Raw genomic sequence first — 72,089 nt, 5'->3', positions numbered from 1 at the left:
GCCTAGCACAGCAAGCCTTATGAAGACCACATTCCTACAGAGACTCAGACAAGAAAACAATATGTAACTCATACCAGCATGTCCTAAAAAATACATTCCAGATCCGAAGGAAAAGCCTTGATAACAAAATGTTCATTTCATCTAAAGCAGAGACCAGGCCAATCCAATCCAGAGCACAGACAAGGAATGAAATAGTGCAGGGAACTGACAAACCCAGGGTTTACAGACACCTAATGGAAGACTATATCAGACAACTCAAGACTAGCACAAAGCTAAGTCCAAGATCAATTCAGCCCCTTTCTGTCCTGTCCTGCTCAACCCTGGGATACTTAAGTATATCTAAGACCAGGATCTTTCTCAGAGACCTCAGACCAGTTTACAACTTAAGATACCAGAAGAAAATCTACTTAGATCCACCAAATCCATAACTCCTTCAACGCTTTGGCTAATGTGTCCAAATCCAAAGCCAGAAAGAGCAGTGGTTCTCAGAGTGTGTGATGGGATGTGTGGAAGAGGCACTGAGAAGGTGATGGAAAGGAGGTTTACTCGCTCTGGAATAACCAATGGAGCTTTTTCAAGATACATATATTTGTAGCAACCAGGAATAGATGCTGAGTTTTCAGGAACATGTGTAGTTTAACACAGCCTTACAGTGGCCAATTTCTTTCCCTCATGCCTCATACACTCCTCTTCTCTGATCAGTTCTATTTAAGTAGACAGTATTAACAGTAATTTCCATAAACTCTTTGATTACTAGGCAGGACAACAGACTAATTATAGAGTGATCACACATCAGGCCATTTGGGGCAAAGCACAGCTCTGCCATTACTAACTGGGTGACTGTACAAATGACATGACCTGCCCATAACACACCTTCTTATCTACAAAACGGGGATAATAATATTACCTATCTCAAAGTGTTGTCATGTGGTTTCAATGAGATAAGATATGTCATGTATGGCCCTGAGGAAACAAACAATGGATGTTAGCTTTCATTGTTATTGGGGAATTGTGGGAAATTGCATGTGAATTTCTTCTAGAGATGAAAATAATAAATTTAAAAGAACAACTTTCAGATTGTTTGGCTTTTCTAATAACAATGAAATAAGACTGTTTCTGTACCATAGACATTCATATTGTTAACTTTGAGAAATGCAAAGATGAAGATTCAAGCTCATCCTAGAACTTCTGGGAGTTGATGGTTTCCTAGGATGCATGCAAAAAACAAATAGAAAACATGCTTTGGGACTATCAATAATCTATTGGCAGCATGGCTTCTTCTGCAAGCCAAGAATGCTAGATAGCTAAACTCTAACGAAATGTCTGAGAAAATGGTTATATTCAGAGATGCTTCTTTCTGACACTGTTTTTTCCCCCTCAAAATCTAATATTATAATCTAACAATTTTGAGATATAATAATCTATTAAAATCTTATTATTTGTTAGCTTAATTAATTAATTAATTAATTAAAAATAGTTTTTGGATATATAATATAGAGTAGGCCTTGAGCTTACACTGAAGATAAAATAAAGGAATACAACACAGAGCTTGAGAGTTAGTTGGGAGACACAAATGCATAAGCAGGTATTGGGACAACAGTGTGGTTAACTTATCTTCTAGAGGAAACTCAACATGTCCCCTCTACCCCATCATGCTAATTCCAAGGAGAAGTAGATCTGACATAAGGGAATCCTCAGTGATATGCAGTTGGAACATAACTCTTTGGGATGGCTTGTCCCAGAATGTGAATGAGTTAAGACATGACAAATGCCTCTTCCTACTATTAACGAGATACTCCTTCTCTAAGAAGATCCAAAAGTGATCAGGAGGGAGCACATGGCAAAGAGAACAAGATATGGACTACTTAAACTGCCTCCAGTCTGGGTGAAAGGAATTCCCAGGATCCTTGTCCCTACTCATAAACCACCATGGATCATCAGGGCACTGAAGGGCTTGGGGGCTGAACTATAGTTAGCAACAAGGTATGCATCTACCTGATACGTTTGCCTCTGAGTGCTGACTCTTTAGAGAACTGCTTGAGCAGCAGTTAGATCTGGGTGAGTTTTTTGTAATAGATTTTCAGGCTCCACTGAGCATGTGTCCAAATCAGCAAACTCTATGCATATGTGATAGCATTTTTCAAATATTTATTCCACATATGGATAGTTCCCCATTAATCATGTTCTCCTAATATGAAATTAAAAAACAAGAAGAAAAAAAAAACAAGAAGCGTAATTTTCTAGTCTTCATTGTTGTTACAGTTCAGGTGTATACTGAAGGTCCTACTATGTATTTTTAGTTGGATTACTTTCTTTCTCTCTGAGATGTCTCTATATCTTTTCTTCAAAATTTCCAATATATTCTTCTTCAGTCTCTCTCTCTTTTTTTTTTCTTTTTATTATTATTATTATTATTATTTTTTTTTTTCTTTTTTTCTTTCTTTTTTCTTTTTTTTTTCAGTCTCTTTTTTGTTGTTGTTGTTAATCCTCATCCAAGGATATTTTACCATTGACTTTTTAATATATATTTTTAAAATATATTTTTATTAATTTCAGAGAGGAAGGGAGAGGGAGAAAGAGAAACATCAATGATGAGAGAGAATCATTGATTGACTGCCTCCTGTATAACCCCCACTGGGGATCAAGCCCCCAACCCAGGCATGTGCCCTGATCAGGAATCAAACTATGACCTCCTGGTTCATAGGTCTATGCTCAACCACTGAACCACACTGGTCAGACTTTCCATTGATTTTTAGAGAGAGTGGAAGAGAGGGGGAGAGACACACAGAGAGAAACATCGATGTGAGAGAGACACATGGACTGGTTACCTCCCACATGCACCCCGACCAGGGCCAGAGATTGAGCCTGCAAATGAGGTACATGCCCTTGACCTGAATTGAACCTGGGACCCTTCAGTCCATGGGCTGACACTCTATCTACTAAACCAAACTGGTTGTTCCATATTTGATATTTGTGTTTCATATTGAATTGGGAAATTAGAATCCAGAAGACATTTACATATATGAATCTTACACTCAGGAACAATGAGTAGTCTGAAGAGCTCTGGAAGTCATGAGCATATAAGTTGAAACTATGAATGTGCTTGCATAGCATGCTGGGCTAAGTGAATACAGTGATAAGAAATGAGGGTTAAGGATGGAGTCCAGGAGAACATCAGTATTTTTATACAGTTTGATAGAGAAAGAGGAATCAAGAAGGGAAATAAGACATTTCTAGAAAGAAATTGTCATGAGTATCAATTGGGGTGGAGACGGTAAGGATAACAGAACTGAAATTAAATTTATCAACTAGAAGTTTTGTGGTGACCTTTATAAAAGGAGCTTAATGGAAATGATTCTAGAAAAAAAGTTTTATCACAGAAAAGAAAAGAACTCTTAGAAATTAAAGTACATGGATTGGGGTTTAGGTGAAAAGGGGGAAAATGATTAAGATGTACAAACTGCCAGTTATAAAAACAGCCATGGGGATGTAAGCACAGCACAGGGAATATAGTCAATAATATTGTAATAACTAATATGGTGTCAGATGGGTACTAGACTTATTGGGTGATCACTTCATAAGTAATATATGTGTGTAATTACTATGTTGTACACCTAAAACTAATATAATATTGTATGTCTATTGTAATTGAAAATATTTTTTAAAAATTTAAAAATAAACGAGTTTAAAAAATTGAAGCACCAATAGTAAAATTGAAAAAATTCAACCAAATAAATAAAAAATAAGATTGAAAACACTGTTTTCAGGGAGTAAAAAGATAAGAAAAAGGTGAGGAGGAAAACATATGCTAAATAATGGACAAGTGCAGGAGGTCCAATATCTGAATAACAAATTACAGAAAGTGAGGGAGAAGAAATAGACCATAGGGAGAAGAAATCACAAAGAAAATTTCCTAGAATGAAGGTCAAGAATTTCTAGTTTGAAAAGAGCTCTGATTATCTGAAACAAGACCTAAAAACAGATCTCCAGCAATCCCCTTATTAAATTTCAGAGCATTTGGGACACAGCAGATTTCATGAGACTCTACAGGGAAAAATGAAGTCAACATAAAGGAACAGAATGGCCTTGGATTCCTCAACAACAATATTGAGTTTAGTAGGTAATGGAGCCTTCAAACTTCTCAAGAAAAACAATTTACAACACAGAATTTTATACACAGCCCAACTATCAATGAAGTGCCAGGATAGATTAGGACATGTTCAGACATACATGATCCCAAGAAATTTACTTGCCACAAATATGTTCTCAAGATGGTGCTGGAGGAGCTTCACCAAAAATGAGAAAGTAAACCCCCAAAATGAAGACATGATACCAAGGAAAAAAGGAACTCATCTATGATGGTTAATTTTACATGCCAACATGGCTAAGCCTTAGTGTTTAGTCATGTAGTCATAGATGTTGCTGTGAAGATATTTTTTTAAATGTGATCAACATTGAAATCAGTAGACTTTGAGTAAAGCAGATTACCTTCCATAACATGGGTAGGCCTCATTCACATAGTTAAAGGTCATAAGAGAAAAGATTGAGGTACCCAGAAAAAAATCTGCCTCCAAACCACCTTGGGACTCAAGAGTGCAATATTAACTCTTCCCTGGGTCTCCAGCCTGCTGTCCTGCTTGGCACATTTTGGACTTACCAACCTCTACAATTGTATGAGTCAATAAATTCCTCTCTTTTGCTCTCTCTTTCTATGCATCCTTTTGGTACTATTTCTCTGGAGAACTCTGACTAATGCACCAGCTCAGGATAGAGGCAAAGAGAATTCTTAGGATGGCAGCAAAGTGATGTTCTAGGATAACAGGCATGGAGATGGCCTAGAGTGCAGCCAATCCAGGTGGGAGAACAAAGGTCTCCTAGAAGGATTCTGCCACTGGGGAAAGAGAATTGATAGCTACCTCAATCTGATTGACACAGGAGAGTTGAATCTTACCTTTAAACTAGAAAGTCAATGGATAATGTCTGAGCTTGATGAACCAAAATATAGCAATGTGCATATCATTTAGAAACATAGAAATGTATAAATGTCAGGAGAATTACCTAAAGTAGTTACAAGGGGTGGGGACTGGGAGCTGTGGAGAATGGTGGGAAAAGAAATGCAAACATATTGTTATAAGACTTTTAGACCGTTTGATTTTTAAACTATGTGCTTTTATTATTTTGAGTATAAATTTGCAATATTTTTTAAAATAAGAGGCTTCATATTTTGCTAAAAATTCTGCTAAGGAATTCTGCAAAGTTTGTTTTATTATATTGGGCTATTAGCACAAAGGTATGCCATGTTGTATTTAAAAGTAACAATCACATGGGCTAGATATCAATACATGGAGATATTTATAAAATAAGGCTAAAAAATAGAAAAAGTTGAAAATAAACAAAGCACAGAGTAATTTATAAACATTGAAAGAAATGTCAAAAATCATATATACACATATGTATACAAAAATATATTATATATATGTGATTTTTAGTGTTGTCTTCAATGTTTATAAATTACTACATGCTCTGTTTATTTTAATATACATGTACATATATATACATATATAAATGTATACACAGTTATAATTAAAATATAAAATAATGCCTAATACAAGGAGAATGACTTAACCATTTTTGGATCATTAACAAAGTGCTATGTTACATAGCCCTTAAAATGAAATACATGAGCCCAGCCATCATGGCTCAGTGGTTGAGTGTCAAGCTATGAACCCGGAGGTCACAGTTGATTCCTGGCCAGGGCACATGCCTGGATTGCGGGCTCGATCTTCAGTAGGGCCATGCAGGAAGCAGCCAATCAATGATTCTCTCTCATCATTGATGTTTCAATCTCTCTCTCCCTTCCTGTCTGAAATCAATAAAAATATTTTTTTACAAAAGATGAAATACATGAAGACTGTAAAATATGAATAGTGTGTCATGTTATTACATGAAAAATTTAGAATGTATGTTGGTTATGATGGGGACTATGAAAAATATTCATGTGGATAAGAGCTCAAAAGCAAATTTTACAAATCAAGTACAGTAATGTTAGAAACAAAGAGTAGATTAAAGGAGACAAAATATAACAAATTAACTGGGAAGCTGTGAAGAGGCACTAGGTGAGATAAGGGAAACAAAATACAAGGTTGAATTGAAGGAGATTTTTGTGTTTGCTTGTTCCTGGGATTTTTTTTTTTTTAAGTTAGAGATGTGTGATGAAAGGAGGGAAGGAGAGAGGTGGGGGTGTTGGCATGAGGGGGCAGGAAGGTGGGACTTAGAGCACAGAGGGAAAAGGTTAGCATGGACCAAGGAACTGAACTACTGTAAGACAGTAATGCTCCTATGTGGTCACAGGTGCTGGATTTCATTTAATACTCACAGCAACTATGATTTCAATATCATGTTCCTCATTTCATGAATGAAAGCCTGAGGCTCAGAGAGGTCAAATAACTTTCTTCCAAAATCTGTGTGCTTGTAAGCAATAGAGCTGGAATGCAGACCTGTACTTAACAGTATTTGCCTGTGCTCTTTCCACCACGTGACGCTTTGAGATAGTGGGAAGGATGTTGACAAGTCTATAAGTGGGAAGATGAGGAGTTGAAGTTTTGAAAGACTAAGTTTAAACATGATAATCCTTTTTTGTGCAATTTTCTTGCACTACAGGAGTTCCTGGGAACTTGATCTCCCGGATTCCATTCAAAACACAGTGCTTGGCATAACAAAGTACTTAACTCTGACATTTCTTTATTTACTCTTTTTTGTATCATCAATTTGCAAACTACCTAACTGTTTTAAATAATGACCATCTTATATTTAGGCAAGTGGATGATGAGACTTCTTCCTTTGACTTGTGTAAAGGCTAAAGATCCTTGAATTCAAACACAGGGGTGCTAGTTCCTTTACTGTAAAATGACTTCTGCAGAGCAGAGGTACAAAGCCAGAGAACAGGGAAGCCACTTGAATAACAGTGTTGAAACTGCATTTTGTTTCTAAGGATGTGGTGGGTTCCTGTGGACACCCGCTCCCATGCTTGAAGGGTAAGACCTCAGAAGAAGGGGGAGCTGAGATACTGCCAGCATGGTCGGTCAGTCTGTCCAGCTGCATATGCCTACCCACAGGCCCGTGTTCCTTGGAACTTGTAAAGTAGCAGAGGTCAGTGCAGAGTTTTTTGGAATCAGATTCTCCAAGTGGCTCTTGAATATGACATTAAGTATGTTTGGGGTGAAAGGCAAAGATTATCTACTAGTCGGAAGCCCAAAGATCAATTCAGTCCATCTGAGGCTGAGTCTTCCTGAAGGGGGGAGAAGGGGAAATGTACCTGCATGCAGAACTCAGAACTGCCATCCCCTTTTAACTCCTGGGAGGACTTAAACCTGCGTGTCTACATCTCCCCAAGTTGCTTCCAATTTAATCCTCACACCATGGACACCTGTCCCATCTTTGAAGTAAAATGATCTGGAGAGGGAGCTGAACAAATGCTAAAACCTTTATCAAGGGCTTTGACAGAGCTGGAAAGGGAAGGCAGGACCAGCACCAAGAGTGAGTTGGACTGAGTCTGAGGGTGAGAGGGAAAATTGTAGAGTGGCAGATTCTCTGTCCACCGGGGTCCTGCATGGCTCCAGGGGCCAGTAGAGAGATTAGTATTGGTTAGCATTCTGGATACTACTACAAAATAAACAACCCCAAATGTAATGACTTGAAACAATAATTCATTATCATTGCTCATGGTTCTGTGGGTTGACAGGAGCTCAGATGGGCATTTCTCAATTGGGGTCTCCCATATGGTTGCAGCAGGATATCAGCTGGGCTGCAGTCATCCAAAGGATCAGTTGGGTCGGATATTCAAGATGGCCACTCACATGGCTGGCAGTTGATGCTGGCTATTGGCTGGGAGCTCAGGTGGAGTTTTTAATTGCAATATGTATATGTGGTTTGGGGTTCTAACAGCTTGGAGACTCAGTTTCCAAAGGGAGTGGTCCAAGATTGAGCATGCCAAGGGACTCAGACAGAGGAGGCAAGTCTTTGTATGTCTGACCATTGAAAGTATCTGAAAGTCACTTCTCCTTCTCTTTATTGGTCAAGAGAAGTAATTGAGTCCAGCTTATATTTCAGGGGCAAGAATTAGATTCTACTTTTCGATTCCAGGAAAGGCATGCTTATGTAGTGAGGTAAGGGACAGATGGAGGCCATATTTTAAGAGTCTACTGCAGCCTGAATAGACATCAGTCAGAGCATGACAGTGGTGGGCCTGAAATGTATGTATGTAATGGAGTGCAACAAATGGTTATTAATGCTTATTATGCATCAGTATCTTTGCATACATTATTATATGTAACTAGGGGCCCAGTGCATGAATTCGTGCACCCTGAAAGGAACTGTGGGCCAAGAGGCTGCAGTGGGCACAGGGGCAGGTCTCGGCCCATCCTCTGTGCCCCCACCTGGCCCCTCCTACTGCAGACCCCAGTCCTCTGTCTTCCTGCAGCCCCACTCCAGCTGCCGCTGCTCCCACATGCTGACAGCGCCAGCCTTGCTTGCACCTGCTGATGGCACGAAGTGATTGGGGCCGGCACCATCAGCGGATGTAAGTAACAGCTGTTGCCCCAATCGCCCCTCAGGAGCAGCGGGAGGTGGAGAAGCCCTCAGGGGTGATGGAGGCCTGCAGCTGCTGCTCGCACCTGCTGATGGTTCCGAGTGATCGGACCGGCACAGGGCGCTGGCAGCGGGTGTGAGCGAGGCCACTACCTTCACGGGTGTGAGAGGCAGCTGCCAGCCCCAATTGCTCCTCAAGGTGATCAGAGCAGGGGGAGGTGGAGAAGCCCTGAGGGGCAATCGGCCCAGCAGCTACCACTCACACCTGCTGACAGTGCCGAGTGATTGGGGCTGGCATCAGGCATCAGCAGCAGGTGTGAGAATGGCCAGCACTGGCAGCAGGTGTGGGTGGGGCCAGTGCTGGCAGCAGGTGCAAGGGACCCCAGCACGCGGGAGCAAAGAATTTTCAGTAACCACCAGAGGCTTGCCCCGATGACAGTGACCAGCACCTCACCTTGGTCTAGTGCCCTGCTCACCTGCTCCACCATCCCGCTGTGGCCGATGCCTGCCATATTCCATGCTCTGCTGCCTGATGCCAATGCCCACCATGTTCCACATGCACCCCCTGGTGGTCAGCTCATGTCATAGCGACTGGTTGTTTGGTGGTTCTGCCATTCGGTCTTTTTGCATATTAAGGTTTTATATATATAGATATTTTCAAAAACCCTATTAAGTAATGTAACAAATTGATTTTCTGGCTCCAATTCTTCACCCTTTCTTGGGTCCATGCTTTTTGCACATAACTTTTCAGTGCCTGTCACATGACAAGTACACAGGGGATTACTTTCTGTAACTTGACTTTTGGCTTGGCCATATGACTTTCTTTGGTCCATAGGATGACAACAGGTGTGGTGCAAACAAGGTTTGCAACGTACTTGTGTGGTTGGCTATGCTTTACGGCATTTTTGTTCTTGCCATGAGAAAAGTTTTTTCCAAGTTGGTGTTGTGTCTTCCACCTGGAACCCAGAATGAGAAATATGGAACAGATCAGAGCCAGCTAGATTTCTTTTTTTAAAAAAAATATATTTTATTGATTTTTTACAGAGAGGAAGGGAGAGGGATAGAGAGCTAGAAACATCAATGAGAGTGAAACATCGACCAGCTGCCTCCTGCACACCACCCACCGGGGATGTGCCCGCAACCAATGTACATGCCCTTGACTGGAATCAAACCTGGGACCCTTCAGTCCGCAGGCCGATGCTCTATCCACTGAGCCAAACCGGTTTTGGCTAGATTTCTAACTTAATGCAGAGAGGTTAAGCCCAGCCCAGCCTAGGTCATCCAATTCCCAGCTAGCTGACCATAGATGATAAAAAAGAAATGCTACTGAGATTTTGTGGTTGCCTGAAATAGTTGACTAATACAGTAGGCATTACTAGCTTTATGTTCTTTTCCTGGGGCCCTGAGCAGTTAATTAACTTACCTGAGAGCCAGTTTTTTATTTGAGCTGTGCTTACTTCACACTGTCTACTCCACACTGTCTACTACACTGGTACTACAGGCAGGTGTGACCAAGCTCCTACACTGCCTCAAGGGGTGGGGAGTTGAAGGAGACTAATTTCTAGTGACCTAAGTGGGAAGGCTTCTGCCTATATTGCTTCCCTAGGAAGTTCTTAGAGATTGTTGATGATATTTATCTCAGGGTGTGTGTGGATTGGGAGGGGGTGTTGCTGTGCTGAGTTTCACTGCTTCTTAATCAATTTCCACTGAAGAGATAAACAACTGAAGAGGCAGGGCCCATCTATAGAGCTCAAGCATGAAAGTCAGAATTGTTGCTGTAGTAACTGCCTTGTATGATTAACTAACAGACTCAAAAGGTCCTGGGAGGGCATTGGTCTCATAGAGATTAATGCGTGCGCACGTGTGTGTGTGTGTGTGTGTGTGTGTGTGTGTGTGTGTGTGAATGAGGAGGACTGGAACTCTGTACCCCAAAGTTCTAACATTTGATAATCTTCACAGCAAGAACAGAGACACTCATTTAAGACTTAGCTTTTGACATTTATGCAGATTAAAGCTCTCTCTTTTATATTCCATGCTCGCTCTCTTAATGAATGATATTATGTGAATAAATGTGTGAGAGAAAAAGCACTGGGCTCATGTTTATCTTGAAATAATTTTAGATTTATAGACAAGTTGTGAAGATAGTACAGAGAGTTCCCAAAGTCAAATAATCTTCCATCACTATGTATGTGGCTCCCTTTACCCTTTATGCCCCCTCCCACCCCATTCACTCTGGTAACTACTGTACTATTGTCTATAGCTATGAGTTTCAGTTTTATATCCCACATATGAATGAAATCATATGGTTCTTAGCTTTTTGTGATTGACTTATTTCACTTAGCATAATATTCTCTGGGTCCATTCGTGTTGTCACAAATTGCAGCATTTCATCCTTTCTTCTGGCTGAGTAGTATTCCATAGTATATATGTACCACATCTTCTTTATTCAATCCTCTAAGGACATTTTGGTTGTCTCCATGTTTTGGTCACTGTGACTAATGCTGCAATGAACCTAAGGGTGCATATATCTTTGCATATAAGTACTTTCAAGTTTTTTGGGTAGATACCCAGAGGAGGGATTGATGGGTCATATGGTAACTCTATTCTTAATGTTCTGAAGAACCACCTTACTATTTTCCACAGTGGCTGTACCAATTTACATTCCCACCAGCAGTGAATGAGGGTTCCCTTTACTTCACAACCTTTCCAACACTTGTTATTTCCTGTCTTGTTGATAATACCCATTCTCACAGGAATGAGGTGGTAATCTCATTGTAGTTTTGATTTAAGGTTCCCTAATAGCTAGTAAAGTTGAACATTTTTCATATATCTGTTGGCCATTTGTATATCTTTTTGAGAGAGGTGTCTGCTCAGGTCCTCTGCCCAATTTTTAATTGGATTATTTGTTTGGTGTTGAATTGTATGAATTCTTTCTATATTTTGGATTTTGACCCCTTGTTGAAGCTGTTGTTTGCAAATATTATCTCCCATTCAGTTGATTGCTTTCTTGTTTTGGTGAAGTTTTCTTTGTCCTCTCTCCGTAGAGTCAGGATTGTGACTGGCACATTTAATGTGGAGTATTGCCAACTAGGGAAGCTCACCGAAGCTTCAATGTTCCTAGTTTTTATTTTGGTTTCATTATATAGGCAAGATTAACTGAATCATTGGCCATTATATATGCTAGATTGGAATCATTGGTCATGTGACTAAATCTCCAGCCTCCTCCTTGCCCCTATGGTCAGGCTGTTATCATGTGGCTCAAAGCCCAAACCCTCTAATCACATGGTTGGTCTTTCTGGCATGACCACCTCCCATTTGGAGTCATCTCCTTCACTAAAACTATCTAAGGGCCCACCAGGAGTCATCTTATTAGCATAAACTATCAGGTGTGGTCTGAGGGGACCACTAGAATAACAAAGAAGTTTCTATCACTTGGGAAATGACAAGGGTTTTGAGACTACCTCCCAGGGACCTGGAACAGAGGCCAGCAACATTCTTTATTACGCACCTTTCTGTCTAATATAAAATACAACCCTTTCCCCAACCCCGGCCTTCCATTGATGGTTCTTCTTCTTCCCTCATGTTATTCTGTTCCTTCCTTAGCAATTACCATTATTATTTATGTTGTTTGTTTGTTTGTTTGTTTATTGTTTTTTTCCACTACTGGAATGTAAACTTCATGAAGATAGACACTTTAATTGCTTTTTTTCTGCTTTATCTCCAGTCCCCAGAAAATTCAGTCACATAGGAGGTGCTCAATGATACTTGTTAAATGAAGGAAAGAAGGAAGAAAGGAAGGAAGTAAAGAAGGAAGACAGGAAGGAAGGAAGACAAGAAGGAAGGAAGAAAGGGAGGACATAAATATAGAGTTGCAAATAGGATGTGATATTGATGATGCTCCTAGTTAAGGGAACTAAGATGTAACTTATGTTTTCTGATTTGAATCTTGTAGATCAAAATAATACCAGAAAACAGACCCAGCCTAATTTGAATATCTGAGTAGGAGTGATTGAAAGGTAATGTTTGGCATACTTTCTCTTATGTTTGAATTTGGTTGTACTTCCTGATATTCTTAATTGTTTACTTCTAACTTCCAAATATTTGGGAAGTATAAAACTCAGCAAATAGATATATGTATCTATTCATATGAAAGTACCTTGGAAAAACTGGCTTTGGGTTAAAATTTATTAGTGAATGTTCTGGAAGGGTTCAACTGCTGGAGGTTTGGTTTAAACTATTTAGTTATTTCAAAAGTACAATTGGGAGGAGACCAGAAAGAGACTCTAACAATGGGCAAGGGCTTATCTAAAATATTTCTGTTACTGCTTCTCTCCTAGATCATGCTTGTAACAGGATATCATCTGCTCCTCGCTGGTGCCTCTTGGGGGTATGAAATCACTAAAACTTCTGATGACCCTGCCAGCCAGCTCTGTGTGCACTCCCTGCATCTCCTCCTGACCTTGCTGAGTTGAGGTGCAAGGGGAGCCATGATTCGGTATGAGCTACTCGGGCTATTCACAAAGCCAAACAAAACTGTCAATGGGAAGCTGCCCAGCAGGCTTCCAGGCAGTGATTTAGAGTCTTGTGGACAGCAGGGCTTGGCACTGGCACAGCCAGGAACAGCAGCCGCTTCTCCCTACAGAGCTCTTGGCATCCTGGTGCTGAATGAACTCATTTTCACTTACCCGACTCTTCTAGGGACATGGGTCAGAGGCTGAATGTTTGGAAGCGCCAGCCTCAAAGTTGAGCAACAGATGAGAAGCCTCATGTTGGGATGAAAGAGCGGTTTCTTTCCATCCAGACAGGTTTACCCTCTTATTGTCTTCATTGTATCTTACTTACTGTGCTTTTAACTTTAAAAAATTACAATGAAGTATTACCCACAAAAGACTATTTGAAAATATATGTAAACTATAAAGATTAACGATACAACACACATTCATGAACTCCCCGCCCCTCAGTCTAGTTTGAGAGAGAGAAAAAGTATTACCACTATCTTGGAAGTCTTCCATTTTTCCCTCCATGAACCTTTCTTTCTCTGTCAGGGGTACACAGTCATATGAATTTTTGTGTTATTTTCTTACTGTAAGTTTTACTAGATATGCATGTATTTCTAAAAACTATGTGTTGTTTAGTTCTGTTTGTTTGTGGGACTTATATAGATATAGTATATTTTCTTCTACAATTTGTTTTTTGGACTCAAGATTATTTTTCAGAGTCATCTATGGTTGTTGTGTGTGGCTGTGACTAATTTGTTTTTTTGGGGGGAGGTAATGTTTAATATTCTGCAAATAAACACATCACAGTTTATTTATCTATTCTACTTTTGGCAAACATTTCAATTATTTCTAGGTTTGTGCTGTTCCAAACACTGCCACTATGAACATTCTTGTACATGTTTCTGGATGTCTGTGTGCAAAAATTTCTCTAGGATACATACTTAAGAGTGGGATTGCTGGAACATAGGATAGTCACATCTTTAGCTTATTAGACAATGCTGAATTATTTTTCAAAGCAGTGGTATCATTTCATGCTTGCCCTGGCTGTTCTTGTCATGCTACATCTTCTCCAACACATGGTATTAGACTTTTTCATTGCCAATCAGATGGGTATGAAGTGATCTCTCATGGTTTAATTTGCATTTTCCCTATACTAAGGAAGTTAAGATCTATTCACATCTAGATTTACTATTCAGGGTTTCTTTTCTGCTAGTAATGTATTTATGTCAATTTTTTATTAGTTATTCATCTTTTTCTTGTTGATATGTAAGAATTCTTTAAAAATATATTTTATTGATTTTTTACAGAGAGGAAGGGAGAGGGAGAGAGACTTAGAAACATCGATGAGAGAGAAACATAAATCAGCTGCCTCCTGCACACACCCTACTGGGGATGTGCCCGCAACCAAGGAACATGCCCTTGACCGGAATCGAACCTGGGACCCTTGAGTCCACAGGCCGATGCTCCATCCACTGAGCCAAACTGGTTAGGGCTGAAAGAATTCTTTATATAATTTTTATACTAATTATTTATCTAGTTTGTTATAGATATCTCTACTAGTTTGTGGCTTATCACTCTAATTTTGGTGTTTTGGGATAAACAGATTTTCTTATTTTTAATATAGAGAAATTTGTCAACATTTTACTTTTGTGTATTTTATTATTTAGTAAGAGCATATCCTATTTTGGCTCAAATTCCTGCGATGTCTCCCTATTTTATTCATAATCATACCCAGTGTTCTAACAATGGCATGATCTGGTTCCCCTTACCTCCTTGCCCTTATCTCCTTCTACTCTCTGTTTTGTTTTGTTTTTCCTGCTTCAACCACATTGACCTCCTTGTTCTACTTTAATATGCTAGACATACTTCTGTCTTAGGCCTGAGCACAGGCTATTTCCTTTGCCCATAATGCTTTTCTCCCAGAAATATGTGCATGGCTAACTACTTTATCTCCTTCAGTTTTATTCTGGTGTCACCTTCCCCCTGAGGAGCATGGTGTCTCAACTCCACACCAGTCTTCCCAGCCCAGAGTACCAGAGCTGGAAACAGGTGCCCACATAACATTCTGTCCACCAGGGAGAGACAAGAGTCTGCTAGAGACACAAGCACCCTATTAAAGGGACAACACAGAAAATATTGTTCATAGTCACTCCACTGGGCTCTGCAGCCACTCACCTTGAGTTCAGGTGGAGTGAAGGCAAAGTGGACTAGAGTCATGTGAGCAGAGACTGGGGTTTGTGGCTCTGGGGAGATAGCTGAATGGACAGTTGACAGGAACCCTGTGCTGAGCCTCTCTTCCATACCACAGAAGTCATCTTTCTTAAGTGGAGCACTCCCTTCCTATGGCATAAGCACGGGGCAATGCAATAGCCAAACCCTCTGGACTCCCTGTTGTCCCACCCTGTGGAGCTCATGCCCTGCTGAGGAGTCAGCTGCCTGGACCAGGGAGTAGAGGTCCAGGAAGATTTAGGGGTGTCAATGACTGAGTTGTGCGACTTTGGGGTAGGGGTCATTCCCCTCACTTTCCAGTGAATCTGATTGGTGCCTCCCACTCAAGGGAGATCTGCTAGCCCCATCCTCCAGGCTCCTGGCAGTCCCACCCTCCTGACTCCTGGTGGCCCCACCCTGCAGAGTGCGGGCTCCCCTGCAGGTCTGGGCAGAATCTAAGATAGGTTAAGTTGTGTGGCTCTGAGGTGGACCTACTTCTTCTCATCTTCTCCCAAGCTTGATTGGCACCTTTCCCTCACAGGAGATCCACTAGCTCTATTCTCACAACTCCACCCTGCTGAACTTGGGCTCCCAGCAGAATATGGGATATTCTGAGTTGTGTGGCTCTAGGACAGGGCCCATTTTCTCCCCACATGCCTGGCTGGTGCAGAGCCCTCCCTTCACAAAATCAAATCTTGGTCTGTTTGGGCCTGATAAACTCTGCTGGCATCACCCTGCTGATTCTCTGAGACACCACCACAAAGATCTGTGGGCACCCTGTAGGGGGCAGCTAGATTTGGTATACCTTCAGACATTTACTGAGTGACCTCAGACCCAGCACTGGCAATGAGATTGAACCTGTATTAATCTGGTGAACACCACTCGCCCCTACCTAAAATAGCGACTAGACAATTTTTCCATGAAACATGGGATTCACCAGTTCCCTAAGTCAGCCACATGACATTGTATCCAGCTTGTAAAGTCTCAGTTTGATTTCTTTGTCACTCACAGTAGGGCAGTATTTGACAGGGTTCCACACCTCATGGCTTTAGGATACAGTATTTTGGAAGTTTTACTAAACTGATAGTACACTTCTTGTAAACAGCAATGAAATTGCCTCATGCAAAAGAAAATTATCATTTCCTCCCAATTAGGGTGGTAAATATTGGCAGTGTTTCAAATGGTGGAAATCCAAGTCTTTGTTAGGTAGGGGAATGTAGGGAGTGGTTACAGGGTTAAGCCTCGGACTGACCTGCTGGCATAGCCGCAAACAAGTCCCAGCTTAGAGGGCACAGCCCTCTTAGCATAATTAAGCTTGATCTTGAGACTGCTCCCTAGATCTTTCCTGGTAGCTAATGTGCTGTGGGAGGTGCAGTGAGTTTCACAAAACAAGTGAAACTTACAAGGACATTGTAAATTACCTTGTTTACCTCTGACTATAAAATAAAGCATCAGCTTGCAGTCTGGATCTGTTCTGTGGTCTCAGTCATGCACAGAAGATCCACCTAGACCCAGCTTATTCTCTTTGTCTGTCTTTTCTTCATCCTTCGCTGGCCCTCCCTCAGGCTCACCGAACCCTTGACTGTGCTGGCGCAGCACAGGGGAATACAGGGATATCCCATCTGAAGACATGGGAATGATTAGATATACTTTTATGGCACCCAAGATTTAAAGAAAAGGTATGGGAGCTAATGTTTAAAAATAAACTGTAGTTTTTTATGGTACTAATTACTGGGATGTACACCTGAAACTAATATAATATTATATGTTAATTGTAATTTAAAAGTAAAACATGACTTAAATAAAAAAACAAACAGAAAATACATAATATTTGGAGTCTCTATTTTCTCTGAAATCTTTCTCTTTCACTGGACACCCCAATGCTGTATGGGGAACATGTGGCTCACTTCCCTGGCCATCAAAGTGTGGAGGTTATGAATGGTTGAACCAAACAGGGTCCAGAAAAATTTGAATCAGGATTCAAAAGGATTAGACACCACCTCTTATGCTGAAAAGACAGGTAGACATAGGAGATGAAGCTAACATTTTGGTTCAGCCATTTCTGTCATGAATATAGAAAAAGCCATCTGCAAGATGGAAAGAGGAGGAAAGCAGAATTTAGAGAGGGGCTGAGAAGAGTGAAAACATGGCTTCAGGGAGAGAGAAGGAGACTTGGGTCTATATGTCAAGATAGTTCCTGGCTCCATTCTCTTTGATACCAGCTGCTTTTCTTATCCCCAGATTATTTAGATTTCTGAATATCCTGGCAATTAACCCCCTTTTCTGGCTCATGTGACTTTGAATGAATTTCTACCCTTGCTGATCTGAAATGTTACTGTGCACATCAACTATAGAGCAATCTTCAGAGCAGTCAAATGATCTTGGAACCATTCCCAGAGCTGTGGTTAGTAGTAGTATCTGAAGCATCTGAAGGGGTTCTTAATAAGGGACAGTTCCTGAATTTAGGCTAATAGTTGGGTCTAATGCATTTTGACAACTTGCTACCATGACATTACACTTTTGATCAAATGGAAACCATAAGGAATTTTAGGTTAAACTACATTCAGTGCTAAATAGTTTTATTGAAACTTAAAGAAACTAAACATTTCAGAATGACATGATTAAAATCCATTTTGATGAATAAACCCACAGCAACTTTTTTATTTTTTTTACTTTCCCGTTAAAGCTCCACAGAAGGAAAGGGTTGAATACGGGGGTATTATAGTATTGAAGCACAAATTGAAGGCAAATGCTAGGCTTGTTCCTGATAAAAAGAAAAGAAAAAAACACACACAATATCAATGTCTTTTCTAGGACTTGTTTGGGAATGTGGGGATGTAGGTAGAGGGTGGGGAAAAGGGGATGTCACAGTTTCCAAACTAGCTCTTCAACAATTTCAAGCTCTAGCTAGTTAGCTATCAACATTAAATCAATTGACTCAAAGATCTGGAAAATTGCTGTTAGGTTAGGTTCCTAGGTAGATACTTTGCTTTTGTGTAAGTTATTCTTTGAATGCCCAGAAATGAAGTGATTGCTTCAGCTATAAAAAGTCAATAGATTCTCTTGGTATTGTCCTTTCATTTAGTAACTCATGTATTTCTTTGAAGATGCCATGAGTGCTCTCTAGATTCACCTTGAAAAGCAGTATTCCCAAATCCTTAAGAGCATAGAATCCAGAGCCAAAATGCTTAGAATTGACCCCGTCAAGGGTTTTGTGATCTCTGTGCCTCAGTTTCCTCATCCAGGAACAAATGAGTTAACATACTTAAGTCACATAGAATAGTGCATGGCAGGGAGCAAGCACTACCTAAGTATTAGCTTTGACATCTCTGAGTAGTTGGTGTTCTCTGTGGACACACCTTGAGAATAGTTTGACAATTCCACCAGCACTAATGTGGAGTGCACAGTAGGGTGGCTACTCACCGTGAATTTCTTCGGCCATGTATGTTGGAACCCCCTTGCACATGCCAACGATGGGTTTTCCAAACTTGTCCAGGTTGTCGACTTTGTCAGGGTTGATTGAGTATATCAGGCCTTTGGGAGGTGGTCCACCTGGTCCTTCACCCTGAACCTGAGTAGAGAGAAGACAGGGGAAAAGAAAGAGGGAGAATGAATGCTAAGCCCAGGTGGTTTGTTGAATTGAGGGGTGTGTACAAGACCAATAGGCAGTATTGCTTAACTGTAATTTTTCCATAATCAAAATGAAGAAGAAGCAATTGCTACTGTGCATGTCTCAGAATTTCTAAGTATCTCAAGGCATTTAGCTGGCGTGAAACCTCAGCTTCTCATATAAGCAGAAGTCTGAGGCTAAATTTATTCTGAACTTTGGGGCCTCATTTGATCATCTTCTATTTCTTGGATTGAGCTATATGATACCAGCTTCTGAGAGTGCTGTTAATTTATTTCTCTGCCTTATCAACGAAAGGGACCCATTTATCAGTTATAGGAATACAAACTCAGGCAAAAATTTGTAAAAATGATGGATTCCATCTCCCCAACCATCTCACCTGGGGTTGCCAGAGAAAATACAGGACATCGAGTTAAATTTGAATTTCAAATAAACAAGATATCATTTTTTTTTAGTATAGGTATGTCCCAAATATTGCATAGGACATACTTATCCTAAAACATTTTTCATCGCTTATCTAAAATTCAAACTTAACTGTGTATCCTCTATTTTTTTTTCTAAATCTAATATCCTTAACTCAATTCTGACAGAAAAAATGTCCTTGAAAAAGTGCTGAAAGCTCTCCTGGTTGTGAGCAGAGTTTTGTTTCTCTAACAGTCAATGTTAGATGTTCTGAGAACCTCTGTAGGGGCAGGTGCGTGCTACAGCTTTTTTTAAAAAATATATATTTCTTTATTGATTTCAGAGATGAAGGGAGAAGGAGAGAGAGATAGAAACATCAATGATGAGAGAGAATCATTGACCAGCTGCCTCCTGCACACCCCCCACTGAGGATCGAGCCCGAAACCCAGGCATGTGCCCCTGGCCGGAATTGAACCCAGGACCCCTCAGTCCACAGGCTGATGCTCTATCTACTGAGCCAACCCGGCCAGGGCAACGAGCCACAGCTTTTGAGCTTGGTGGCAGCTGCTTCTCCTCAGGAACTTACCAATTTCACTCCCCCTTTTGTGTTACATCTTACTGTGGTCAAGAGGGAATGATTGTGACCGTCTCATTTTTCTGGAGATCATAAGGTCTCCCCCGAACAAAACTAAAAAAGACTTTTATTTTTACCTTCTTTTCCTTGACCATTGCATCAAGGGCTTGAAGAGAGGGCATGGCACCCTTGTTCATTCTGTGCACAATGCATGACTTCTTACGGAAAACTCGGACTGCAGCGAAGCCCTGTTAGGAAGGTGGTAGGTAGTGAGGAGTATGTTCTCCAGGCAGCTTTTCTTGTCAAATCATTTTCCCAGCAGAGGGAAATGGAACTCTGAGATCATGATGAACTGGGATAAGAGTGCAGGATCTGGCCCTATTTTGCAATCCTATTTATCGCTAACATTTCTAAGGATAAACCACTAAATCTTTGAAGGGGCAGAGCCTGAGTGTCTAACTTACTGCTTTATCTTCAGGTTCTAGCATGGTAAGGGTCATTACATATGTCTGTTTTGCTGAAATAAACTTTAATACTATCCCATTTTAATCTCCTTTGATCTTTACATTTCAAGGAGGCAGGTAAGACAGGAAATAGTTTTCTAATTTATCAGATGATAAAACGAAACAAAAAAGAGTTGGCTTTTTGAAAGTACAAAGTTTGTTAAATACAGAGCTGATAATTGGACAATTGGGTCTTCTAACCAGAGCCAAGTGTTTTTTGCTTCCCTTGCCAATTAATATTATCATTTGCATTTCCTTTGGTCCTTTTGAATTACGAGTGAAATGCCAATTTTTATTTTTTAGAAGGAAATTGAAAACAGAATGAGATAGGCTATACTTTGGCAGCAGTAATATTGTGATGGCCTTTGATCATTATTGAGGGTATGTGCACGCAAAGCGAAAGGATGCTCATATTTGTCTTAGAGCCCTACTAACCCCTTGAGCATAGTGGATTCTACTTACTGTTCATTGGTTTGAAATTTAACTGATTGTGGGAAACTTATTAACAGCAGTTGTATCTAGGGGGTGAAACTAGGTGAGCAAAATGGGCACTTTTACTTATAACTATGCTTATGTGCAGTTAGAATTTACTTTTTATGGTGAGCAGGCAATTTATTTTATTTTTTTAGTTAAAAAAGAAACCTCGTATTTGTAAAGAATGGAAATAGCATGTTGGCTACCTACAGTTTTGTAATCCAAGATCATATTCCAGGAGTCCAATCCATCATTGTCGTCAATATTGGCCACGTTTTGTTCACTGTTGACACTCACTGACGGCTGTCCACTTCCATCACTGTTGTTTTCGCCGCTGTTGACATTCTGAAATGTGTGAGAAATTGATAATGCTTTAATACCACATTTCTTTTGCAAATACATTTTGGTAACACTTTAAAGGTGAGACTTACATATTCAGCAAGGGCAGGAGCCAGGAGGACACCAAGAAGTCCAGCAAAGAAAATCTGAAATCACAAATAACATTGGTCTCCGGTCACATGGCAACACAATGTCCTCTTATTTCTTTCTCTACCCAAGCTCATAGAAAAGATTTACTAATTTTACTACTCTGTTGAGTATGCTCTCTTTTCTTCTTTGCCCTGGTATATTTTTAACCATAGAAAGTTTTAATGATAATGTAGAATTATAGGTTAATTACTTACAGTAATTATTTTGTTAATTATGTTGTGATATATAGTTTTACAATTTTTAATGTAGGTCTTGTGAAAAAATTAGTAAAGTGTTGATATATTAAAAAATAAAATTGAAAATTAACGATATGATCTGAAAATGGTTATAAGTTCTGAGAATCACATCTGAAAATGATTTGTTACTTTCCCTATTTGATATGAATGCCTTCTTGCCTACCTTCCTAGACCCCCTAATAGCAGAAGTAGTCTTTTTAATTTTTAAAAGCAATAGATTAGTAAACAGGTTGAATACTGGCGCTGAGAGGCAAAGGATGGAATGCCTGGCTGTCAAGTATGGTTAGCATAAGGGGAGTTAGTAACTGTCCCAGGGTACCTGGGTTAGTCACTTATCACTGGGTCCATGATACTGCTTGTCATAACACAGCGTTTTATGCAGGGTGCCTGATTCTGAGTACCTATTCTCATTTCCTTTACCTGGGACAAAATGGTTTGAGAACTGCACTGGTAATATTTTATTTGCTTAACTTTTCTCCTGATAGCTTAGGAAGAAAGTAAAAATTAGCCTCCAAAAAAAAAAAAGTGTCAAGAGATGAAAGAAATTTTAGAGAGGACTAGTACAATGCAGTCTTTTCACAGATCAGGAAATTGAGCTTTAGACGTTACTTAAGTGACTTGACCAAGTTTGTATTGGCCAGGGTTCTATCCCTTGTTCATTGCAGAACCAGGAAAGATCCAGATATGACCTCTTGAAAAAACAAACAAACACGAAGTTTGTGGTTTCTGGAACTTATTTCTAGATAATGATTTTATACTCCATTATGAAGCAGAGTCTGCTGTAATAAATTTTAGTATTTAGTATGTTGAAACATGAAAGCACTCATCTGATTCTAGCCTCATACTGCTGTTATAAAACACACATGATACCACCAGTTGTTTTGGCAGAATTTTGTGGTCCACCTGCTGTACTCCTAGCCCTTTATCTGGAACCACAGGTGAAATGCTGTACTAGTTCATGCATCAGGTGTTTTCATGAATAAATGACTCTAGACAGGGTCCTGGGCAAGCCTCTCTGACTTGGAGATCCATTTGACAGCAGAGAATGTGCCAGTAAGTCTCTCCCTCATTTGTTTTGATAAGATGCCTTTTATCTTGCCTGAACATACTTAGGAGTTTTGGTAAAAGAGGGAGTTAAGAAAGAGGGGAAAGATCAGACATTTTCAAGGATTAGGGACTGCTTGCTCTTTGCCCAGTCTTAAATCAGGAGATCTGGAAAGTAATTTTATTAAAGATAGCATGGTATAAGATTCTCAGACAGCTGTTTAATCCCAGTATAACTATCCTTTTTATAGAGCTGCTTATAAATATCACAATTCTGTGAAAATAAAAGACAAATATTTTTAAAACAAAATTTTCCAGTATGGTGATACTAGAGGCCCGGTGCACGAAAAATCATGCACTCATGGGGGTTGGGGGGTCCTCAGCCTGGCCTGTGCCCTCTTGCAGTCTGGGATCCCTCAGGGGATGTCCACCTGCTGGCTTAGGCCCGCTCCAAGGGCCTAAGCCTCAGTCAGTCATCCATAGCGCTGCCGAGGAGGTAGGAGAGACTCCCGCCACCACCGCTGCTGTACTCGCAGCCATCAGCCTGGCTTGTAGCTGAGCGGAGCTCCCCCTGTGGGAGTGCACGGACCACCAGGGAGCAGCTCCTGCATTGAGCGTCTGCCCCTGGTGGTCAGTGAACGTCATAGTGACCTGTTGTTCCGGTCGTTTTGCCATTAGAGTCAATTTGCATATTACCCTTTTATTATATAGGATTGTTGTAAGAAGCAGATGCTCTTAGCTCAAAATGTGGACAGTCTCCTATTATAAAGTAATAAATTCAAAAGAAAATTTCTACTCACTGTGAACTTCATCTTGACTTCACCAGAGCGATGGAGTGGAGAAGACAGGCATGGAATCAGACAAGAAGTTCTCTCATATTTGTACTTGACTAGCTTTACTCAAAGTAGGTGTGACCAGGTGGAGTCAAAGACTTATCTTCCTTCATTTCCCATATCCGTGCCATAATCCAGTGTAGCAAGAAGCCTTTGGAATATCTACCTGGTTAGCAAGGCACTTTGACATGGAGTTCATCTGACTCATCATTTGTTGAAGTTGAAGATATCGTAACAAACTCAATATGATTTATGATAACTTATGAAGTGCGGGTGTGGGTATTTTATATATTGATATTCCAGATTCAGAAAAGGAATAATCCCTAAAATCAAACAAGATCACAGATAAGAAACTGTGGACACATTGGGCCTTCCAGGGAGCATGTGTGAATGTGCGAATGACTTCATTCCTGTAAGAATGTGAGAATGACTTCATCTCCTTACCTTTACCTGAACCCGTTGTAATGGTTTTGCTTAGGCTAAACATGTTCTATTAGCTAACCCCACCAAACCTACTCCCTTTTCTGCAGTCCTAAGCTCTCTCCATGATAGTACCATGCATTTGGTTGGACAATCTGTGGGCTGTCTTCAGCCTATTCTTATGACCACCTCGTCCCATTAGTTACTCAACCTTGTCATTTCATCTTAGAAATGTCTCTTGCTCTTTCGTGGCGCCTCCAAGGCAGACGGCTGCCTCAGGATGAAGCTGAACATCTCTTTCCCAGCCACTAGCTGCCAGAAACTCACTGATGTGGATGATGCATGCAAACTTCATACCTTTTATGAGAAGTGTATGGACACAGAAGTTGCTGCTAACACACTGGGTGGAAAATGGAAGGGTTATGTCAGTGATGGCGAACCTATGACACGCGTGTCAGCACTGACACGCGTAGCCATTTCTGATGACACGCGGCCGCTGAGGCGGCCGCATGCCGAGGATGAAACATTTGCTGCTCCTGAGGATGAAACATTTGCAAAATAATGTTTTTTCCTCAAAATCACACACTACCCGAGTTATGCTCAGTTTTTTGGCGAAGTTTGACACACCAAGCTCAAAAGGTTGCCCATCACTGGGTTATGTGGTTTGAATTAGTAGTGGGAATGTCAAACAAGATTTCCCCTTGAAGCAGGTGTCTTGACCCATGGCCGTGTCCTCCTGCTGCTGAGTAAGGGGCATCTCTGTTATAGATCATGGAGGACTGGAGAGATCGTAAATCTCTCAGGGTTGCATTGTGAATGCCAGTCTCAGTGTTCTCAGCTTGGTCATTGTAAAAAAAAGGGGGAAAATATTCCTGGTCTCACCGATACTACTGTGCCTTGTCACCTGGGGCCCCAAAGAGCTAGCAGAATATGCAAACTTTTCAATCTCTCTAAAGAAGATGGCATCCACCAATATGTTGCGAGAAAGCCCCTAAACAAAGAGGGCAAGAAACCTAGGCCCAAAGCACCCAAGCTTCAGTGTTTCATTACTCCACACGTTCTGCAACACAAACGTGAGCGTATCATTCTAGAGAAACAACATACTAAGAAAAATAAGGACGAGGCCACAGAATATGCTAAACTTCTGCCAAGGGAAGGAAGGAGACTGAAGAAAAATGCCAGTAACAGCCCTGGCCAGGTGGTTCATTGGTGAACCAAATTGTCCTGTGCACCAAAAGGTTGCAGAGTCGATACCCAGTCAGGACACTTATGAGAGGCAATCAATGACTTCCAGGGTCTTTTATAATAAGGTTCCCAAAGCCTTCCAAGCTGTATCTGTCAGTCTCCACCATGTAGTACATTCTAGCTACACCAGAGTTCCCATCATTCTTGGAACCCTCAGGATGTTCCATGCCATTCTCTCACCCTGGAGTACCAACCCCTTGCCTTTCTTTTTTTTAAATTAAATTTATAGAGGTGACATTGGTTAACATGAACATATAGGTTTCAGGTATGGGTTTCTAGGTTACAAGATTTATCCTTGCCTTTCTTGAATTGGTAAACTGCCACTCATTTTTCAAGGCCCAGCTCAATACCACTGCTTCTCAATTTTCCTGGAGCTATAAAAGAAATTTCTGTCCCTTTATTGACTTATAGATAATTTATTTGACAAAAATTATGATAAAATAATAAAAAAATATTTTCATCAAATACAAAGAGTAGAAAATGTCACTGGCAAACAAAGGAGGTGAATTTAAGTTGTATTTTTTTCCTGTTCTTTCCTACAAATTTAAGGTGGTAAATCAAATTGCTGAAGAGGAAAACTTTATTTCATTAATCATTGATCTATATATTTCCCCTTTGGATACCTCCTTGAGCTCATGATTATCTTTCTATGTGTGCACTAGAGGCCCAGTGCATGAAATTCATGCACAGGTGGGGTCCCTAGGCCTGGCCAGCCATCAGGGCTGATCAGGGCCTTCCAGCTGCTGGTCAGGGACTTCCTTTGTTCTGCGCTGCCCCCTGGTGGTCAGCACACATCATAGCGAGCAATTGAACTCCTGGTCTCCTGGTCAAACTCCCAAGGGGACAATTTGCATATTAGGCTTTTATATAGAGAGATTGTAGTCACGGCATGTGGTTACATGGTGATAAAGCTTGATTCACTACCAATAGCTCTATCACAATGTTGGCCTGGGTGGTAAGATTTTATTTGTTTTAAATGTGTCCACAAATTTCTTTCAAATTCACTCTTTAGCTGTGAAAGATCAATGAGCCTGGGGTGGGAGGCAGACATGTGAAGAGGTGTTCATCTGCTTTGGGAACTGTCACATGGCTTCAAAGTCAAAAAGAATGTTTGGCATGGTGCCTTTCCACTCAGCCACGAGTAGTCGTTTTAGTACACGGGCGCAGTACCTAGAGCACTTTGTGCCTGTCATACCTTACCAAGGACTTGAGGTTGACATTTTCTACAGTGAGCCTGTGAATGGTCCATGACAAATAGATAGAGTGCAGGATCCAATAATCCCTCTGTTAGAGATCGACAATGCACTTTCACATATCAAATGTACTTAGAAATCTGTAGGGGAGAAATCCATGTCACGCTGTTTCATCCAGATTCTCCTCAATTTAAGTTTCCATAGCCCCCAGTTGCTTTTCCTTTCCCTTTTATTAATTTATTTTTTCCAACACACATTAACATCCCTGGGGGACATGTGCTACTTCTGAGGTTGCACCCTGGATTTGAAAATCTATTTGGGGAACTACTTATTGGAACTAGAAGCCAGGAGACTTAGATTCTATTGTGCTTTCTTCGTTCAGTAAGTCTTTATTACCCTCTCTGGGTCAAAGAGAAAAAAATTCCTTCTTTATATAATATTGTTATTTCAGTGGGTCCAAAAATCAGAAGACCCTCTTCCTCTGTTCTTTGTGTGCCACATGTATGAATGTGTGCTCGTGAGTGTGAGAGGGTGAGTGGGGGTAAGGTGGATGGTCACCTCTTACCTCAACCCTTGTCTCTCATCCAAGGCCAAAAGTATTAAGGAAGCATGAGCAAGACCCTTGCTTGCTCTCACACTGAGAGTATGTTTTGATGCTTCTTGTCCCATAGGAGAAAGACAGAATATATCCATATTTGTTTTTGTCACCTCCATAGAACCTAGAATATGCTGGCACATATATGATGCTCAATAGGCCTGATTTTAAAAATTGTAATTGCAGCCCAGCTGGGTGCAGCTCAGTAGTTGAGCCTTGACTCAGGAACCAAGAGGTCACCAGTTTGATTCCTGGTCCCAATGGAGGCACCTGATCAATGGTTCTCTCTCATTACTGATTTTTCTATCTCTCTCTCCCTTCATCTCTGAAATCAATAAGAATATATTTAAAAAAAATTGTAATTGCATAAAAGAGATGCTTAAGCTAGACAATAAAAATGAACTATATTAATTTATGAGTTTTGGAGCTAGTGGGAGGGGTGCTGACCTATATTGACTAGTATGATGCATCAAGGGAGTCCCAGGAGATGGTGTGGCCCCAGTGACCCACGGTCAGTGTGGGGCAAACCAGCTCCTGAGTCAATAGAGCCTGCTCTGCTCACAGAGCTTGATGTGGGGCCATGCCAAGAAGCCTATGGTCATTTTATCTCCCAGCACACACACCCAAGGCCTCACTTTCCCCACACCCTGTCATGTCGAACTGGGTGGGAACTCCCTTAGTGTGGAACAAATGGAATACAGCCCACATATAATATGCTCATGCTATAGATCTGTAAATCTGGAGGGCCTTTAGCGCTTTCAGACTTTTCTCCGAGTGGAAGGGAATATCTCTGTGCAGGGCACTTTTTCATCATTAAATAACCTTATTCAAATTACCTCTCCTGTGTAGACATGGTATTGGGCTGGCTTTGCAGTCAGCTATGAGGCCCTTAGTAATCTCATCTTCCCTTTAATTCTTGTGCTGTTTCTGATATTCAGGACTCTAATTAATTTGCTTCAGTATAGAAGCCTGTTCAGGCAGAGATTTTATCTCAGTCTCTTTGCCTTTATTATTGTTTTCCTGAGCATCCTCTGCATCAATTTGAAGACCCTTGGGATGGTATCAAGTCAGGTGGTTCATTGTGTGGTGTGAACACATTTTGTCATCTCAGGGGAACTTTTGTCTCAGCTAGTCATCTTGGTTTATTAGCTTGTAGCTAAGACTCCAATTACAGTTACATCCTATGGCTACAGCTTCCAGGGCTTATAGCTGTGATGTACTTGTATCAATGATGTCCAAAAGAATAGCAATAGGAACATGTATATGAACATTTTAATAATTATTGCTAGAAAGCTTCTAATTCCAGAAAATCCATGCCTAGTACATTATTGTTTTTGTATAGGAGAGAAATGATCTAATATCAGCCAAGTGGAACAAGCTCTTTCCTGTGCATTGCAGAGTCCTCTCCTTTCTCTGTTTCCTCTGGGACCATTGTCATCCAAAATATAGACAATGCTGCCTTTCTGTTGCTGCTTGTCTATCTGCCCAATTGCATTTGCCAAACTTTTTGGATCCTCCCTTACCCCAAGGCAACTAAACTGGAAAAGTCTTGCTTAAAGAAGGTCTCCTGAGTGATGATTTCATTTATATAAAATATATGAAAGTAGAGATAAACAGAATGTTAAACAATTGAACTTGGCTGAGTACTTCCATTCTGAAAAGGGTGTGGAGAGATATGAGAAAGGAAAATCACAAAGTAATAGCAATATGTTGCTTTATAATTATCTCACAGCTCATTCAGAAACAAGAGCACTTATTCCTTGTTTAGTGTTCATTGTGAAGCAGGTTAGAGAAGATGGTGCAAAAGCACTCATGCTTAAGGTGCATTTCTTCAACCATGGCAGCCACTCCTGGAAAGGGCAAAATATTCCGGGAAGGATATTGGATTCTCAGAGGGGCCTCAGGGAATTTTGAGCTTCCAGGTTTATTTTTTAATTAGCAGCAAGCCACCAGGCTCCAGCAAATGCGATGCCCCAGCTAAGCACAAGTGCTGCAGAAGAGTAAAGATGTGAAACAGCCAGTACTCATACTCCAGAGTCCTGAAATCTACATCTGAGACAGGCTAGCTTCATGAACACTTGGCCAGTGTCTTCACAGGGCTCATGCTCAGAAGAGAGACCCATGGGCTTGAGTTCAGTGCTTTGCCGGCGGCATCTTGAAATTCATCTTGAAGTTCTTAATAATTTTATTTTTGAATTTGTGTTTTGTAAGTCAAGTCTGATCAGACAATGGCGCATGCACTGGGACTTGGAGCTGTGGCTCATGAGTGATCCCACCTTCTGCCTCTCCCCACCTCCCTGAATAGACCTCTACCTGCACTGGTGGGGCCTGGGTGCAGGTGCAGGAAGCGTCAAGGTGTAACACATACACCTATATGATGAGTCACAGGGTGAGGCCAGGTGGTGTGAACTTGGGGTTCAGTGGCTGTGAGGAGACCAACTTACAACATTCTTAACTCTCTCAGATTCACCTTTATGGTTCTGAAATATCTCAGTTAATCATAATTAGATAGAGACAAATTGAGTCAGAATGATTTCACTTATCAAGAAACTACAACTTGCTACACACTGAGCTTGAGATAGTACATGGATTTAATTCTCCCCAATAGCCGCTTGAAACTTCCCTTTCTCCCTGGCCTTTGTGCTTAGGTGTATCCTTGCGTGTCAGAGGCCCTTTTCTCTTTCTCATAGCTGTGTGGTGTGTCCAACACCCTTGAGCTCCTCCCAGTAAATTAATATTTTAGTTGTTGGCCATGGGTGTTTCTCTAGAAAAGCAATCACTTGATTTCTTTTTGGTAATTGGCACACCTTTAAATTTGATTTGGTCTCTTCATAAAGGAATATAAGGCACACATAAAAGGAGATACCTAAACACATATGTATATTTAAGAAATGTAGACACCATTTATTGTTTAAAATTTTATGATTCACCTTAAAATAGGTTGATGGTATATACAGATGATGTGTGATGGACATCTTATATATCTATTATGCTATGAGTCTTCTGTGACAGAACTCATATTTCTTGTGTCTAACATAGTTACTGTCACATGATTAGGGCTCAATTAAGGATGAGCTCAATTGAAATACAGGTACAAAATAGATTCTACTAGTTTTGGCCATTTTCCTCAAATCTAGAAGAGGTTATACAATTTCCTCTCTATTATTGAATGGGAGGTAAAAAAAAGAAAAGAATTTAAACTAAAAAATAGTATCCCACCTGCAATAGTATCAGTGGGATTCAGCTTTTCTTGTCTGTAGTAATGTTCTCCCATCTTCCTTTTAGCCACTGTTCAAAATGTTTGCCAATCTATCCAAGTTCTTTATGTCAGCTGATCAGGAAAGCAGCTCATAGAAATTTGTAGAAAGCTTGAAAATTTATCAAGAAAAAATGATTACCGGGTGGCTCAGTTGGTTGGAGTGTCGTCCCATACACCAAAAGTTTTCGGGTTCCATCCTAGTCAGGGTAGATACGGGAGGTAACCAATCTATGTTTCTTTCTCACATTGATCTCTCTCTTTCTCTTACTCTGTGTCTCTTTCTCTCTAAAATCAATAACTATCATAGGGTGAGAACCAAAAAAATGAGTGACACATTATTCTATTATGCAAAAATAATTAGTTAACTTTTTAGTATATTTCCTTTTCATTTCTTTTGAGACTTCTTTGATCCACATGTTATGCAGAAGTATATTATTTTGTCTCCAAATATTTTGGAATTTTCCAGTTATCTTTCTGTTATTGATATATAATTTAATTCAATTGTGGGCTGAGTAATGTCCTGTTATTTCTATTATTTTAAATTATTAAGATGTGTTTTATGGCCCAGGATGTGGTCATAGCTTGGAGAATGTTCCACATGAGCTTGTTCCATGTTCTTCTGTTGCTGAATGAAGTATTCTACGTCTGTTAGATCCAATTGATTGATGGTATTCTTTAGTTCAACTATATTCATATTGATTTTATGCCTATTTGATCTATCAGTTACTGAACAGAAATAGTGAAGTCTCCAGCCAGAATAGTAGGTCTCTATTTCTCATTGCAGTTCTGTTAGTTTTGCCTCATGTTTTTCTGATACTCTGTTGTTAGGTGAGTGTATATTAAGGATTATTATATCTCCTGGAGAATTGGCCCCTTTATCATGATGTAATGCCTCTCTATCCAATTTCATTGATTTCTGCTCTTTGTTATTTGTTGCATTGTGCTTGCTTTGGGTTTAATTTGATACTTGTTTTCGGGTTTCTTTTTTTTTTCTTTTCCTCTAATTCTCACCTGGGTATATGTTTTCATTGATTTTTAGAGAGAAGGGGAGGGGGGAGGGGGGGGGAAACACCCAAACAAACACATCAATGTGAGAGAAACATCAACTGATTGCCTCCTGAACTCAACCAAGCCTGGGATCAAACAAGCAACCTAGGCATGCGCCCTGACCATGAGTTGAACCCACAACCTTTTGGTGTAAGGGACGATGCTCCAACCAAATGAGCCACCGGACAGGGCTAGAAGTGGTTTTCTAAAGTATGTCCAAATAATTAGGGAATTTCCAGATATCTTAGTTTCATTTACATTTAATTTAATAATGTTTTTTGAATTTACAATTCTCTAATAATTTATGAGGTTCAAATGTTTTATCTATAATAAAATGATAACAATATTAGATAAACTTTATTGGGAGCTTATTCTGTGGCAGTTATAGGTATTTTATGTATGTGAGCCATCAATGTCCACAATGATGCTTTTAGAGGGAATTTTGCTATGCTTTCCTTTCACATGAGAAATTAGAGAAGTTGAAATTCAAGTGCAGGTAGGATGTTTCTGGAACTTCAACTCTTCATCATTTCTTAAAGTGCTTCTTCTTCCTCTGATCATGTTCTTTGCCCATTAAAAATTATATTTGTTCATTAGCTTTCTGTGGATTTGTAAAAACTTTTTGTAAATTGAAAATATGTGAATTTAGGGTCACTAAAGGAAAGAAGTGATTATTTATATAATGTAGAAAACAATGAAGAATATAAATGTTTTTACTTGTCATCAATAGATATGGCTAATACAATGTGTACTTTGGATTATCATAACATTCAACTTGTGCTTCTCCTCTGATACTTAACATTTACTATATTTTGATAGTTTAACAGTTCAATTGTATTTTATGATAGCAAACTCTCTGAGAGCAGAGATTCATTGGATCTAGTTCATCCTTCTGTCTCTTTCAGAATATTCTTTTTTAAAATACATTTTATTGATTTCAGAGAGGAAGGGAGAGGGAGAGAGAGATCGAAATATCAATGATAAGTGCCAATTATTCTAATTAAAATCATTGATCGGCTGCCTCCTGGGGACTGAGCCCACAACCTGGGCATGTGCCCTGACTTGGAATTGAACCATGATCTCCTGGTTCATAGGTTGATGCTCAACCACTGAACAACACCAGACAGGCTTTCAGAATATTCTTCCCATGATTTTCATAAGGTAGGAAACCACTAAGAATAGAAGGAAGAAGGAAAATGAAGGAAAGAAGGAGAGGAGGAAGAAAAACAAAATGGATAAAGGTAGTGTGAAAGGAAAATAACATAATAAAAAGTGGGGAGTCTAGGATATGAAGGGAAAGGACAGAAAAAGAATAGTCAAATAATTTGAGTGTTTTTTTTATAGCAATTGAGTACATGAACCTTTTTCTACCTCTATGATCACATATTCTTTCCTTTATTTAGATATATTTCCTCATAACATTTGGGGAGATTAGTTTGGAAGAAGTCTATAGAGTGAGTTAAAAGCCAAGCTCAGAGTCAACCACTGTGTCCTAGAGTTGATGGAGAATTTTAAAAAGTTTTGAACACAAGAGCAATGTAGGCAAAGTAGTGCTTTTTGTTGAGGATGAAACAATGGAGACCCTGGAAGCAGAAAGTACAATTTTGGTCTTTTGGCACAGACAGGCTTTGTCTTCTTGGCATAGGGCTAAGCTTTATTTCCCTCACATCTAGATATGGCAATGTGACTGTCTTTACCAATGGATAATGAATAGATGTGGTCATTTTCAGTCTGAAGAAGTTAAAAGCAGATAGCAGATGTGTCTTCTCATGCTGTTTATCTAAACTCCCATCTGCCAGTTCCATGATATCAGGATACCATGAAGCTACAGATTCAAGACGGAGAAACTGCCTAAGGAAGAAGGTGGAATCCATAAGTCATCACTTGGAGGAGAGCCACCCACCATGAAGTCATCTGTATTAGACTTTGTGTGAGTGAGAAATAAAAGTTTATTTAGTCAAATGGCTGAGATGTAAGTGTTTTTTGTTACAACAGCTAGTGCCAATTATTCTAATTAAAATCATTGTGACAGGGACAGTATGTGGTGATGATGACAAGGAATGGAGTATGGGCTGATATATTGGAAAGAAAGACTCAAATTAGAAAAATGACAGAAGAATCCAGGATAACTTCAAAATGAGCCTGCAGACCCAGAGAAATTATCAACAGAAATAACAATGTCCAAAAAGAGAGCAGCTTTGGGAAAAAGAATGCAACATTCTTTACTTTAGACATGTTGAGTCTGATATATTATGGTACATGATGTAATGTAAATCCCTGCAAAAAAAAAAGTTGCAGAAGTAAATTGTGAGATAGAAAGAAAAGAAAAGGGAGAGAATAGGGATAGAGAAAGAGAGAGAGAGATTGCAAAAGTAGAAGATTTAGGTCTTATAATAGAAAAGGTGACTGATGTATTGGAAAGATACAAATTGGCTTAAACTTATGTTTAGAAAGGCAACAAACCAATTAATTTTCTATTTTTTGAACAATAGAATAGCAAGAAAAAGTTTTATCTTTGCCACTAACTATGCATATGACCTTGGCCATATTTCTTTTATTATTTTTTAACCTTTTTTTGGTTTGTTTATTTGCTTTTTTCTTTAATTTTTATGGCCTTTTTTTCCTATTGACCCCCTCCACCCCATACCTGCCCCCATTTTTTTAACCTGTTTGAGTCTTAGTTTCCTCACGAGAGGTTTGAACAGGATTTGAAACAGCTCTTTCAATCAGAACCACATAGAGCTTTAAAAGTCCACAAGCCTGTGCCCCTTCTCAGACCTGCAGCGTCAGAGTATCCAAGGTGTGGGAACAGCCAGCATGAGACCCTTCCATGTCAGCGATTTCATCGCCTCAGTGGGGAGCGGGCAGCTTACACTCTTACAAGCTCAATGTCTCATTCCCCCTATTTAAAAGTTTTCACCGTTGCCCAGCTGGCATGGCTCAGTGATTGAGCATCAACCTATGAACCAGCAGGTCACAGTTCAATTTTCAGTCAGGGCACATGCCCAGGTTGTGGGCTCGATCCCATGCAGGAGGAAGCCGATCAATGATTCTCTCTCATCACCGATGTTTCTATCTCTTTCTCCCTCTCCCTTCCTCTCTGAAATCAATAAAGATATATATTTTTTAAAAAGTTTCCACCATCGAGTTGTGGGTAGGCCTGATTTTTCCAAACCAATCTTGTGGCCAAAAAACATTCTTTTCTGGGAGGGGGGGTTGAAAGGATGGGTGAAAAATGTGAAGGGATTAACGAGTACAACTTGGTAGTTACAGAATAGTCATGGAAGTGTAAAGTACAGCATAGGGAATATAGTCAACTAGAGGCCCAATGAATGAAATTCATGCAAGAGTAGGCCTTCCTTCCCCTGGCGGCCGGCACCGACTTCCCTCTGGCACCTGGGACCCGGGCTTCCCTCACAACCCTGGCTTTGTCCAGAAGGTCGTCTGGTCTAAGTAACATATTATACTTTTATTATTATAGATAATATTCTAATAACTATCTATGGTGTCAGATGGCTACGAGGTTTAACTGGATAATCACTTAGTAAGTTATTGAATGTCAAGGTATACACCTGAAACTAATATAATATTGTATGTCAACTATAATTGAAAAATGATTTAAATTAAATAAAAAATTAAAAAAAAAGGAAACATGGAAGCAAAAGCCTCCATACTAACGCCTCCATCTCAGTAAGGCAAGAAGTTACACTTACCCAGCAACTAACAGGCGTATAGTACTGGTAGTTACGAGTGTGGACTGTGTAGTCAGATTGGGAACAAATTTCCTCCTACCCTGGGAAGCGGCATAATGCTGAGGAGTTACTTAACTTCCCTGCACCTGAGTTTTCCTATATGTAAAATAAAACATGGATAGAAGGTAGCTTAGAGGGCTGTTATGAGATCAAATGAATCAATATATGCAAAGTGGTTGGAAAGTGCTAGAACATGTCAAGTGCTTCATAAATGCTAACTATATCATTATCAAGCCTATAGACTCAGAACTCCTGGGGACAGGGCAAAGTAAAGGGTAGGCGATAATACCTCTATCTGCTCTCATGTCTACTGGTATAGGTGTGGCTTGCTTTGGGGGGCTTTTGGAGCCAGACCTGGGAGAAGAGTGGAGGATATACTACAAAACTGTAATCTTTCTTGCTACTGCTATCTCAGAAAGCTAAAAAAATAAAAGCAGCACCCTGGCCAGGTAGCTCAATTGTTTAGAGCATCAGGGTGCATACAAGAATCCTATATAATAAAAGGCTAATATGCAAATCGACCAAACGACAGACCGGCTGGTCACTATGACGCACACTGACCACCAGGGAGCAGACGTTCAATGTAAGAGCTGCCCCCTGGTGGTCAGTGTGCCCCCAAGAAGCCCTGAGCCGGGCTCATGGCTGGCGAACACAGTGGCAGTGGCAGGAGCCTTTCCTGCCTCTGTGGCACTGCTAAGGTTGTCCTACTGACAGCTTAGGCCCGCTCCTTGCGGGACTAAGTCATCAGTCAGATATCCCTCAAGGGCTCCTGGACTGTGGGAGGGTGCAGGCTGGGCTGAGGGACGCTCAGAGTGCATGAATTTCGTGCACTGGGCCTCTAGTCAACCAATAAATGCATAAATAAGTGTAATAACAAGTCCATGTTTCTCTCTCTTTCTTCCGCTCTATCTCTAAAATAAAATAAATTTTAAGCAACACATTTACATCCACCACAGCTGAACAGCCAGTGTAGCAGAATTCCTGTGAACTAGGTCAGTCCCAAATTGCCCAAATGTCTCTTTTTAAAAAGCCCTATTAAAAAATCCTGCTAGTTAGGAAGTCACTGTAGTTTTAGATCAAGGACATCATTTATGCTGTTTCTTTGCTTACTATAATGATTCTCAATATTTAACAAATTTTCAATTTTTTGTTTGTTTTTGTATTGCCCCATCTTCCGAGTTCATGATCCCAACCTAACACTAGATAGCCTTTTCTGATTGTGGCATTATAAAGATTACACAAATTAAACTTTATTTTCTCTTTTTTTTTAAATCTGAGAATTTCTCAATGCTCCTCAAGATAACTAGAGATATATAAATCACAGTTTTCACAGTGTCTTAGCCAAGGCTTAATGTAAAAATTTGGTTAACCCTGGTAATTGGGCAGAGAAATCTCTGAGCTCTGTTCTTCATGAATCTCTGAAAATTGATACCAACTCTAAAGGGGAAGACAAATAAGGTTGTTTGTTCTCAAAAGAGGCCCCCAGCCACTGTTCTTGCCTCTAGTCTCATGTCCATTCCTTAGGTGGAGGAATTCAAGAAGCAGGTAGGGACGAACAATCACTGAGTGGGGACCCCAACTCAGATCTTAAGGGAGGACTTTACCAGCGCAGGAGGGGAAGGGGGGGCAATATTAAGAATATGCCCTTCTATGTCAGTAAGATGTCTGTGTAAAACAAACATCTCACAATGTTTTTAAAGGGTGGAAATTGAACTCTAAGTGCAACATAGAGCAGATAAGCAGGGAATATTTACAGAGTGACCAAGTGGTGAATTTTCACTACTGACTAATGAACTTCATTGATATCAGGTTATGTGGTTGGGTCTCAATCTCGATAAAGGAGTTTGCTGGGGTGTGTCAGATATGACACAGCTCTTTCCACAGTGATCGGTCTGGAAAGAGATTTCCTCACCTTGAAACCAATATAAAGGGTAGGAGCTGCTCCAGGCAGCCTCACTTGCTCCAGCACCTCTTCCCTTCCGACAAAATGAAAACCCTTGTGAGTATTTGTTTATGCTTCTTTATACTCTTGTGGTGGCTGCTTGCAGGGAATGTTCATATCCAATATGCCTTAGATTTCAGGGTTTTTAGATAAGCACTGTGCATGCTTTATAAGCTTCTGTGATTGAGTTTAATGATGTATTTGTTAGGAATAGTGTTGAATATTAAGTCAAATATTTATTTGTTTATTGTCTATATTTTGAAATGTTTACTGAAAATACAAAGAAAAAGTTTTGGAAATACCTAGAGAATTTTAATGTGGAGAATTTTTTAAGAATAATTCTTATTATGAGCTTTGGAGGGAATGTGAGCATTTCAGGATAACTTTATTTACTATCTAAAAGAGAAGTGGTAATCCTATATAATAAAAGGCTAATATGCAAATTAACCGAACGGCAGAATGATCAGTGGCTATTATGCACACTGACCACCGGGGGGCAGATGTTCAATGCAGGAGTCAGAGAAGATGTGTCCCTATGCAGGTTGGCAGGTGGGATACCTGCATACAGATCTTTGTCAGACACTCCACCCCCAGCCATCAGGAGAGAAATGTTATTGGCAATATAGAAGGGGCAGTAGAAAAGTCCCACTGACAGTTCTTAAAAATACTGACCTTCTAGTAGACGCCTTCCAGCAGCAGTTTTCAATGATAGTGCGGTACACTGTGATGTCAGAGGAGACAACACAAAACCAGGAACAGAGTATTGGATTAGACTTTTACACAACTACGGCTAAGTGTCAGAACTGCCTCAGTGTCAGTTGCATGGCCTGTGGCCTAACCTTTCTCTGATGGTAACACTAAGGCATAGATTGTAGGAGAATAAGAAGGTTTTCCTTGATGTCAGCCTCAAAAATTAGCCATGTCCCCAAGCATCTTATTTTCATATTTTTCCTTAAAAATCCATTGTATCTATTGCCTGTGAATCCATATTCAATGTATTTTATCCTCCTTTTTTCTTTTTTTGGTTAATCCTCACCCGAGGATATTTTTCCATTGATTTTTAGAGAGAGTGGAAGGGAAGGGGAGAGACAGAGAGAGTGAAATATCCATGTGAGAGAGACACATCGATTGGTTGCCTCCCACACGCACCCCAACCTGAGCTGGGATCTGAGCCTGTAACCGAGATACAGGCCTTTGACCAGAAACGAACCCAGGACCCTTCAGTCTGAGAGCCTATCCAATGAGCCAAACTGGCCAGGTCCTCCTCTACCTCCCTCCCTTTTTTATACTAGAGGACACAAATTGACCTCTTGCAATCCAAAGCCAGAATGAACCACACCAGGGCATTCCCATAGTAAAATAAGTCATTTCTCACTACTCATCTGCCCTAAATTCTTCCTGGCATAAGAACACATGCTATGTAGAAGGTTTTGATGTTGGAAAGGGCTGAGAACTGAGTGACAAAAAACTCAATAAATACCTGTCAATCAAGTGAATGTGTGTGTGTTTTATACTTTAGACTGTTGACCACCCATGACCACACTCCAGTGTCTCTAGGTTACATTTTCTGAGACATTTATGCTTGTCCTGTCCAGTGTCCTCTCATGTCTCTATCTTCAATGATTACCTTATTGGGAATGAAAGTGACTGGTCTGTTTTTCAGGTGTTATTTCTGGTGGTGCTGGCCATCTTTGGAACACAGTCTCATGGAAATGAGGTGAATTGATTCATTGTGGATTTTCTAGTTTGGAGATGTTGGGAGAGGAAAAGGAAGATACAAAATAATCTGAAGGACAGTAGAGAGTCTATATGATCTATTTGGGATAGAATCCCAGAAATAACCAGTAATGGAAATAACCAGTAATGAGATTGATTCCCCCCCCCAATGGCAATATCTTAAAAAATGTAAACCATTGCTTTAAAATGTGGTCAATCTCATCTTTCCTGTGATATCATTGCTTCTCCATTACAATTGTCCACTATGAGGAAGAGTTTTACATTCTTATTTTAACATGTGCTTTTGGTCTGGGATCCCAGTGGAGAGGTTTTAGCCTTCAATTTCTTATTCATAGAAGAATAAGGCTCTATTTTGCTGGGAGGGATTCTTTCAAATGCATGTGATTTATAGAAAAACCATTTTGTCTTTGTGGTCAATCTAGGTTTATAACATCATCAGCCCAAACAACAATGGTGGCAATATTCAGGAGACAGTGACAATTGACAATGAAAAAAACACTGCCATCGTTAACATCCATGCTGGATCATGCTCCTCTACCACAGTTTTTGACTATAAACATGTAAGCTGCAAGGGAATTTTTATTTTATTTGAATACCATAATTTATCCTGCAAGTCCATCAGAATGTCCTTACTTCTGCTTTTCCTTTTAAATAATCAAGCTATTGATGAACAAACAAACAAAATCATTTCTGAGAAAAAAACATGACATAGGAAACATACACGATTACTTGACCTTTTCAGGTGGAAATTGAAAGCATGATGATACTGTCTCGCTACAGGCTCAGAAAGAATAAACAAAGCCCAAAGCAATGCATGGCACTCAGACTCTAAAAAATATTTGTCGAATAAATAAATGAATGAATTGGGGCTTCTCATACAAAAAATTGTTCAGAAAAAAAAATCATGAAACAGTCACAAATGACCAGAAATCCTGAACAACGATATACATTTAAATCTGCATGTAGGCTACGCAATAAATCATGCTTCTTCTGTATGTTAATTAAAACACCAAACTATTTCCAAGTTTTAGTTACTATTATTAACAAAAAATCTCAGAAACCTGCTCAGAAAACATATTCTGCCCTTTATCCGTGTATTATTTGCTTATTTTCTGGTTGTTCACCGTAACTATTAGTTTGCTTTTACCCAGGCACAGAGCTCTGCACTGTGGATATGGGTAGGTTGTCATCTATCTCACTGGATGTCTGAATACATTTTTCTTCTTGTCTTGTACAAGCATCCTCACATGTTTCCTCCCCATTGGTATCGGGAGTTCCAGGACACATTTGAAAGTATAGAGTCTTTGAAAAAACATGGGTTAAAAGGAAGTTCTACTGAAATTGTTTTTAAGCAGATGTCAAGAAAATCCCAAAAGTGCCTTTAAAAAAATGAAGTGGTGAGGATTTAAGCCTCTGCCATGATCATCACCATTGGTCTCAGTCTACTTTGAATTTTAGGAACTGAAAATGTGTGAGAATTGAAAAATAGAAAGTAGAAGCGTTTATGTTGTATCCAGGGGTCCTCAAACTTTTTAAACAGGGGGCCAGTTCACTGTCCCTCAGACAGTTGGAGGGCCGGACTATAGTTTAAAAAAAACTATGAACAAATTCCTATGCACACTGCACATATCTTATTTTGAAGTAAAAAAACAAAAGGGCAAAAACACCCGCATGTGGCCCGCGGGCCGTAGTTTGAGGACGCCTGTTACAGTCTTCTAGGTTGCATAGCTATTTGGAACTCTGAAGAGCATCACTCTAGATGAAGATTAGATGCCCTTAGGTTCCTTCTGGCTCCAAGGTCCTCACCCTCCATTGCTCTTCCAATTCCAACTTCTTCCAACCCATCCCTACCCAGCCAGCTTGGGTTACAGGTGGAGAAAAGATGGAGAGAAAGTGGTAGAGAAGGGAAGAATAGATGAAGCAAGTATATATGGGGGGTGAGGGTAGGTGTGGGTGTGTTAAGGAGATTTTTTAGACCAGCACTGTCCAATGGAACTTTCTATAATGTGGAAATGACCTACATCTGCATTTCCCAAAAGGGAAGCACCTGGCCCTTGTGGCTATGGAGCCCTTGAAGACAACAATCTACCTATATCCACAGAGCATAGCTCCGTGCCTGGGTGTAACAGTGGAAGTACATTTTCAATTGTATTGAATTTAAATTTAAAGAGCTACATGTGCCTAATAACTAACATATTGGAAAGCTCAGTTCTAAAAAATATTGTATGTACTCCAAATCATACAATAGGAGAGGCTGCACAAAATCAATAGAGAACTACTGCCTCTCAATCTTTCAAATTGCAAACGGTAGACCCTCATTCCATAACAAATCATGTGGCCCGCTTTTCAGAGATAGAGATGACAAGTGAAGAAATAAAAATACTATGTCAAAGAAGTTAAATGGATAAGGTTTATTGCAGATTAAAAATCAGTCATGTGCACTCACTGTGCATGCTCAAGGCTTTCTCAAGGTCCACAAGTCATTCTCACCAAGTTCAGAATCCAGGGAATTGGGAGGGGCAGTAACTGTGCTCTTGCTGCCTCAGGGTTACATCGCATCCAGGATCCTCTCCCGAAGAGCCTGCTACGTCATGAAGATGAACCATGATGCCATTCCTGCTCTGGACCAACTCAAACGGTACATCTACGAGAGGAAGGTAATTCTGGAGTGGCCTTAAATATTCCATGTTCTTGAGCCAGGGAAAATTGGTCACTATGGAGAAATGAAGAGGGTAAGGGATCATAATTTTATATCTTATTACTATACACTTATTAGAGTATTTTCACATTTATTGTTTTTGATACAGGAGTACATCTCTTAGCTTGATCTCTACCATAGAGCCCTCAATACAAGAACTGGAAGTAAATTCCAGTGTTTCTGTAGAAAGGACTGAACAGCTTCTCTTTTCAGAGCAGGGATCTAAGAAACAGTGAATGGTAAAGAAAAGGAGTGAAGTTATAATATTCAATGATACAACATGCAAAGAAACAATATAGTATAGTGAGAATAAAAAAAAATCATGAAGCTAGACATCTGGGGTTTAATTCTCCCTCCTATTTGTGTCACCTTGGGCATAGGAATCACCCTCTTTGGGTTTCATTGTTATCACCAGCAAAATAATGTTGGTAACAATGAGGATTCTCTGAAGACCAAGTGGTCAGGAAGAGAAGATGTCTTGAGATTCCTGACCACCTTCTATTTAATAACCTGAAAGGAAAAAAGTCACAATTGAGAATGAGGTATACCAGTTTATGTCAACATATTTTTACCCAGTCCCACTCTATTATACTGATCTAGGCTCTGAAGACCATGTCCTCCAACGAATACACCTGGGTCAAGTACAACCCGCTGCAGTCTTGGTTTACAGACATGAAATGGTTCTTTTTGGGGTCACCCATCGAGAAGCTCTGCAAACACCTCCCCTTGTACAAGGCAGAAGTGGTTGAAAAACCACGTGAGTATGAATAAATCATTCCTTCACCCAATCTATACTAATAAAAGAGTAATATGCTAATAGACCGGACATCTTCGGGATGTCCTTCTGGACAAAGCCACGGTGGTGGGGGCCGAGGCAGAGGTGGTTAGGGGTGATCAGGCTGGCAGGGGGGAGCAGTTAGGGGGCGATCAGGCCAGCAGGGAAGGGCAGTTGGACATCCCCCGAGGGATCCTGGATTGGAGAGGGTGCAGGATGGGCTGAGGAACAACTCCTGTGCACGAATTTTGTGCACCGGGCCTTTAGTATTTTCTGAAACCTCTAACGTGCCAACATTCTACTAGGTGTTGTGTGAAATACAAATATAAAACATGACTCAATCTGGTTTGCTTTGGGAATTAAATACTGACCACAGGTGGATATTGTGCTAAATGTTAGGTGAGATACAGAAATGGATAAAAATCTGCCCCCAAGGAACATATAATCTGGCAGAGAAGTTGACCAGTTAATACAGAGAATGGAATAAAAAAAGATTCCTGGGTGTCAAGGAAAACCTGAGGCATGTGCCCTTACCAGGAATTGGACTGGTGACCTCTTAGTTCATGGGTCGGCTGGGCTTTACTGGCATTTTTATACATAGTTTCTAAATACGGAAGAGAGGCCAGAGCCAAAGAGCCTGGGCCACAGATGTTGCACACAACACAAATTCCCCAGAGTTGTGGGAGGTAGATAAAGACGAAAAGAATTAGCATTTAATACATTTCTACTGCCCAGGAAAAAAAATTTAGTTAAGACATTTTTCTTTTTGTAAGGTCATTAGCATTTATAAGTAAAGACACATAGCATGCCATTAATGCATAGCATCAATTGAACGGAGATAGACATCTTTTCCAGGAATTGTCAGTCTATTATCCTTTGCAGTACATGTATAGCTAAAATCTTGGGTAACATGAAATTACATGTACAACCTCTAGTCAAGACACTAACAAAAGGCTTTGATTTGCTGCATTCTGATAATGTATTTCTTAATCCTCTTTCTTCAAAAATGTTCCCCCTTTTCAGATGATGCCGGTGCTCATGGCTGCGTAAAGGCTGGGCTCCTGGGCATCTTTGGGATTTCCATCTGTGGAGGCGTCAATGTTTAAGCATCAGCCCACTGGTTGCATCTTTTCAAAGAAACACACCCTTTGGTTTCACCTCAGAAGACAAATTAAATTCTTTCCAAAAACCCCAACTAATTTTGAGATTCAGTAGTAAAACATAAATACTACATTAACAGCTATCTGAGTGTTTGCTTTTTTTGTAAATAGCAAAGGGGTGTCAACTGATGTTTGTGTCAATATATAGAGGAGAGAAATTGCCAGGATTTCAAGTCAAGTACACAAAGTGTGAACATTTCCAAATAATACGGCTGAGTCACATACAGGCTCGTTGGCGGGTGCAAGTCTCCATCTTTGCATCTGTTCACTGACCAGCTGCCCCTTTGTCTGTCCAACACCCTAGGGCAGCCCGTGGGGGAAGAAGGGGCTCAGGTGGCACTGACCTCCATCTAGTGAAGGGGCATGGATTTGGAAAATCCCTTAGCAAAAACTTGACTACTCAGATGAAGGAAATTATCCCCTCTGAATGTTTTAGATAAATTTCTTACTTCCCCAACAAGAAAATAACTTTATTGTCTATGGCAGTTTTGACAAAGCACTCAGCCTCAAGGGCCATTCACATGCCCTTTAGCTCATCAAAGCAGTAGACTCAACCTTAATAAACACTATCATGATATACTTTGTCCCAGGAGAGAGGGAGGTTAGAGCACCCATCACCCAGGGAACAATATACTGTGCTGAAAATCTCAGCAGAAGTAAGAACCTACCTGGGAATGCCAAGCCCCTATATAGAAGGGAAGCAATTTCCAATATAACAAAGAAATTGCATAATGTGGGCAAATTTCCAGATCATGTAGCTGGTTCTCATGTTGACTGTTCATCGACAACTCCTATGCCTAACACTGTACTTCTTTGTTTAAAAAATATTATATTGATTTCAGAGAGGAAGGGAGAGGGAGATAGAGATAGAAACATCAATGATGAGAAAGAATCATTAATTGGCTTCCTCCTGCACACCCCACACTGGGGATCGAGTTCACAACCTAGGCATGTGCCCTGACTGGGAATTGAACTGTGACCTCCTGGTTCATAGGTGACGCTCAACCACTGAGCCACGCCAGTAGGGCTTAACACTGTACTTCTTAATAACCATTACTGAATACATTTAAATCACTTACAGTGGCTCAGCACTGGGTTAGGCATGTTAGAGGAAGGGGCCCAAGACAAAACTGCCATAGACAATAAAGTTATTTTCTTGTTGGGGAAGTAAGAAATTTATCTAAAACATTCATAACAATAGTGAAAGAGTATACAATAAAGTGCCAAATGAATGATAGAGTATACTAGCTGGGATCTTAATGTTTGCAAGTGCTGGAACCCAAATCTAATTCACAGAAGCTAGATGGAGTGAAATTCATTGTCCCAGCTTAGTATAGGAGGATAGAGATATTCTGGTCTTGGATGGCTAGAGCTGGGTACTTTAAGGTGGCCAGACTTGTTCCTCTCCCGCCCCGCCCCACTCCCCATCTCAACATTCTTTCTCCCTTCACATTAGCCTCAGAATCTTACATTAGCTTTCTCTAGGAGAGCACACTCCAACAAGGTCCCTAGCTTCCGAGCATCATTGTTGGAAAGGAAGAGACTCCTCTCATTTGAATTTCAAATTTAAAAATTGTCTGGAAAGGACCATAACAGAATAACTTGGGGGTACATACTCCTGTGGCCAGGACTGGTAGGGGTGGGGGTGGGAAGAAGGGATGTTTTAATTGGCAACTTCTTTTGGAACCCAATGCTCAGAGATGTGTTATTCTCATTAATGTTTATAATGATACTAGAGGCCTGGTGCATGGATTTGTGCACCGGTGGGGTCCCTTGGCCTGGCCTGTGCTCTCTCGAAATCCAGAACCCCTCAGGGGATGTCGGATTGCTGGTTTCAGCCCAGTCCCTGTAAGCCAGGCTGAGGGACCCCACCAGTGCACAAATCTGTGCACTGGGTCTCTAGTATGCATATAAGATCTTTGGTTAATCTCTCCCCGCCCTCCCCCCTTGCCTCTTCCCTCTGAGATTCATCAGTCTGTTCCTTGTTTCCATGCTTGTGTATTGAGTGTCTGCCTCCTGGTGGTCAGTGCACGTCATAGCTACCAGTCAAACGGTCGAACAGTAGAATGGTCACTTAGGAAAAAGTTCTACTTTTTCATGACTCTGCTCTCTTTAAGTCAGTTAATCCTGCTCAGCCTTGACCTATCACATCTGATACTTCCACTCTGAATGTATTTATGCACATATCTCCACCTTCCTCATCCTCAACAAGCTACATGCGACCAAATCCATAGGTTCCAAGCCTTTGGCCTGCCCAATCTTACCCTACTTAAGCCCAGAGGTTTATCTTGGACATTTCCCTGCAATTGTCTTTCCATTCATGGCTATAGGTAGCCACACCACATCATACTTTGCAGCGCTGATGCTCAGCTCAGTCTCCTGCAAATTGGTGCTGAGATCACCCAGAGTTCTCCCACTCACTCACTCCTCCCCACTCCCTGGCCAATCCCATCCCAGTCCCACCCTATTTAAAGTGCTCCAAACTCCAACACAACCTCTGTGGCCATCTGCATCTGTATCTTCAACATTCCTTCCTCTGTTTATTCTTGTGTCTAAGGTAAGGGGAGCCAGGGATGTTCTGTGTGGTGTGAGTGGAGCTGTCTCTGTCCCTCCTAGCCACAGTAATGGACAGTTAAAGAACCAGTGCTAAGAGAGCAGGCCCCTTATTCATTTGTAGAAGAGAGAAATGGCTAGGAGTTACCACTAAGGTATCTAAACCACTAAGAAGGTTTAGACCAGTTCCAAGGGGAGGACTTGGGGGTCTAATTTCACTTAGATCTCTCTCAGGGGTTTGCATGGTGCAGGGTGGGGTTTGCATAGTGAATAGGCTTTCATAGAATCTTAGCACCAATTTGCAGGAATCAGACATATGGCCTCAGACCTGACAGATTGTCTGTGCCGTGGCTAGCATCTTTTTGTTATTTATTTATCAAGGCATTACTTAAGGGACACCCTAAGAGAGGCCTTTAGAGTTGAGACATTCTAGGAGAGGACCCTCCTCTTACAGACCATACAGGCTGCAATTTTGTGGAATGCATGTGGAGGAAAATGCCAGTAACTCCAGAGAGCACAGTGCAGGCAGAGAGGGTTAGACCATCATCTGCTAGACCAGTGAGGCAAGAAACTTTATTGTTCTAACCCAGAAGGAGAAACGGTACCCAATTTTCCAGGTTACAAAGCTGGATCTTGGGTCAAAAGGTAGAAGGTAGAAACAAGGAGCTTTTTATTAGCAGATGGGAGTGCTGAGCCCCTAAGTGCTGGTTTCAGGCCAGTAGCCCCGTCTAGGCGGGTCCGTTCTCCACATGGCGGACCTGGAGGTTCAGAGCCCAGGAATCTCCCCGCAGATGGAGAGCCCCATAAAGTACAGAAGTTGGACTTCAAAACATGAATCAGGGTCCACTGACAGCGCGGTACCTTTAAGAAGAAAGAGAAGCATTTTACAAAATAATTACTCAATCACTTTCAGACCCTGAAGTAGAGTGGATATCTTACATCCTGCACCTAAATCGGATGTGATGCTCAGGAGAGCTCTACTAGCAAGAGACTAAAATGGGACTAAAATGGGAGCTCTCTCCTGTGCTTCAAAATTGGCCCTGCAAACCCACCCCCCCCCCCCTTTCTGTTCTACTGACCTTTAATCATACTCCCAACCCCTCAAGTTCTCCCTGTTTTCCTGCTGGATCCTCTTGTTATGAAAAAAAGCCTTGTTCATTGGGTTAATTTATCCTAAGATGTAAGTGACTGGCAATAGCCTAATGAGAAAAGATTACTGACTATATCTGGAGTAGCAGGCAGTTTTGAGATATTACCTGGTAGCTTTTCAAGCTGACCACCACTGATCCCCACCATATCTCCAGCAGGGGTGCCAGCCTCTGAGATGCTCCTTCCCCGGTGCAGTCTACAATTACTAAGGTCCTGCATTCCAACCTCTCGGAAACCCGAGAAAGAGGAGGACTGAGAACCCCAAAGCAATGGACCTGTAATGGTGGGATGCCAGCCACTGGGTGACTTGGGCAGGAGTTGATGAAGCTTTGGGTTAAGTGAGGGTATCTACCAACTGTCAAATCCCACTGATGAGATGGCGGCCCTCAACCATCTGGAAAAGCTATGTTCACTCTGCTTCCTGTTCTCAGTCCTGATGACAACAGACCAACACACCTTCTTTCCGCTGCTGGGCAAAGTAGGTAGGGACCTCTCGGCACATGTCCTTAATGGGCATTCCATACTGTGCTAAGTTCTTGACCCGGTTGGGTAAAACAGTGTAGGTCAGGCCGCGAGTGGATGGATAATGCTTTGAACCCTGGAAGAGGTGGTATTTGAAAGTGGTGAGACAGCATATAGAGGCGGTGCAGCAAGGAAGAAGAGACAAGGAACGTATTTCAGCACACTTGGGTGATTCATTTTACAGAAATAGCTGTAAACCCAAACTTGCCCTTGTGTTTTGTCTTTAGCTGCAATATCTTCTCTAGCCACGAGGTGATGATATTACTCCAGAAAAATCTGTGAGTGAGCTTGTGTGTCTTTGTTACTGGGTTTGTATTTCTTTAACCCTTCCTAATTCCATAACTTTCTAGCCTCAATTGCTTTTCTCAGCTGTGTTGATAATATAGAATAGTTTTTAAATTATGTGTTAGTTGTATATTATGTTTTTACTTGCTATAAACCAGAGGAGTGGAAAACTTTCTACCTCTCTTTCTATGTCACCCAAAGTGCATTTTCCCAAGTTCAGTGACTCTCCTGACATGGACATTAATGTTGCTCAAATGATCTGGGCAGATTACTAAAGCAAGTGGCAGCATGTTTCAATGACTTGCCAAGGACTTCCTGCTTGTTTTAAATTTATTTGACTACCTTTGTCATTTAAGAGGCTGAGGGGAAGATAGTTTCAGCAGGCCTGGTTTATTTTCATCTAAAGATGATATGTATGTATGTGATAGGCGGGGGGTGGTGCAGGGAAGGAGAGAAGGCACGGAGATGTGAGCACTCTATTCATTTACTCTAAATATTATAGTCAACAATTTATATTCACTAACATGTAGCTCACATCCCTTTGCAATACATCAAAATTATGTCATTGCATGGAATTTTTATTGATCAGGTTATAAGTTGACTTAAGTGGGCCATGGACTGGATTTGGGGTCCTTTGCATGATGGTAGGATTTCATGGACATTAAGCACAAGCATGAACATTAAGCCCAAGCATGAACCAAGTTTTCTCTGTGTGTATACCATTGTCCCAGGAGGTTGGGATGCAGAATTGGAATACACCATCCTAGGAGGGGACCACAGGGAGCTGTCTCACTTACCTGGGGGTCCAGGGCCTTGCTAATGTCATCCAAAGTTGGGAAGACAGCTTGGTCCATCTTGGCCAAGACACAAGCCATCTTGCTATATATCTTAGCCACCAAGAGATCCTTAAAGCAACACAGCAGAACCATGTCATTCATCAGTCACAGTATTAGTGGGATCCTACTCTCCATCAGAGCTGGCAAATAGCTGTTCTTTAGACTGTGATGTAGAGCACCCCAGAGAGAGCACCCCTGGGCACCAGAGTGAAGAGCCGGCAGCAGGACTGGCAATGTGCACAGAGCCCTGCTGCTTCTGTGGGCCATGTGGCACTGTCCCTGCTGCAGGCACAGGAAGGAATCTTCCAGGACACTCTACACACTACTGATAGACTGGTGGGACTTGAGAGAGGCCTGGTAACAAAGCTGACTTTAAGGTCCTGATCTGGCATTCGGTCCTCAGGCCTCCCACCACAGGGTTGTCATGACGATGAGAGGATGAGACGAGATACTACGTGAAAGCATCCTGTGCATTACAGAATGTTCTCTGAATGTACGGGCTGATTAGGATCTTTGGGTCATACCCTCTAGACTCGGATTCTAGGCCTGTGTCTGCCACCAACTGCCCCTCCATGTGGCCCTGAGCCTGTCATTTGGCTTCTCTCAGCTTTGGATCAGAGAAGTGGGTTCCTGGCTGTGTCTGACTGAGCCTAAGAATACTTCACCTGCGTCTCCCTCCTCTAGCCAGGGCAGTTCTGACTTCTTCTGTTCTATATAATGGATTTATATGGAATATATTGTTTGAAAAAAAAGCTTCTAGGGGTTAACACAGAGTTGGAAATCACTAACCTGCATTCGCTTTAGGAGGGTTCAGATGTCTCCTTGAGGAAGTCAGGGGCGGGTTAGGTGAAGAGTGAGGGAGAATGTACTCAGGAAAGAGAGCATGGTAGTAGATACAAGTGGCAGCAGAGAGAAAGCCTGCATTTGAGGTATCTGTCCTGAGATGTCCAATGTGAAGACAGACAGAGGGACTTCTAACCAGCAGTGGCTGGATGTCAGAGGGTCTTCTGGGCCAGAGAGAGGACTGTGGGTTCTTACTTCCTAGAGTCCTTTCAGGTATAGAAGGCAGCTATTGATGCAAATGAGAAGACCCAGGGACATCACTCAGCCTTTCTGTGCCTGATTATAGAGCTTTTCTATCAGAGAGCCAGGCCAAGGCCATAGGCAGTTGCTCCCTAATCCTGTATCTTTCTGCCACGTCTTAACTATCTAAGGACACAGGCAGGCAGGTTAAGGCAAGATTTCTAAAAGTGAAAGTAAGTCATTCTTCTTTGTAAATAAACTGATTAAAATCTGAGATCAAGACAAAAGAACTTTTATAGTACATACCACTTATAAGAAATAGGCGTCCTTTAAATGGCTCTCTGTTTTCAGAGACTTCCAGGAGCCCTGTGAAGTCAACAGCTCACAGGAAGCAAACAAGCGTGGGATCCCTACAGACTACAGTAGTTCCTCCTACAGTTGCTGGATCAGGAGAAAGTCACACAACTGCAGGAAGGCTAGTCCCTGACCTAGAGACAGGTAGTACCATGGAGAGCCTAAACCTGGAGAAGGCAAATGCAGACAGTGTCCACTTCCTTTGGGCAAAGCATAAGGCTAAAGTTTGGATTGTGATGAATGTGTTCCACATCTTACATTCTTGTAGTCCACGAGTCCATCCCATTCACTCAAAACATTGTTGTCTCGGATGCTGACCATACCTCGGACGGCACTGACATGGATGCTCTGGGTCCCCACAGACCCATCCAGAGGATGGCTGTCACTGATGGTCTGGAGAAAATCAAGCAACAAGGAGAAGAGTTGAAAGTCCAGGGTTTACAGGGACACTCATAAGACATTTGAGAAAAGTCACCCTGGATTATCACTTAGGAAAAACTTCTGCTTAAGGAAGACTACACAGGCTGGGTCCCTCTACTCTCACTCACCGTCAGGGCCAAGGATGAAGTTAGGAGGAAAATCACTAGGATGGAAGACACAATCTGAAATAGAAACAAATATTAATGCACCCTGGTTACCTTAGTCTCCAGTGAGTCCAAAGCCTGGAATCAAGGGCCCTCAAAGTTGGAGCCTTCTTAAAATTATTTTCACAGATTTGTGTACTCCTGGGTCCCCAATGTGCACCAGAGGACTGTTTGGTATGGTTGATACAGGGTGTGCTGGCTACTCAGAAGGCAACGCTTTATCGTTTGTTCAAGAACCTATTTTGTTTTGCTCTATATCTACTGTCAAATGACTGGGATGAATTATTAGGCATCTTACCAACCACTTTACCTGCACATAGGACAGGCCCACATTAACCCAAGTCATAAAATAAGTGATAATTCAGGTTCTCAGTCTTCCCTTTCTATTCATTCCTCTCTCCTCCCAACCACTGGGGACTCCTCCCTGCCCCCTCAGGCACCTGCTGTCCTCCTCTTTCCTTTCCTTTTTCTCCCACCTTGCCTGAGAAGAAAGGACCAGTCACCACTTATTTACACTTCACTTGGAAATAGATTTTACTCAAATGTTACTAGTTCTTGAGACCTTTTCAGTGACTCATTTTCTCTTGGCATGGCTTGCCTTACCTGTTGAGGGAATTCCAGGCATCAGAGAGTAAGCGAAAGAGAATTAGTTAGGGCAGGAACAAGCCAGGATAAGAGTGTGTGACAGTGAACCTTTCTCTACTGAAGGGTCACTCAGCTTAAGTGCACTTAAACAAACAAAAATCGACAACCTCCTTCCCCATCCTCACAATACCCTATGCAGTATGCCACATGCATACTTCAAAGGAAAAGAAAACAGCTCCTCTATGAACAATAATCATAATGCAATGGGATCAATCAAGGAGATACTTGAGATGCAGAGAGCAGTAATATTTTATTAAACTATTCTGAGAGTTGGGGCCATATATAAAATACATGTGAAACTTTCCTTCACTGGCAATTTTTAAATACAATCAATCTAGGAAGAGAGAATCCTAAAATATGAATATCACCTCAACCCCCAAAGATTCTTGACTTTTAAGAAATTAGTTATCAGTTTTCTTGGGAAATACCCATCATTCAGGTGGATGTTCCAAAACAGAGAGGTTTGCCAATAGAGAGGTTATGTGTCAAATTAATGATTAGAAATTCTATTTGGCTTTAATTTAAAGAGTCCATAGGAGGGGCAAAAGAAGTGCCCACTGGCAATTTTGATTCTGAAAACATAATCATCTGCATTTGAAATCGGAAAATATACTTACAAGGTATTTCATATTGTCTCTCTCTTGCAGACCCCATGCAACTGTATGCATAATAGAATTTTCTATGTCCCGTTTATTTTCTAAGTCTGGTTTATATAGTTCTGGACTTTTCAATTATTGCCATAATAAAGGACTCTGGGTAGTTAACCATAATCCGGATGTCATTCAGAGGGGAAATAAGGCAAATTTATGTAATCACAGTTATCACTTTTCTTTAACTACTTCTAAATATTTTCTTTTTACTGTGCTACCTCTACTGGTTCCAAGGCAAACATGGCATATGAACAACTCTTTGTGGGCTGGCATGCCCATGACCTTAACAACTAAGGTAAGAATTGCAAAAATTAGATTCTGCAGAATGGTCCTGATACAGTATTAGTGAATTTAGCCTTTCAACTTCTCAATTACAGACAAGTTCTATACAAACAGTGGAGGGTTGAGAAATATCTTATGAAGCCAAAGAGGCAGATTGAAATTATAAGATTAGATTGAAAAACAATTTGGTTAACTCTTCATCCAAACCCAAAATCACAAGGTTGGTCTTTCAATGCCCTCTGCCCACCCATGAAGCTGACCTCATTTTACCTCTTCAAACATCCGCCTCTAGTCGACTTTCTTGACATTCTGATATTTTGTTTTCACTGTATGGCTTGTCTCTCTCCTTCCAGCTTTCATTTAAGGGCTCTTTTTTCCGTAAAGGACCATTTGACTGGCCCTTGAACTCCTAAGACCATGAGAACTCCTTTCTATGATGAGATAAGCACCAATTCAGGCCTTTTCATATATGATCGTATTTTTTCTCAAGCTCTTGATTGGTAGTGACCCAACTACCTGGGTCAAAGTCCAGAAGGCCAGAACCAAACAGATCATTTTTTTCTGGGAGAAGATGAATTTATGGATGAGCTTAGTCACAAAAGTGATCAAAGGGAAAAGACAGATATCTCAGACCTTATAATGTTAAATGTAAATCAGCAATGGGAAACTGAAGTGGATGGGCTTTGGGGACAATCAGGTGACCCAAGGCTCTATATCATACCATTATCTCCATGACTGTCTGTACTTGAAAAAACATGCACAGAGCATATATTCAACAGTTAGTGATTGAATAAGTAAAATAGATTAAAGAAATGCCTTTCATTATTTTGCATGTAGATATCCAATTTTCCCAACACCATTTATACTGTTTTGCTTACTATAGCTTTGTAATATAGTTTGAAATCAGGATGTGTGATGTCTCCAGCTTTGTTCTTTCTCAGGATTGCTTTGGCTATTCAGATCAAGGACTTGACAATCAATAAATTAGAAAGGTGCCCTACAGAATGGCAGAAAATATTTGCTAATATATAAATAACTCATGCAACTCAATAGTAATAAAGCAAATAATTCAGTTAAACAATGGGCCAAGGACCTGAATAGAACTTTTTTCAAAGAAGACATATTTATGGCCAATAGGTATATGAAAAGGTGCTCAACATCATTAATCATCAGGGAAATAAAACCACAATAAGATATCATCTCACATCTATTAAGATGACTATTATAAAAAAGACAAGAGATAACAAATGTTGATTAGGATGTGGAGAAAAGGGAACCCTGATACATTGTTGATGAAAATGTAAATTGGTGGAGCCACTATGGAAATTAGTATGGTGATTAGTCAGAAAATTAAAAGTTGAACTAACATATGACCTAGCAAACCTACACCTGGGGATACATACAAATAAATTAAAATTAGTATGTTGAAGAGCTATCTGCACACCTAAGTTTATTGCAGCATTATTCACAATAGTTAAGATATGGAAACAATCTAAGAGTCATTTGACTTATAAATCAATAAGAAAATGTGATTATATGTGCATATGTACACACATGTACACACACAGAGAAATATTATTCAACTATAAAGAAGAAAGAAATCCTGCCAGTTGCAACAATATGGATGAATCAGGAGGGCATTATATTAAGTGAAATAAGCCAGATGGAGACAAATATTATTTGGTATCACTTATATGTGGAATCTTTTTTTTTTTAAGCCAATTTCATAGAACCAGAGAATAGAATGGTGGTTTCCAGAAGCTGCAGAAAGGAAATATGGGGTAATGTATGTCCAAAGGTACAGATTTTCAATTGTAAGAATAAGTTTGGAGGATCTAGTGTACAGAATGGTGCTTATAATTAATAATACGTTATTGTATATTTGAAAGTTGCTGAGAGTTGATACACACACACAAAAAAATTTACCTGTGTTAACTATGTGAGGTGATGGATGTGATAATTACCTTGATCTCGGCAATCATTCTATAATGAGTATGTATATCAACTTATCACACTTTACATAAATATATATAGTTACTAGTATACTTGTCAATTATTCCTCAATAAAGTTAAAATAAAAGAACAACTTTCAGGGACTAATGAAACAGCAAGTGCTATATCCAAGGAGGTTGTGGAAATGTGGAAGAACTAAAAGTTAAATCATCTGTTTTGTGAGAAATGCTATAGAGCAATTAAATTAGCAACCAGAAGGGATCAAAATACAATGTGGATTCTCTAATGAAAATGATGCAGAAATCACCAGGAGAGAAAACAGGAAGTATTGTGAGTTGCAGGATATCAAAGGGAAATGCAATTGTATATATTAGTAAGACGCTTTATCACCGTCATTGTTATGACTTCATTTGCTTCTTATTACCAATTGTGAGTTAGGAGGAGCAGCAATTGTTAACTGAGTTTATAGATGAAGACAGGCAGTCTGTGGACTAACTCTCATTAACCGATGCCCAATCCCAGCTCTACAGTAACCACTTCTATCAGTGCAGAGTTTAAATTTGAATCCTGGTCTGTGGAATTCAAAGGTTTCAATTATACCCATTTCCCCCAACAATGGGCTGCTTTGGGGGCTCATTAGCTTTAAGCTGTAGATTAACAAAGCAAGGGACTTGAGGAACAAAAGGTCTAAAATTTGCTTTTCAGATTACCAGGCGGAGCTGCTAATTTTCTTGGAGTTTCTCCTAGGCAAACAGGGGTCCCGGAATCATTAAGGTCACAGATAGCCAAGCACCACTCCTCCTATCCCTAAGTCCAGGTTTGAGGAGTACAGGGAACAAAAATAAAGGCAGTTGTGTCATAGAGGCAGAACCAGAGATGGCCCCAAATATGTTTCTAATCATGGGCATGTCCGAAAAAGAAGGGGCACTTAGATAGGAATGCAAACAAAATGTAGAATGGAGTCAGAAAATCAGGTCTCAAGAAATCAGAAAGCCATGAGGTGTACAAACTCTCTCACTTCTAATTCCCCACTCGTGAGCATCTGGTGTGAGGGGGTGTGGATGTCGGAGGATAGTCATTTAACTTCCCCCCAACCCCAAACATTCTCCCTGTAGGACTAGGCTCTGGGGTCATGCTTTGAATTTGTTGGGGTCTCTGGTGAGTAATAACAAAATGTTTAGATTATCTTACTCATGTAAATGAGTCTATTATTAAAGGAAATGATTATTATAATGATGTTTGAATGCTTGTTAAAATATTGATATGTAAGTTAAATAAACTAATCAGCCACATATTCAGATCTGTGTTTAGTTCTGCAAAGGCCAACAGCCATGTGCACAAAGGAATAATCAATATATTCAAACCATGGAGTCTCATTAAGGAATGAGCTTTGGCCAAAACAAAGTTTGGAAAACACCTCCCTTTGGCCCTACATTCTCTCTTCTATTTTTCAGTCTATTTCACAAACTCTTACAGTCTTGCTACTTCACTTCTCAAAAGTCTTCCGAGGACTTCCAGGATTTGAACCCCTGTTTTCCTGTTCTTTCCAACCTATGCCAAGATGCTAATCACATCTGGCTCCACAGTGTTCCCCATTTACAGCCCATGCTTTCATAACTCCAGTCCCAGCTCATTCCTGTAGACTCCTTACCCCACTTCTTTCTCCTATGCTTTCTTTAAGGCTGATTTGCACAGTGCCCCACCCCCCAGCCTTTCTTCACTTCCATCCAATCATGATCGCTCTTCATTCAAAATATCATAGTTCTGTGCTGTGTTTTTTTTCTACTTATATTCTTCATTGTGCTGTATTTACTTAGATAGTTGTCTGATCAGGCTATTAAATTGCACATGTAAGTCCCTAGACTATAAATTCCATAAGATTAGAGATTGTTTTGCTCTCTGCTGTTGCTCTAATATATAGTATTTAGAATAGTATTAAATACTGTTTAATACCTACACAGAGTAGGTACTCAAAAAATACATTTGTTAAGTGAATGAACGAATGAACGAATAGTCTGCATTGATGGTGTATTATTCCCCACCCCCCCTCTCTTCTGGGGTACTTAGCAGTGTCTGTTAAATTTTTTTTTTAATTTCTTTATTGATTAAGGTGTCACATATTTGTCCTCATCCCCCCATTCCCATCCCACACCCCTCCCCACGGATGCCCCAACCCCCTGTTGAACTTAACCATTGGTTAGGCTCATATGCATGCACACAAGACCTTTGGTTGATCTCTCCCCCCTCCCCCCACCCTCCCCTATCCTCCCTCTGAGGCCTGATAGTCCGATCAATGCCTCCTTGTTTCTGGTTCTGTTGTTGTTCATCAGTCTATGTTGTTCATCATTTCCCTTAGATGAGTGAAATCATGTGTCACTAGAGATATACTTATAAGAACTGAATGTGAGACGAGCAATAATAGTTATGCTGACAGGCAAATGAATCAGTCTGTAGTGAGTTTCTTTCTGGACCAACAGTTCTTTTGAGACCCAATATCAATGTCCACCAGTTCCTTATGAGTACATGTCGGCACTGACCCCTCAGCTCTGGATGGTGGACAAATGGTGGCAATGCAGGTCTGACTCCCTCTGATTTGGTCTCGGCTGGACCCAGGGGCACGGCTTCACCTGGACCCAGGGGCATGTGGCCTCACCCGGACCCAGGGGGTGTGCGGCCTCACCCGGACCCAGGGGCGCGTGGCTTCACCTGGACCCAGGACCCAGCCTCACCCGGATCCAGGGGCACACGGCCTCACCCGGACCCGGGATCCAGCTTCACCCAGACCCATGGGCGCGTGGCCTCACCCAGACCCAGGGGTGCGTGGCCTCTCCCAGACCCAGGGTCGCGTGGCCTCACCCGGACCGGGGACCCAGCCTCACCCGGATCCAGGGGCACACGGCCTCACCCAGACCCAGGATCTAGCATCACCGGGACCCAGGGGCGCGTGGCCTCACCCAGACCCAGGGGCGCGTGGCCTCTCCCAGACCCAGGGGCACATGGCCTCACCCGGACCCGGGATCCAGCTTCAACCTGACCCAGGGGCGCGTGGCCTTACCCGGACCCAGGGGCGCGTGGCCTCACCCGGGCCCAGGACCCAGCCTCACCCGGATCCAGGGGCACACGGCCTCACCCGGACCCAGGATCTAGCTTCCCCCGGACCCAGGGGCGCGTGGCCTCACCCGGACCCAGGGGCCCGTGGCCTCTCCCAGACCCAGGGTCGCGTGGCCTCACCCGGATCCAGGGGCCCACGGCCTCACCCGGACCCGGGACCCAGCCTCAACCGGATCCAGGGGCACACGGCCTCGTGTACCCCTGGATCCGGGTGAGGCTGGGTCCCGGGCCCGGGTGATAAAGATAAAAAAATAATAAAGATAAACAAATATGTTTATTATTTAAGGTATTACAGATGTCCCCTTTTTGTGTGTTTTTTTCTTCTCATTGATCCACTCCACCCTGTACCTGCCCCTCCCAGGCCTTCACCACTCAATTGTCTATGTCCATGGGTTATGCATATATGCATATAAGTTCCCTGGTTAATCACTCCCCTCAATTTATTTAATGGCAAGTCATGGATTCAAATATTTGATAATAATGTGAAGAGGAAGACATTTAAAATCTGAACAGAATCTATAATAATAAAAGCGTAAAATGCTAATTAGACCAGACACCCTTCCAGATGTCCTTCTGGATGACCTTCCAGAGGAAGCTGCCCCGCCTCGGTAGAGGTGGCTGACTTGGTGGCAGGGAGGGGGGGGGAAGCCAAGCCCCTTGCACAAATTTCGTGCATCAGGCCTCTAGTCGTATGCATTACAAGGAAAAATGGACCTCTCTATAAACTCCAATTATAGTGCAATTATGAGATTAGCAGAAAGGCATTAATATTTTTGTCCCTGGATTATTGGGGGTAGGGGGTGAAGAAAAAGAAAAACAAAAGCCAGGAGTCTGCAAAGTTGTTTGCCTTTTATCTTGCATCCTGGAACCTCTGGCAAGAGCAGGACTCCTTTGCCCGGATCTCTTGCTTGGTGTTTGCTAAACACCCTTTGATTTTTTCTGTAATGTACCTGCCACCTGCTGCAAACCAGAAACTTCCTCATCCTTATTTTACATTTTCTAGTTTCATCTTGGAATTCAGACATTTATATTCATCCCTGTAATGGTATTTATATTTTACTAACCTTTCCAACTTTGCAGAACACAGTGGGCATCACAACTGAGGTGTTCTTTTTTTAATTCACAAAGTTTTCCTCAGGCCCCTCTATTCTTGTATTTCTTCCCTAATCTCTAAGAAAATGAAAAATGTAAGTCAATAATCAATCACATAATTTCCACCAGAAAGCATCTCTCCTCCTGATATTCTTGTTTTGTTTGGTTTGATTGTTTCTAATTAGTTGTCCTTTTCCGAATCTGATACACAGTGAGGCTGGACTTTGTCCAGGTGCCACTTGTTTTACACGCCTTTGTTCAGTTAGGAGTCTCTTCATTTGTTTCCTAAGGCTGTTTTCAAGGTCCATACCCACTCCCTTCTTTCTCTGCCCTTTGGATTTTCTCCTCCCAGCCCCCTTTACTGCCCTCATCTCACCATACATCCTGAAACCCAGGTGTGGCCTTCTAAGGCCCTGACTGCCCAGCCCCATGCTGCTCCTGTTATCTCTTCCCTTTCTGGCTGTTTTCCTGGATGTTCTCTCTGCCTTTTCCTTTGTCCTCCCTGATCCCAGACCCAAATATTTTCTCCAAAGCAGGCACCCCTGAGCCTGCATTTCCTAAGCAGGTACAATCTTCGAGTAAACCTTATCTTGCTTCATTTTGCATCTATCATGAGTTACTTATCACTATGTCTACCCAACTTGCAATTGCTTGATGGCTCCCACTTCTTCCTGAAGTTCATTCCAGATGATGAAATTGTATCCAGGATCCAGTGTACCTTATCTTTTTAAAAAAAACAATATATATATTATTGATTCCAGAAAGGAAGGAGAGGGAGAGAGAAACATCAATGATGAGAGAGAATTGTTGATCAGCTGCCTCCTTCACACCTCACACAGGGGATTGAACCCACAACCCAGGCATGTACCCTGACCAGAAATCGAACCATGACCTCTTGGTTCATAGGTCAATGCTCAACTACTGAGCCACACTGGCTGGGCTGGTGTTCCCTATCTTTATTAAATATATTTTATTGATTTTAGAGAGGAAGGAAGAGGGAGAGAGATAGAAACATCAATGATGAGAGAGAATCATCGATCAGCTGCCTCCTGCATGCCCCCCACTGGGGATCGAGCCCGCAACCCGGGCATGTGCCCTTGGCCGGAATTGAACCCGGGACCCCTCAGTCCGCAGGCTGACGCTCTATCCATTGAGCCAACCCAACTAGGGCAGGTGTCCCCTATCTTGATAGGCAGCTGATATTATCTTTTTCAAAGTTAACTTTCACAGTAGACCATTTTTTAAAACAAGAAATCTTATCTACATGGATGGTTTTAAAGTAAGCCTCCTGAAATTTCATGTAAAACTTTATTTGTGGGTACAGAGGAGTTTTGTACCCCAAGTCAAATTTTTCAAAGGAATCTTAAAGAGCTTAAGAACCACTGCCTCAAAGATTCTCTTTTCCCCCACAGGAAATACAGATCTATCTTTTCTTCTTTAATTTATTTCCTAGTTAAGTTCGCTTTGGAAAACTTCAGAGGGGGAGAATAGTAAGGAAGGTTGATTTTAGGTGGTGAAACCATTTTGAAGGTGGAGATGGTAGAGTTTTACTCATTTTATAGATGTGGAAACAGACCCAGAGAAGTAAAGTAAAGTGAACATCTGGCCAAAGGCCATGCAGGAAATTAGTGACAGATTTGGGACCTCTGTGCATTGGCTGCTGGCCCCAGACTCTTTCCACTAGGCTCACATTCTCCTTCCACGTTCTGTATTGCCCCTGTTGGGGATTTCTCTTCTCCTTAACCCAGGGCCTCTACCAGACCAATAGTAGCTCATTGTCCTGAGCCAAAGTCACTCATTCCTGAAAGATATTCTCTCAAGACTCTCCAACCTGGGGCCTTGAGCTGGTCTTCATATTAAAACAAACCGAAGAATGCAGAAGGCCAGCTCTCCCTGGCCTTTTTTGTTTGTTGGGTTTCCTTTCCTTTCATTGTCTTTCAAATCAATTCAACTCATTTCATTTTAATAAATATATTTGATTACCTACAATGTGCCAGACACTATGATAGTACCAAGGAGATAGAAATGAAGAAGTTAGACACAGTCCCTGACCTCATGGAGCTGGCAACCTAGTAGGGGATATGGCATTGGACACATTCATCCATTCATTCAACTGGTTATTCATTCAACAAATATTTATATTGAGTTCCTTCTGGGTGTTAGGCAGCATTCTAGGTATTAGAAATACTGTGGTGAACTAGGTAGAGCTGGTTTTTGATGACAAAAAGCTTAGTTATGGAGGAGATATAAAGTTAATACATAAACATGTTTGTCATCTATTCCTCTCCCAGGTCTTCACTTCCTTCCTTACCCAGCTTGAATTCTATGGGCAATTGTTTTGATCACTACCTTAGATACAACCTCCACTCCCTTGCTCCACTCTTGCTTCAATGAACTCTCTTGATTAAACCACATCTTTGCCTACTCAGTAGCTGGGGAGCACACGGTCATACTGAGTGGTCTAATGTTATAATCATGTTCACTTATTCTAGTGTTCCTTAAAACTGACAAGCAATTGTACCACATTCATCAAGTTCAATCATACTCTCACTCTCTTAGACAATGGTGGCATGCCTTTTTCTCTCTCCCTAAATGTCCAATATGTCTTCCCCATCCTCACTCTCAGATGATGATCTTGTATGGTTTGTGCTTCTCAACTCCACTCCTGGCCTCCTAAGATCTTTCCTGGATTGCAGGGGGCTGGAAGTCTAAAACCTTCATTTCTAGGACCCCAATACCAGCTGCTTTCTGGTTAAATTCTGACACAAGATTAGAAGGAAGGAGGAGGGGAGAAGACATTCTAATATTGGCCCTTGCAATCAGCCACAGGCTCCAGCCTGCATGCTGCAGTCACATCAGCATTTCTGGTAGCTTCTACTGAAAGGAGACAGGATTGGCTTGCTCTGTATTAGTAGTGACTTCACCAGAAAAATCAGTGGTCCCCTTACAGATAACACCCCCTTTTCCATCGACTTCTTCAGCCCTTCCAGTTCCTTGCATTAAACTTCTCTCTGCTTCCAAGTGTTTTTTGTTTTCCCAATTAAACACTGACTAATGAACCTTGCACCTTATTTTATTGAGAATATGGAAGTGATCTGAAAAGAACTTCCATGCGCTCTCACCACCATGTCGGCCCCCATGTGTGTAGACTCTAATTTGTCTCCTATTGCTAAAAATTGGATCTCTGTATTCCCAGCTAAAGTTCACCTCTGCTTAGGTTCTAGATCCCATTCCTTCCCTCCCATTTGTGCACTTCTCCATCTCTTATCCATTTCCCTTCCCTGTGTCTTCCATTTTCACGTCTCTTCTGAATTATTCCCATAAGCAAAAATACATGCTATTATTTACACTACATTCAAACAAAGTAAAATAATAGTAATGACAGAAATAAACCAGAAAGAAATTTCTCTATTGGCAGCATTTCCCATTCTATGTGCTACTCCTTTTCTTTCCTTACATTTAGAGGATAATTCTTTGAAAGAGAGGTCCATACTATCTCCTCCCTGCCTCCCTTGAGCCCACTCCCATCAGGTTTAAACCTGAATACACTGCTGAGAGGTTTCCTCAGTGTTAAAAGGAAAGTGCCAGGCAAACTGGGACTGGTTGGTTACTCTAGAGGAGGGGAGAAGAAGGTGTCCCCCACAGAAGTTGGGGCAAATGCAAGGAGAGGCCCTGGGGCCAGGCTGGGAGGGGCCTTGCAGGCTGGGTCAGAGGTTATTTTCTATTGTCTATGCCATGGGAGGGCACCAGAGGGTCTTTAAAAGGCCCTTTCTAGCTCTGGGTGGAGAATGAGCTAGAGGCCTGTAAAACTGAAATGTGGAGACTTGTTATCTCCATGTAATGGTAATAAGTGTTATGAAAGGGGTCTGGTTTTTATGAGCTTCCAGTCAGATTCATTCCAGGCCCTTGGAGTGGGGGTGGGGGACAGGCTTGAGTTACTGCTGCCTTGTCCCTTGGGGTTGGAGACAATGGGGAGACTGGGACCTACCTAATTTCAGTTAATATAGGCACTTACTGCGAATTGCTAAGTGGGTGACATCAGAGTGGTTTCTCGATAAGGAGAGAGCTTGTCAAGGGGGATTTCTAAGCCATTTTCTACATCAAATCAATAGAGGTGCTAATCCTCAATCTAGATAGCAGAATAATTCAATTATAGACTTGGGCTTTAAACCCGCAGCAGATTAACCAACTGTCAAGGACTTCAGCCGCCAGCAGACAGGCCTTGATAATGAAGAATGCCAGATCCACATGGCAGTGGACATTCCAGCTCCTTGTGCCATGGGCACAGGAGCAGTGCCCAAGAGCTCCTGGACGGCCTTATGGCCAGTCACCATCATACCCTGGGGCCTGGAAGAAACCTATCCTGTGCCAGACCATAGAGTGGAATCTCTGTCCCAGGCTCTTCAAGGCAGAAACTACAAATCTAGAAAAAGAGATTGGCAGACAGACAAGCATCATCAAAACAGTTTTGTCCTTTTAAAAATATTTTTTTTAAACATCTGGAAAATAAAGTTGACCCTAACATGCTCACAAAAGCTATGATTATTCTTGCATAATCCCTCCTGATATTTTGACTGGGAATTTATCTCTGAACATAGTTTCTATAAATAAGTGTGTGTCTTGAGAATTTTTTTACAATCATATATTTTAATTAATCATTCAAAGAGGTTGGGAGGTGGTGAGTAGATTAGATGAATCCAGGATAAACAAGGAATCACTTTATAGTTATATGCTTAATGTTGCAATGAACGTCTTTGGGTGAAAACATTTTTTATCCTTTTGTATTATTTCTATAAGATAAACTAACAGAAATGGATCAAATCAAAACATTTGAAGGACATTGTGATTTATGATCCACATACCAAATTGTTTTCCAAAGTATTGTATTGATTTGCACTTCCACTCAAAGTGTATGAGTATACACATTTTACAGCAATAAATATTACCTGTAAGGGGGTCTGGGTTTTATGAGACCTACTTTTGTCCTTTTGCATAGTATAGATGAAACATAGTTCATTGAATAATTCCTCTATTCACCAACAGAGAATGAGTGTCCCTTCCCCAGACTCTGACAGGTAAAAAAAAAAAAATGTTTATAATTTTTGTCAATCAGATTACTTAAAATGGCATAATTTTTTTTTACTTTGAATGTCTGTAATTAGTGACTTTTACATCTTTTCATACATTTATAGACCACCTGATTTTCTTTTGTGAATTAATCACTTTTATATTGAGCTTCTTTTCAATAGAGTCATTTAAAAATTAATTTATCATAGTTTCCTTACATATTATTCTTTCATTGCAATACTCTTCTTTCAGACTTTTAGTTATCTTTTAAATTTTGTTTATGGTCTTTTATTGCACAGAATTTTCTTAATTTGATGTAATCAATTTTATCATACATTTAAGGCTTAGTTTTGTGTGTTTTTAAATTATTTAAAAGCCTTTTCTACCACCAAAATATTTTCCTTTAACATTATGTAGTTTCATTTTCTAAGTTTAGGTCAATAGTTCATTTAGGATTTAGTTTTATGAATGTGTGACTTAGGTTTGAATGGACAGCCCGCTGTTCCAATCCCATGTACTGAGTTATTTCCCCATTAACTTGAAATAATATCTTTATTGTATGATAAGTTTCTATATTTACAGGTATGCTTCTAGGTTGTTCTATTGTGTTACATTGATCAATTTGCTTACTTCTGTGAAAAATACCAGTTTTTATAACTATAGGTTTACTATATATTTATTTTTACTTCTTTGTTATTTTTCTTTATTTACAAATATTTTGGATATTGATTTGTGACAGGCATTTTACTAGTTCATAATAACAGCTCCTCTCATCTCCAACCCTTCCCCCCCCCCCTTTATTTGTATGTTTCAAATTTATCTGGGCTATTCTTGCCCATTCAATTTTCCATATAAATTTAGAATCATCCAATCAAGAGTTTTTTATTGGAAATGCATTGAATGTATTAATTAATTTCGGGAGAAATAACAAATAATTTTTTATTTGTAAATTAGTCATATTTTCCTTACCATCCTAGAACTGTAGCATGCTGTTCACAAAGTAGCCACCAGGTGGGTGTAGGAGCAAAGAAGGTGAAACAGGCTCAGTAATAATCAAAGAACCGGACAGAAAGTTGTAATTATCCGCCCTTAGGTCCTTGCACTTATTTTGTATAGCTTACAAACCTTTCATTTACATTATTTCCCTCAGAATTGGCAAAGAAAGTGATATTTCCCCATTTTATAGATGAAAAAATAAAGCCCAGAAAGGTGAAGGGACTTCTCCAGGCTATGCAGCCACTACAGGAGGATGCATAACCCATGTCTTCCTTCCATGCCAACTCGGATGCCCTTTTCACTACATCCCACTGCAGATTCCAGATTTTCCTTCACACTACCCAAAAGGAATACAAAATAAGTAGAAACTAAAGTAGAAAGCAATAGCAGGAACATCATCCCTAAATTCAAAATTTTGGAATCATCTTCCATGGGTCTCTCAGCTCCATTTACTAATTTAGGCTGCCAAGCATGTGCATTTTTCCTTTTTAGCATATCTCACCACTCTCTTTTCTCTTCTCCCAGCATCTTCATTCACTTCTGGCTGGCATCTATGACCCCAGGTTTCCCCTCCAATGCATCTCCTTTGCCAAGATAATAATTTTTGTTAGAGATGAGGAAACTGGGGACAAACAAGGATGAGATGACTTGGGTTGAATAGGAGGCTTGTGGGGTTTCCAAAGCAGGCAGGACCTTCCAGGAACATTTGGGTGTGTTGATGCCCAGATGCTGAGATATGGGGAGCTGAGACATGGTTCAGGTAATCATCTCTATTGGATTACCTAGTGGGGTTTGGGGAGAGAAGAAGCAACAGGAGACAGGTGAGAGGCTATCCAAAGTTAGGCAGGCATGGACCTTATGGTTTTTTAGGAGATATCAGTTCCTACATTGCGGAGCAACAAGACCACAGCCACTCTCAACCATGGCCTTAGCTTTGGAATCAATTATGTTCTAGGCCAGTGATGGGCAACCTTTTGAGCTTGGTGTGTCAAACTTCGCCAAAAAACTGAGCATAACTCAGGTAGTGTGTCACTTTGAGGAAAAAACTAACTCCAAGACTCTAGTCGCAAATGTTTCATCCTCAGGAGCAGCAAATGTTTCATCCTCGGCATGTAGCCACGTGTCATCAGAAATGGCTACGCGTGTCAGTGCTGACACACGTGTCATAGGTTCACCATCACTGTTCTAGGCCATGCTAATTCCAGCAACTCTGAGCCAGGGATCTGGTAGCTCAGAGACTGTGCTGCTTTGACTCTGTTTCCTGGTACTGGTTACTGAGCTTTTGTCACATTCCTTATGAATGGGGCTTTATTTTCCATCCAGGCCCAATCATGGTCTTGTACCTGAGCTCAGCCCTCAGTTCTTCCAGCTCCAGAATCCTGCCTCATGGGTCTCTCAGAGCCTGCAGGCCTGGTCTTAACTCAGCCTTCCAGGTCTCCCTGACCCTGGACGTTTGCTTCCCTGGATCTCCAGTTGTTTTCTACCCCAAGCTTCTCTGCCATCTGATTCTGCTCTGCCTACAACCCCCTAATGGACCTTCCTCCTGCTGAGCACCTGCTCTGACATGGGCTCTGCCTGCCTCTCTCACATCCTCCCTGAACTTGCCACGGATCTGCCCATATCACCTCTTTGTTCTTCCTGAGTCACCTACAGGAGCCTCTTGAAGTGTCTCCAAAGACCAGGGCATATAGTCTATTGACCCCAGAAAATGGGTAGATCAGACAAGCATGTTGGAACAAGCAGCAGGAGCAACAGGCAACCCCTCCATTGCCAATCACCAAGAGGCTGCTGAAAAATATGCACCCTCATGGGGCCTGTTTTCTAAGAAGACTTGCTGAGTCATTGGGGAAATGTGACCCTGGGCCAGGCCTCTCAGCACCTGCTGTTTCTACTTCCTATAGCCTTAAAGAGAGAAATGAGAATGCTCAATTTTGCCTTATAAGGTAAATGCGGGCAATTCTTTTGGAAGGTGGGGCTGTGACTCAAAGCGGCCTGCAGGAGGCCAGGAGAGAAGGTTTCTGTGCAAGCATAGATCAGATGTTCACACACACACAAACACATACACACATGAGCAGTGCCCTGGTTCCAGGTCTGGGGAAAAGGACATATTCCTTCAGCCACCACACACACACAGCTCCTCTTTGTCCTCTGTAAGTTCTTTCCCTGTAAACTCACAGAATCTGGATTCATTGCTGCAAGAATTGGGGGTTTGGGGACGTTCATTCCCACCACCTAGGAAGCAGGTCGACATGACCTGTGCCTCTAAAAGGAAACCATCTGTCAGATCTAAGAGCCCATCAAGGGGTGGGGCATGAAAAACACAGAAACCTTAGCCAGTTTGATGAACAGAATCAGAAACTGTATTAGATTTTTAAAAGATTTAACCACATAGCAAACATTTCTTCAGCTGCATTGTGAGACCACATCCTTAAAAAAAAAAAAAAAAAGACCTTATTTATGAGACAGTTATGAAAGCCAAACATCCTCACTCGATTCTTTTCTTATCTCTAATCTAGTCCTATAACCTAAGTGAATGCAAGTGGAACCCTAAGCAAGTAGAATATAATAAAGAGAATTGGAAGGCCTTCTACTTTCGCTCTTTTGGGCTCCAATTTACCCTGTGGCCTGGCAACAGCAGGTGCTGAATAATTCGTTGAATGAACTGGGGGGTGGTCTGGACCCAAAGAAGGACAGCCACTGGAGGATTAGGACAGGCTGGGGAGGACCACACCCAGATGTTTCACCTTGGTCAGGTCATCTCCCTTGACAGCTCCTATTGTCCATGCACGTCACTGGAGGTGACCTATGGATATAGGTAGCTATGGCCAGAGCACCTCCATTTGTGTTTTGACTCAAGGGTCAAGGACACCTTAGGCCTCTGGACAACTGATGCCATGCCTTGCCCATCTCCTAGCTCCTGATATGTCTTCACGTCATATCCCCCCAACGTTCAATGATCTCCTTAGGAAGAAGGGCCACTTTATCTCCTGGCATAAATCCCCCATTGCAATGCCTTCTTGTTTGTGAGGGTGAGCAATTTGCCACCCAGAAATATACCTTTTGGGATATTGATTATTTTAGGCTGATTATTTTTAAGAAACAGAAGACCAAAGAAAAACCTTTGACCTTCCCCTAACTGCCCAAAAGGATTTAGATAGAAGATCTGCTCTAAGAAGGACGTTATCATCTTAGATAACTATAGTTTAATATGAACTCGGTGTGATAGACAGGGAGGAACCCAGCAAGGCCTGTTTGACCAAAGTCCTTTCTCTGTCCCATTGTGAAGGATGACCCAGCAAATGTTTATTTACCAAAAGTTTGCTTTTCCAGGTCCATGTGAATTACCTTCCTCCCCTTTGAAGTACAAACCATTATCCCCCTTTCTCCTTAGCTCAAGATGTCATATAACTTTCAACTGCCTGATTCGTCATCAGTTCCCATATTCTTATGTGTACACATGTAATAAATTTGGTTATGTTCTCCTGTTAATCAGTCTCATGTCAATTTGATTATTAGACTAGCCTGAAGAACTAATAAGGGTAGAAGTAAAATTATTTTTTCCTCCCTACATGCTATTCCTCTGCCCCTCTCTTTACTTAAGTTAGCTGATAGCCAACCTTTGTCCCTAGTTAGTATACTGTTTTGGAAAGTGCTGTTCAAGGCCCTTCACAATTACTTATTTACTGCCCATGACCTACAGCCTAATTGTAAAGTGGACCAGTTCATAAGATAGCAGGTATACATTCACAGTAGATCAGCTGTTTCCCTCTTACCATATAACTGTTCCATTTATCACACAATTTATTTACATCATTTTCATGTGCTCGCCAGCCATATCTCCCCTTTTCTAAGTGCAAGAAAGTATAAGTAACTGTATGACTTTTCCAAATATTGACTGCCTCTCCTTTGGAGGGAGGGAAGCATTTTATCTCCTGCCCCATTGATCTCAGACTTGCCCATATGACTTGTTTTGGCCAATAAATGTGAACAAAAGTGGGATGTGTCACTTCTGGGTAGAAATTTAAGGAATCAGCATTTGTTCCACCATATGCCCTTTCCTCCTGTCAAAAGCAACAGAGATGTTGCAAATAGAAGCGACTCTGTCCGCCTTAGTCCCAGGAAGATGACATGAAGTAAATCTGCAGCCAACATGTAATGCACATGTTATCAGCAAGAGATATACTTTTGTTATTGAAGGTTTTGAAGCTCATTACCGCAGCATGATGTGCAGGGAGAAGCACTACACCCCTGCTCCTTGTGTCTCCATGAAGGGGAAGGCGTGTCTTCCACTCTTCGGGAAGAAAACAATGTGGTAGAAATACTTCCAGCTTTTCTCCATCCTCCTCCCTTCCTCTTAGAAGATACGCATCTTACCTGTTTGGTGATGTGGGAGTGGGAGGTGGCATAGGGAGCTCACTTCTTCCAGTCTCCCATCAGGGTCTGTGAGTGTGCAGAGTGTTGGCATCTTCTGCAAGTGGCAGTGAGGTAAGGTCCCAGGGGCAGGCCTTGTGGGGAAGGTGGTGCCAATAAGGTGGTTGGTAAAATATTAAAAAGTCCATGTGAGAAAACACCTAAACCAACCAAGCTTTTCTTAGTGATAAAGATGATAATGTTGATATCCATACGTCTGCTCCTGTCTGTTATTAACATTCACATCTGAACTTGGAAACAAGGGTGTTATTTATTTACCCCTTAAGACTCCAAAGCACAACATCTATGTGGTCCAACTCCATTTCTCTAGCTTATCACATAGCATCAGTGACATCCCCCAAAGATTCCTGGGGGGGGGGGGGGGGCTGTGAGCCATCCAGAAGGACTCTCTGGCACAGCCTGACAAGCCAAAGATGGTGTAAGGAAGGTGTTACTGCTCTGACAGCCGCCGGAAAGAAGGGGATCAGAGGACTGCTGTTGGGGGTGTATCAAAACTCAGAAGTTATCCTTTATCCATCTTCCCACACCGCTCCTCCCCAAACTGCTTCCGTGACCCAAAATAGGGACTCAATATCTGATTGAGGAGGTCATGGGCTGCACCTCTGGTCCACACCTCTTTGACCAGGTCCATGCACTTAGAAAATACGTTTGAACCATTTGTCTCACTCTGCTCTAACTCTTCCTTCCCTCTGAGGAACTAACCCAGGAAGGCCAATGATGGAACTAGACCAGTCCTTGCTACTAGGCCACCCCAAACTACGAAAGCGTTTGGTTTAGCCTCTCCATCAGGAGAGGACAATGGCTTTCAATGGGACATTAAATAAGTGTTCCATGTTGAAAAATGAGAACTAGAGAAGTTATGTGGCTTATTGCAGGCCACACAGCTATTGTTTCTGTGCCTCCTTTCAAACCAAATAATACTAATAACAATGATGATTCACTGAATATTTCCTGTAGGTCCAACCCCATGCTAACCTCTTGCATTTAATTCTCATTTAACTCTCATACCGTGTAAAGTCAATCTTATTATTTATTAATTTAAGGATGAAGAAATGAATAATTTTTATAACTTGCTTGATACTTGATCCATAATTGATTCTACTACCCATTCTATGCAGTTGTACTGTAAAAGTTAGTATTATGAAATTATAATACTGTATCATACAACTTGAAAATTGAGCCTGAGGGCTACTCAGTATCTTACATGTGGTAATGCAGACCCTACACATCCCCCAAAAGATTTGAGAGTGTTAGAGCTGGGAGGCATTACCAAGGGTTTGATGGTGCGGGGTCTCTCCCACTCTTTCTCCTTCTATCACTACCCTAAGTGTGCACAAGTGTACATGCGTGTGTGTGTGCGCGCACACACACACACACACACACACACACACACACACACACACAAAACACAGATTTTCAATGTCAGCTACCACAGAGAAAAAAGATCCTCGGAAGGTCATCTACAGCTATACCCTGCAGCCATGCTGGTCGTTTTATCCAGACCAACAGGTCTCTTCCAGTTTGCTCACTGCATTGAAACAAAAACTAGTTTGATTCAGTGGAAATGTCTAATTTTAAAAATTAAATAGTGTACTGGTCAACTGAATGTCCTCACCTCTCATGCCTTTGTTAAAAAGGTAAATGCTGGAATGCTCACCACTAAGGGGCTTTTGATGGAATAAATTAACATCCCGTCTTGATGGGCTCATTTGCCAGTGTAAGAAAGAACAGACAGAGCAGAATGCTTCCTACATTTCATCAACAGATGAGCACCAGTTCCATGTTATTTATTTATCCTTTGTTTTGACTTTGACACAATTACAAAAGTTGTAATTAAAGAGCAAATAACTATTTTTCTGACCCCTTTGAGTGTTAATTGCAATTCTGATGCACATTATCATCAAATTCTTAGTTGTATTTCCTACAAACCAGAACATTCTTCTACAAAATCACAATACAATTAACAAGATCAGGAAATGAACATTGCTACCATCTAATCCTTAAGCCCTCAATCATGTTTTGCCAACTGTTAAGGACCGTTATAGAAAAAGAACCCAGTTCAGAATCACCCGTTGCATTTAGTTGTCATGTCTCTTTAATTCCCTGCACTTTGGAACATTCTGCAGTCTTTCCTTCACTTTAATGACCTTGACACGTTTGAAGGCCACAGGCCAGTTATTTTGTAAAATGTCCCTCCATTTAGGTTTATTTGGTGTCTCCTAGGGTTAGATTCCAGTTATACATCGTGGGCAAGAGAATCACTGAGGCAATGCCATATCCTTCCCATTGCATCGCATCAGACGGTGCATGACTTAGCTTTGTCCTGTTCCTCATGATGCTCACTTTTAGCACTTAATTAAGGTGGCTCTGCCAAGCTTTTCATTGTAGTTACTCTTTTTCCCTTTTATAATCAACTAGAGGCCTGGTGCATGGAATTCGTGCACAGGGGGTGTATGTCCCTCAGCCCAGCCTGCACCCTCTCCAATCTGGGAACCCTTGAGGGATGTCCGACTGCCCGTTTAGGCCCTTTCCTGGTAGGTCATCCCTCTCACAATCCAGGAGATTGCTGACTCCCAACTGCTCGCCTGCCTGCCTTCCTGATTGCCCCTAATCACTTCTGCCTGCCAACCTGATCACCCCCTAACCACTCCCCTGCCAGCCTGTTTGCCCCTAACTGCCTTCCCCTGCAGGCCTGGTCATCCTTAACTGCCCTTCCCTGCAGGCCTGGTAGCCCCCAACTTCCCTCCTCTGCCGACCTGGTCACCCCTAACTGCCCTCCCCTGCAGGCTTGATCACCCCCAACTTCCCTCCCTTGCAGGCCTGGTCCCTCCCAACTGCCCGCCCCTGCTGGCCATCTTGTGGTGGCCATCTTGTGTCCACATGGGGGCAGCCATCTTTGACCACATGGGGCAGCCATCTTGTGTGTTGGAGTGATGGTCAATTTGCATATTACTCTTTTATTAGATAGGATAGAGGCCTGCTGCACGGGTGGGGGGCCAGCTGGTTTGCCCTGAAGGGTGTCCCGGATCAGGGTGGGGGTTCCCTTGGGGCATGGGATGGCCTGGGCGAGGGGCCTGTGGTGGTTTGCAGGCTGGCCATGCCCCCCGGTGACCCAAGCAGAGGCCCTGGTATCTGGGATTTATTTATCTTCTATAATTGAAACTTTGTAGCCTTGAGTGGAGGCCTAGGCTGGCCAGGGTGTGCTGAAAGCTTGGCTTCCTCCATTACCAGGAAAACCCAAGCCTCCTGCTCACTCC

General features: G+C 41.4%; 3 protein-coding genes across 3 annotated transcripts; 1 reads left to right on the top strand and 2 right to left on the bottom strand.

Annotated features, from left to right (window-relative positions):
- Positions 1 to 17,962: 17,962 nt before the first annotated feature.
- Positions 17,963 to 23,455, bottom strand: GKN1 (gastrokine 1; the record flags this gene model as incomplete). Its single annotated transcript, XM_079791637.1, has 6 exons — positions 17,963 to 18,057; positions 18,717 to 18,864; positions 20,035 to 20,145; positions 21,085 to 21,219; positions 21,306 to 21,359; positions 23,444 to 23,455. The coding sequence occupies 6 exons, from the start codon at positions 23,453 to 23,455 to the stop codon at positions 17,963 to 17,965; spliced, it is 555 nt and encodes a 184-aa protein (XP_079647763.1).
- Positions 23,456 to 36,974: 13,519 nt separating this feature from the next.
- On the top strand, positions 36,975 to 43,245 carry GKN2 (gastrokine 2; the record flags this gene model as incomplete). Its single annotated transcript, XM_079791636.1, has 6 exons — positions 36,975 to 36,986; positions 38,593 to 38,646; positions 39,089 to 39,226; positions 41,213 to 41,323; positions 41,965 to 42,121; positions 43,163 to 43,245. 6 exons carry the CDS (start codon positions 36,975 to 36,977, stop codon positions 43,243 to 43,245), a joined length of 555 nt encoding a protein of 184 aa, XP_079647762.1.
- Positions 43,246 to 46,618: 3,373 nt separating this feature from the next.
- Positions 46,619 to 54,164, bottom strand: LOC307111643 (gastrokine-3-like; the record flags this gene model as incomplete). The annotated part of the gene is made up of 6 exons (XM_079791634.1): positions 46,619 to 46,713; positions 47,458 to 47,599; positions 48,606 to 48,713; positions 50,280 to 50,414; positions 50,570 to 50,623; positions 54,147 to 54,164. 6 exons carry the CDS (start codon positions 54,162 to 54,164, stop codon positions 46,619 to 46,621), a joined length of 552 nt encoding a protein of 183 aa, XP_079647760.1.
- Positions 54,165 to 72,089: the final 17,925 nt, after the last annotated feature.

This window comes from Cnephaeus nilssonii (genome assembly GCF_951640355.1).
Source record: "Cnephaeus nilssonii genome assembly, chromosome: 15".
In the NCBI taxonomy this organism is placed as follows: domain Eukaryota; kingdom Metazoa; phylum Chordata; class Mammalia; order Chiroptera; family Vespertilionidae; genus Cnephaeus; species Cnephaeus nilssonii.
Note: the sequence above shows the minus strand (reverse complement) of the source record. Positions and strands in the feature narration are given on the sequence as shown.